Consider the following 71,544-nt stretch of genomic DNA (forward strand, 5'->3'; position numbering starts at 1 on the left):
AAAGACTTTTACTTAATGATCGCTGGCTAGCGTGATCCTGTGTGAGCTAGGATCTTCAAGCAGCTCTGACAGTAAGCTCCGTCTCCCTCTTGTGGGCATCTACAGCCTCGAGGAGGGGAGAGAAACAGGTGCCTACTAGCGAGCTCACGAACGGCAGACGACATGACGGCTGAGCAGCAGATAGAGGAACTCAGAAACGCAGTGGCACAACTGAACGCCGAGGCTCTCGCATCCAGGAAGAGAGAGGAGGAGGCAGCTGCCGCCTGCAGGGATCTCCAGGTCAGGTTAGACGTGCTGACAAAGCAGACACCCCGGCAGGAGGGAATTGGGTTGGCGAGACGGACAGGCGGGCTGGTCTCTCACTTCGATGGGAACCTGCAACAGTATCCCAACTTTAGAGCCGACGTACTGTGCGCACTGCAACTGCTGCATAAAGACTTTAGAGATGAACAAGAGAGAGTGGGGTTCATCATGTCCCATTTGCATGGGGATGCGAAAGCATGGCTACGCAATTTATGGAGAGATAAGGATCCGGCGCTCCAGAATGCAGATGCCTTTATTAAAGCGATGGATGGGTGTTTTTTATCAAGTATTGACGTGGATCTTGCACGGAAGGAGGTGCATGGGCTGAGACAAGGGAGGGCCAGCGTCAGGCAGTATCATGCCCGCTTTTTCGCCTTGGTCAGTGCCCTGGAATGGGACAGAGATTCGGCTCCTGTAAGAGACCTCTTTTGGGAGGGGCAGCACAACTCGATTAAAGATGAGATCGCGAGGGGGGAGAGACCCCGAACCACCCAGGAGGTCGTTCAGAGGGCACTGGCAGTGGGGGTGAGGCTGGAAGGACGTCCGTGGAGCAGGGACGAAGGGCGTGAAGGGCGCGAACCAGCCAGGGGCCCCTCCTTCCTTCCCAGAGAAGCAGCGCGGGCGCAATCCACGCCTCCGCCAGGAGGAGGAGCCGAACCTATGGAGGTTGGAGGTGCAAGGGCTCAGTCAGCAACCAGAGCCCTAGCACCGGCAGCAGTGAAAGCGAAGCCTCCTAGAGGGAACAGGAAGTGTTACGTCTGTGAAGAGCCAGGGCATATGGCAAAAGAGTGTCCCCAGAGGCTCCACAAGCTTACTGCAGCCTCGGCAATGGTGACTGCAGCACCGCAGCAAGGGGGACCACAGCAGGGAAACGACGCAGTCTGGCTGGAGGAAGAGGCCCTGGGGCCCAGCCAGACGTGTTAGTGACGCAGTCCCCAGAGGTTTTACAGCCCGTGAACCCCCTCCCGCCCAAACCAGTGGTGAGGCTCACCGCATCTCTCCAGCTGCCCAATGGAATCACCACTGACGTGCCAATCACCATTGACTCAGGCAGCAATGCGGACTTTATAGGGCAGGACTTTGTCGACAAACACGCTATACAGTTGCTGCCGGCCACACTGCCCCTGCAGGTTGTCACGGTGGATGGCAGGGAGTTGCTAGGGGGGCAAGTGGTGAAGCAGACGCCGCCCATGGCGATGCGACTTGGAAATCACAAAGAAATCATCAGCTTCAATGTCACTCAACTATCGGATACGCCCATTGTATTGGGAATGAGTTGGCTGGACAAGCACAGCCCAACGCTGGCTTGGTACCAGAGGCAGCTGATCTTCGGCTCTTCCTTTTGTGCTGAACACTGCATCGTGCCCCGGCAGGAAGGAGAGGAAGAGGAGTCACAGCTGCTGCTAGGCACGCTGCAAGCGATTCCCCACAAGTACGCAGAATTTTTGGAAGTTTTCTGCGAGAAGGAGGCAGACAGGCTACCCCCTCACAGACCATATGACTGCAAGATTGACCTGCTGCCGGGGGTGGCGCTGCCTAAGGGGAAACTGTATTCCATGTCAGAGGACGAGCTGCAGGAACTCAAACAGTTCATAGATCATAATTTGGAGCGCGGTTTCATCCGAGAGTCCAAGGCAGCGGGGGGCAGCCCAGTATTCTTTGTTAAGAAGCGAGACACGCCCCAAAAAAGACTGGTCGTGGACTATCGCATTTTAAACAATGGGACCAAGCCGTCGGACTTCCCCATGCCCCGAATCGACGACCTCCTGGCGAAGGTGCGGAAGGGAAAAGTGTTCACCAAGTTAGACCTGCGAGGGGCGTACAACCTCATTCGTATGCGGGAGGGAGATGAGTGGAAGACGGCCATGTTCACGCCACTGGGTACCTACGAATACAGAGTTATGCCCTTTGGATTGCAAAATGGCTCCCACGTTTTTCAAGCTTTCATGCATCACGTGTTGGCGGGACTTCTCTACAAGACGTGCGTCTGTTTCTTAGATGACATCCTGATCTTTTCGGAATCGCAGCAGGAGCATGACAGACACGTCAAGGAAGTGCTGACCAGACTAAAGCAACATAGGCTCTACGCCAAGCTGGAGAAGTGCCAATTTGACGTGACGGAGGTGGATTTTCTGGGCTACAAGTTGTCTGACAAGGGGCTCGCCATGGACAGCGCCAAGGTTCGCGCGGTATTGGATTGGAAGAGTCCACGCAACCGGAAGGAGGTCCAGAGGTTTGTCGGCTTTGCGAACTTCTATCGCAAGTTTATCAAGGGCTTCGCGATGCAGACAGCGGCCATCACAGACACGCTTAGCTCCAAGAAAAAGAAGTTCGTTTGGACAGAGGAGGCGGAGCAGTCCTTTCAGGCACTCAAGCGTCTCTTCGCGTCGGAAGAGCAGCTGCTTCACGTCAACCCCAGCAGGCCGATGAGGGTGGAGACAGACGCCTCGGACAGAGCCGTGGGGGCGGTCCTGCTGCAAAAGGACCAGCAGGGGGTGTGGCGACCGGCAGCGTTTTACTCCAGGAAGCTCAGCAAGTCCGAGCAGAACTACACCATCTGGGACAGGGAGTTGCTGGCCATTCATGCAGCGTTCAAAGCGTGGAGGCACTTCCTGATCGGCGCCAAGCACACGGTGCAGGTTTGCACGGACCACAAGAATCTGGAGCACTGGCGCACGGCACAGTTCCTAAACCAGAGGCAGATACGTTGGGCGGAGTTTTTTGCGAACTTCGACTTCCGCATAGAGTATGTCCCGGGGGACACTAACATCATGGCGGACGCCCTCTCCCGTAAGCCACAGTATCTGGAGGACGCAACGCCAGCGGCCGCCATGCACATCTTCGCACCAACAGTATGGGCGTGCGCCGCGGCCACCGTGGACCTGGAGGCGGTGCGACGAGCGTTGCAGGATGACTCCTTTGCGCAAGCAAAGATGGCAGAGGTGCAAAGGGGCACGGCTGCGGCCGACGGTTTCCAGCTGCGAGATGGTTTGCTCATCCGTAAGGGGGCCATCTACGTGCCGGGAGACGACCTTCGCGCCAAGGTGCTGCAGCAGCTGCACGACGCGCCCACGGCCGGGCACTTTGGCAAGGAGAAGACGGTGGAACTAGTAGCCAGGGATTTCTGGTGGCCTGGAATGAGAGGGGAGGTCGCAGACTACGTGGCGAGGTGTGACACCTGCCAGAGGGCCAAACCAGTGCACAAACCGCCGGCCGGACTGTTGGAACCGCTGCAAACTCCGGTCGAACCTTGGGAAAGGGTGGCCCTGGACTTTGTCACGGATCTGCCCAGCTCGAGGGGCAAGACGGCAGTGCTGGTGGTGGTAGACCTGTTTTCCAAGATGGCGCATTTCATTCCGTGTGCTAAGGTGGCCACGGCGGAGCAAACCGCCAAACTGTTCATAGACCACGTGTTCAAGGTTCACGGTCTGCCACGGTCTATTCTGTCCGACCGGGGGCGGCAGTTCATCTCGAATTTCTGGCAGAAGCTGATGGGCTTCCTGAACGTCAAGATCAACCTGGCGTCGGCGAGACACCCGCAGACCAACGGGCAAGCGGAGCGGGTCAATGCCATCATGCAGCAGTACCTGAGATGTTATGCAAATCAACAGCCTGCGACGTGGGTGGATTACCTGCCGCTTGCCGAGTTCGCCTACAACAACACGAAGCACGTGTCCACGGGGGTCACGCCGTTCTTCGCCAACAACGGGAGGCACCCCAGAACCTTCCCGGGACTGGAAAGAATGGGAGAGGGGGAGCCGCAGACAGCAGATGCGTTCGCGTCGGAGCTGCAGGAAGTCCACGATCAGCTGAGGCGCCACCTGGAGCTGGCCAAGCACGCATACAAGGTACAAGCGGACAAGCACAGAAGGGTTGGCGAAGAGCTCCACGTGGGAGACTGGGTTTGGTTAGCAGCCCACGCAGTGCCGGCCAGGTCGTTGGCCAAGAAGAAACTAGGGCATAAACAACTGGGGCCCTACCAAGTCGAGGAGCAGGTCAACCCGGTAGCGTTCAGACTGGCACTTCCGGAGGGTTCCAGAATGCATCCGGTATTCCACAGATCGGTGCTCACTCCCTACAAGGCACCGCACAGGTTCCAGGAACCCGGAACGGCGCCGAGTCCGGTCAGAGACAGAACAGGGCACGCGGGAGTGGCACAGAAGGAGCGCATCAACGAAGTCACGGAGATTTTGGACTCCAGATGGGGGGAAGAGGGGGTAGAATACTTTCTCGCCAAGGAGGGCACCCCGGCCAGTGCGAACAGCTGGGTGCCGGGCTACGCCTTGGACGAACCTCTCCTCAAAGACGAGTTTCATGCCCTCTTCCCCCATAGACCTATGCCAGCAGACTTTTTCGACGACTGGCTTTTCACGCCCACGCTTTCGGCCAGCACTTTCCGGGGGTTCGACTCGGACGAGGACCCGACACAAGACGTCCGTTCCCCGGAGGGGTCACCCTCGGGATCTGCATCAGAACCCTCGTATTGGTGGGACGATAGACCAGAGGAGCAGTTCCGCAGACGGTGGCTGGAAGGCCCAGGACGAGCAACACCGCCAGGAGGAAGTGAGGGAGAGACGGACATGGACGTTTTCGGGGACGACCCTGGTTTCGAGCACGGCGGCACAGAGATGGAAGCGGAGGTGACCGTTGTCGACGAGAGCAGGGAGGAAGACCCGCGAGACTTCAGATGGAGACCCGCCACGGGAAGCGACCGATATCCGACGTTCGTTCCTTTGCAACAGCAGCCCCCAGCTCCAGCACCGGAAGGAGGGGAGGGGGGAATGGGGGGCTTCGAGGGGGGGATGGATGTCAGGGGTTTAGGAGCAGAGGCACGGGCAAGGGAGGAAACAGAGAGCGAAGGGGAGGAGGCAGAAGAAAAGATGAGTGATGACGACGACCCGAGATCTCCTAGTCTTTCCAGTGAATCAGAGGATTCACAGAAAGGAGCACCAGTGGCCAGGGCAAGGGGGGAGTCTAGGGGGGCACCCCAGGAAGATAGAGCCAGAGGGGACTCAGGGGGGAGCAGCTGGAAATCGGGACCAGCGTCACCGCCAGGAAGCAGGGAAGAGGAAAGGAGCCAGGGGGGAAGCGCTGGCAGCTCACCACAGGAGGGAGGGCATGAGTCAGGAGTGGCCACACCTCCATCGGGGAGCGAAGAAACGGTTAAGAGGAAAGTGGAAGGTTGGGCGCGCGCGCCAAGTTCAAATGCAGAGGAAGGCGGCGCAGTAAGCAGCCCCGAAAGGGAACCAGGTCCTAAAGCCCGGCGCAAGGAGGCAGGAGGGTCCGGGTCAGCGTCAGAAGAATCCCGGAAGGAAGAAGCCCCGGGGGGTAGAGGGACCCAGAGGAGGACAGTCAGGCGGAAAAGGTGGAGCAAGGCTAGGATATTAAGTTGGTGCACACGGGGCGGAGACTCAGACGGAGCTTCGCCGACCTAGCTACTAGACGTAGAGTTGCGCGCAGCAGCGTGAGAATGGAAACTGTAATTCAATAAAGACTTTTACTTAATGATCGCTGGCTAGCGTGATCCTGTGTGAGCTAGGATCTTCAAGCAGCTCTGACAGGTGCTCATTGTCTTTATTTCTACAGAATATGATGTGGAAGGCTGCTATAACCTGGACAAGGTGTCATTTAAACCAGCTGATGTCCTTCAGTCAGGAAAGGCTATTTGCGGTGGATATGCTCGACTCTTTCAAGAAATGTGCAGGTAACTTCTGTTGGCTCCAGCCATCATGGCAAGTGGTTGTTACTTGGCTGTAGCGATAGGAGATCTGGAGAGCCACAGGTTCCCCACCCCTTGCCCTAGGCAGCTATCTCCATGCTTAGGCGTGATCAACTCGCACGTGACAGCCCTCGGAAATAAGTAAATCAATAGATTCTAAGCAGAAAATGGCGGGAGAGAGCTGGAGAGTCCTCATGGCTCATGAGGAGACCCTCCCCAGAACCCAAAGAGGACTTCAGTGGGAGCGGAGGAAGCCCCAAAGAGAACGGAGGCACAGTGGGGCTTTGTTTAGGCTGCTCAGCCTCCCCACCTAGTAGCTGACACACGTCACAGCATGGCAGCTGCTGTTGCTTTTCCACAGGTCCTCCAGCCAGCTCCAGAGCTTCAACTCTAGTTGAAAAGAGTGTTGTGGGGAGAGAGAGCTGGAAAGCAGGAAAAAATGAGTTTTTTTTAGTGTGTGCTCCCTACTTACACAGGGACACGGGTGGCGCTGTGGTCTAAACCACTGAGCCTCTTGGGCTTGCCGATCAGAAGGTCGGCGGTTCAAATCCCCACGACGGGGTGAGCTCCCGTTGCTCCGTCCCAGCTCCTGCCAACCTAGCAGTTCGAAAACATGCCAAAAAGTGCAAGTAGATAAATAGGTACCGCTCGGGCGGGAAGGTAAACGGCGTTTCCGTGCGCTGCTCTGGTTTCGGTGTTCTGTTGCGCCAGAGGCGGCTTTGTCAGGCTGGCCACATGACCCGGAAAAACTGTCTGCGGACAAACGACGGCTCCCTCGGCCTGTAAAGTGAGATGAGTGCCGCAACCCCAGAGTTGTCTGTGACTGGACTTAACTTTCTGGGGTCCTTTACCTTTACCCTACTTACACAATTTTTGCTTATGTGCTTATGTGCATGGGGTTCCAGAACATGACCCACCATGTAAGTGGAGGAATGCCCACACTGTGAATGATCCTGAAGCAAACTAGCATATATAGGGCTGCATTGAATTGAGTAGATCCACTGGAATCCATAGACTTAAAAATTACTTGAATTGAATGGGTCTCTTCCCTGTGTGACTTAGTTCCTCATCCATACTTACCTTTGCTCTGTGCTTTATAGGCACAGGTCCTGGCTTTCCAGGTCCGTGTCCAAATGTTGTTGTTGTTGTTTCATCCCAGGAAAACTTGTGTTTTCCTGCCAAATTGGAGCAAATGAGAATCTGTGGAGAACCTGATTGCTGTTTTCTCTGATCCAGCAAAATGAAGGACGGCCACTCCAGCCTATCAAAGCGGTGAAAGCAACCACTTGTCCTCTTGGTAGCAACACTGTTCCTGAATACCTTCCTTCCCCTCTCAGTATTGCAGGGATACAGTGCCAGTATTTGATAGGCAGCTGCAGCGTAAAGGGGAAGAGCGACCATGCCTGGAATGCTGTCCGCATTGATGGAAGGTGGCATCTCTTAGACTGCACCTGGGGAAGTGGCTCTGTGAATACTGCTTTTAGCAAGTTCACTTTCAGGTACGTTGTTAGGCAGACCAGGCAGAGCGTGGGACACACTGAGGGGATAGCAGAAGAAGAGGAGTTTGGATTTGATATCCCGCTTTCTCACTACCCTAAGGAGTCTCAAAGCGGCCAACAATCTCCTTTCCCTTCCTCCCCCACAACAAACACTCTGTGAGGTGAGTGGGGCTGAGAGACTTCAGAGAAGTGTGACTAGCCCAAGGTCACCCAGCAGCTGCAGGTGGAGGAGCAGGGAAGCGAACCCGGTTCCCCAGATTACGAGTCCACCGCTCTTAACCACTACACCACACTGGCTCTCACAGTTAACTTCATTTGCTTTCAGGTGGTTTTGTTTTGCTTGGACCACTTGTCAGAGTTTGCAATTTGATGGCCGCAGGGCTGATTAATGTAAGCAAGTGCAATAAGAATGCTGCAGCTAGGTTGGTGACTGGGAGCGGCCGCCGAGACCATATAACACCGGCCCTGAAAGACCTACATTGGCTCCCAGTACATTTCCAAGCACAATTCAAAGTGTTGGTGCTGACCTCTAAAGCCCTAAATGGCCTCGGCCCAGTATACCTGAAGGAGTGTCTCCACCCCCATCCTTCAGCCTGAGCTCCAGCTCTGAGGGCCTTCTGGCAGTTCCCTCACTGTGAGAAGTGAGGTTACAGGGAACCAGGCCTTCTCAGTAGTGGCGCCCGCCCTGTGGAACGCCCTCCCATCAGATGTCAAGGAAATACAATAACTATCTGACTTTTAGAAGACTTCTGAAGGCAGCCCTGTTTAGGGAAGTTTTTCATGTTTGAAGTGTTATTCCGTGGAGGCCCGGCCAGATGGGCGGGGGTATAAGTAATACTTCATTATTATTATTATTATTATTATTATTATTATTATTATTATTATTATTATTATGCCATGGGCATGGAGTGTCCTGATGGCAGGGATAGATACCATCTATTTATCCTCTTTGAACAGTTCTGGAGTGTTGTGCTTATTCCGAGCTACATGTGTAAAATCTGGGGATTCTGGAGGCTGGATTGTTGCAACACAGCAGCTTCCTCGACCAGATGCCCTCCAGCTGCTCTGGATCACCACTCTGTTTGCCTGTCTGGCCCTGGTGCTGATTTAGGCATTATTATGAAATACTAGACTATTGCGCCTTCTCCTTTTGCAGGTACGATGAGTTTTACTTCCTTACTCACCCCGCTCTGTTTATTAAGAAGCACTTCCCTGAGGACCCCAAGTGGCAGCTTCTGAAACAGACGGTGACACTGGAGCATCAGCATGATCTGACTTAAATGCAGAAGGACTGACCGCCGCAGTCATAAGAACATCAACCACTGAAAATGGGTAAAGTCAATTAGAAGCATCTGTCTTGTTCCCTTTGATATCACGGTTACATCCACAATCAGCCTCATGTACAAGCTGTTACTGCAGTGTATATAACAGGGATGGAGAACCAGAGGCCCTTTCAGAGGTCCTGCACTACAACTTATCCAGAATGCGGCAGCTAGACTGGTGACTGGGAGCGGCCGCCCAGACCACAGAACTTGAAAGACCTACATTGGCTCCCAGTCCATTTCCGAGCACAATTCAAAGTGTTGGTGCTGACCTTGAAAGCCGCCTAAACGGCCTCGGTCCAGTTTAGGTCCAGTGAAGGAGCGTCTCCACCCCCATCGTTCTGCCCGGACACTGAGGTCCAGCACCGAGGGCCTTCTGGCGGTTCCCTCACTGCGAGATGCCAAGTTACAGGGAACCAGGCAGAGGGCCTTCTCGGTAGTGGCTCCCGTCCTGTGGAACGCCCTCCCATCAGATGTCAAAGGAATAAGCAACTATCTGATGTTTAGGGAAGTTTTTTAATGACTGATGTTTTAATGTCTTTTTAAGCTCCTGTTGGAAGCCGTCCAGAGTGGCTGGGGAGACCTGGCTGGGCGAGCGGGCGGGCGGGCGGGGTATAAGTAATAAATTATGATGGTGATGATGATGATGTCCCATCATCCCTGACTATCATGTGGTTGATGGGACATAAGAATTCAGCAACATCTGGAGGAAATCAGATTGGCGAAGGCTGGTTTAGCACACCACCCCAGACTCTCAGCTGTGGTTAACGTTATAAAGTTCTAGAGTTATTATAGAGTTGGAAGGGACCACAAGTGTCATTTTGCCTAACCCCCAGGAATGCAGGATTATTATTTTTGCCCCGTGTGAGGCTCAAACCCACGAGCCTGAGATTAAGAGTTTAAACAAGCTAGCTGGATGAGCCATGGTTTAAAGATGGCTTATCAAACCAATCAACCATGGTTAACAATAAGCATAGTTCATCAGATTTGGGTGAGGCAACAAGCTGTGGTTAAGCCTAACGAGGATGTAGTTTCCAAACTCTTCACCGCTTGTGTAGAGGGAGGAGGGGGGGAATGTGTGAGCCCAAGGCTTGCTTTGGCTCATTCCCAGCATACTAAACCATGGTTTCACTTGACATCTGAACTGGGTCTGTAAGTCTTCCATGCTCTACCTTAGATACCTTTGTTTGCCCCTATTGCTGATTTAGATAGTGTTGCTAAATATTGAACTCTCTTTTTCAGGTACCATGTGATTTACTTCCTCAACCACCCTGTTCTGATTATTAGCACTTCCCAGATGATCCCAAATGGCAGCTTCTGAAGCAGACTTCTGCACCTGCAGCAGCTTGAATGGAACCCGCCTACCGTGTAATTTGATATCCTTCAAGGACAGTCACTTGTCTCGGGCATCACTGCTAAACTGACCACGGTTTTGATGCACAGGGTTTTTAGCTTGACACAAAGTTTTTAAAAATGGAAAACATATATAATATATATATAAAATGATACTTGTTTCAATGAGCTAAAATCGATTGCAGTAGCTATTTACAAATTTACAGTATAACAAAGAAATCGGGGAGGTGTTCCAGGATTTCTTTTTAAAGGCCGTATCAAAAAATGAGTAAAGTGGGAAACCCTAGATTGATTCTGAAAAGCAGATAATGAAAGGGTACAATTAATGTTTAGGCATAAACTTGTTCATATAAAAATGTGTTGGATCCCGCCCCCCATCCTTTACAGTACAGCAACACAAATCATTAGCATTTTATCCACCATATTCTTGAGACACCCTAATGTGGTCCTATCCATTCACTTAAAGTAGTAGCAGATGTTTTTTATATATAGCAAACAGTAAATAAAAAGAGTACAATCCATAAATTGGCGCAAGCTTTTGGGGCTTGCCTTTGATTTCCCAGTGTGTTTGTAAATGCAATAAAGTTTCACTATTCTCCGCCAAATGTGTCCTTGTGGTTTGTTCCTCTTGCTTGATTCAGTTGTTTAATATGTGGCAATCTAATAAATTTACAGTCGTATCTTGGATCCCGAACGCCTTGCAAGTCGAACGTTTTGGCTCCCAAAAGCTGCAAGCCCAGAAGTGAGTGTTCCGGTTTGCGAACGTTATTTGGAACCCGAACGTCCAACGCGGCCTACGAGGCTTCCGATTGGAAGCCACGCCTTGGTTCCCAAACATTTTGGAAGACGAACGGACTTCCAGAACGGATTCCGTTCGACTTCCGAGGTACGACTGTACCTACAGCATAATCACATCTTACGCGCAGAGGCATATCTAGGGGTTCTCTATGTAGAGGTGAAGGGGGTAAGGTCCTGAAAACTGTTGCTACTTAGGGGTCTAAAACAGAAACATTTTTACTTAGCTTTAACACACTTACAACTGTTATTTTATAGTGCAGAGCAACAGGGACAGAAGGAACCATGCGAGAAGCGATGACTGGCTTCACGGTTTTTCCCACATAATGGTTTTTTACACGGCACGCACACACATTGTGATTAATATTATGGCACTGTTACCATGCTGTGGACTTCAAACTTATTTCCTCACCCCCAAATGTATTGATACATTACCCAGCCTTAGAGTATGTGTGTGTGCTCTATGCAAAAATCACCATGCGGGAAAAACTGTGAAGCCAGCTAGTGCCTCTACATAGCTCCATTCTGATTGCAGACATGGTGATATATTGGTACATTGCAAAATTCAGCTGGTGCTCTATCACGATTTTGAAAACCAGGTAACATCTAGCCCTCCACTCAACCCTTGTTATGCTTCGAAAAGAATTTGTCTAAGTTTGTTTAAGTAAGTGGCTTAAAAGTGTGGGTTTGGATTAAGAAAAGAGGAGAAATGATTCCCTACAACAGGTAACTTATCAGTTTTCGTGAAAGGTGTCAACTTTGAGAGAAAGCAGTATTATTTGTGATGGCTAAAAGGTAAAGGGACCCCTGACCGTTAGGTCCAGTTGCGGACGACTCTGCGGTTGCGCGCTCATCTCGCTCTATAGGCCGAGGGAGCCGGCATTTGTCCGCAGACAGTTTTTCCGGGTCATGTGGCCAGCATGACTAAGCCGCTTCTGGCGAACCAGAGCAGCGCACGGAAATGCCGTTTACCTTCCCGCCGGAGCGGTACCTATTTATCTACTTGTACTTTGACGTGCTTTCAAACTGCTAGGTTAGCAGGAGTAGGGACCGAGCAACGGGAGCTCACCCCGTCGTGGGGATTCGAACCGCCAACCTTCTGATCGGCAAGCCCAAGAGGCTCAGTGGTTTAGACCACAGCACCACCCGCGTCCCTACACAACACAAAACACTGTTGCTGTCTGTAGGTTTTTTGTTTTTTTTTTACCTTATATTTTGGAAATGTACATCCAGGTTTTATTTCCTTTAAATTTATTTAAAGTTCTGGAGCAGCAATACAGGGAGAAAGGGTACCAGGGGTAGGGGGGCTTGTAAACTGGCCACATATGGTTGATCTGTCTGGCCTGAGATCAAGTCATACTCAAGCCACAAAGCTCTCTTTTGACGCTTCGTTCTTTGCTTGAATTCCCCAGAATTCCCCCTCGCTCTCTAAACCGAAAGCACAAGCATTTCCTCCACCCTCTCGAAATAATGTAATAGCTAAGGAATCATTTACCTCGAGAGAAACAGAGACTCCTGCAGCAATACCCAATCTTCAAAGTTGAACAATCATCACCCGGACGTCCTCACTGAGCATCGACGCCAAAAGGTAAGCAGAGCATCCCGATTTGTTTGGGTCTCTTACAAAAACAGCATTTGTGAAATGAAACAACTGACTTCGCGAATGAGATATCTACTTAATGGTGACTGGCAAATTTTGCAGACTGGCATTCTAGGACAGTTGCCTTGGAGGAAACGTCTCTGTCACAAAATGACAGTACACTTCTCTACTTAATGAGGTCAAGGCGAACAAGTGAAATGTTGAGGGCTAGTCACTTGTGGCCTTATTTGCAAAGCTACGGTAGGCCCTGCATTATTTTCAGCATGGTGGCTACGTTTTGATTTGTAGCCAGAAATTCCTAGAGGTCTTTCCTAAAGCAAAGACACATAGAATTGCGCTGTTCCTCTGTAAGAAAAAGAAATAATAATCTTTTGTTGTAGTTTTATCTGTCTCCCAAATATGATGGGGGAAATTTATTCTGGGGCTCAGCACTAATACATGTTTCTTGTACTACGTGCAAAGGGGTTTCTCGATCATGCCCATTTTGGACTTTCTGAGGACTGAAAAACCCTGAATTTAAAGGGCAAAAGGCCCAGGAGAACAATGGGGTGGGAAGTATCTCATCTGAAGGCCCATATATTCATGGGGAGACAGGGTGATGCAAATCTACTCTAGACTGCAAATTCTGCTCTGGTGCAGGCAAGTCCTAAGTTCATAGTGTGGACACAGCCAGCCTCCAAAGCTGCTTTAGGCTGCAATTCTAAACCCACTTGCCTGAGAGTAAGCCCCACCAAATTCAATCAGACTTACAGTTGTACCTTGGTAGTCAAACGGCTTGGCTCCCAAACGCCGCAAATCCAGAAGTGAGTGTTCCAGTTTTTCGGAAGCCAAACGTCCGACGCGGCTTCCGCTTGAGTGCAGGAAGCTCCTGCAGCCAATCGGAAGCTGCGCCTTGGTTTTCAAATGGTTTTGGGAGGCGAATGGACTTCCGGAACGGATTAAGTTCGAGAAGCAAGGTACCACTGTATTGAAAACATAATATCACAATTAAATTATATGAAAATGATATGAAGTGGAATTATGAATGATATATAACTTATACTTTTAGAAGATACCTGAAGGCAGCCCTGTTTAGGGAAGTTTTTAATGTTTGATGTTTTATTGTATTTTTAATATTTTGTTGGAAGCCTCCCAGAGTGGCTGGGGAAACCCAGCCAGATGGACGGGGTATAAGTAATAAATGATGATGATGAAAATAGTATAGGAATTAATACCAATAAATACTACACCCCATTCCCTGCAAAAAGAAGGACGCCCTAAAAACAAACTGAGCACACCTCTTATATCAATCGGCAATGGGAACAGGAGATGGACCTTTCCATTAATTATATGTGGGCAGATCCACATAAAACATAGACTATGAATTGCCGAAATCTACCTGGCAGGGGAGGAAATGTGCAATTGGGACTCCAGGGAACTTTGACACACTGCTGTGCTGTTTTGTCCAAACTTGTTCTGCTTTCACTTTTGTTTTGGCGCCGTAAGTGCTGTTCCTGTTACTCTTATCATAATGCCAAGGTCTCCATCCAAAGCAGAAATTGCGTGCACAAAAGTTGAAGCAACTTCTACGGAACAGAAACACAACGTGGCATTGTCTCATCGGTCTTGATCCATCAAGGGTGCTCTATTGTGTGCACAAAACATACCAGAGCTGCTGGGTGCGATGGCTATCAGGGCTTCAAGTAAAAGTAGTGATTATTTATTTCACCACTGAGGGAGGGTGGCACTCTGCACATGCTCAGGCACCCACTCGTTTATTATGGCTTGAACATGAGAGGTAAGTGGAACAGCCCTGCACAAAGGCAGCATACCTCTAACGTAAGAACATAAAAAGAGCCTGCTGGATCAGGCCAATGGCCCAACTATTCAAGCATCCTGTTCTCACAGAAGCTGAGCAGATGTGTGTGGAAAACCCATACAAATAAAATATCAGGGACGGGCAATCTGTGGCCATACAGATGGTCTCAGCCAGCATGGCTAATGGTCAGGGATGGTGGGCATTGCAATATATGTTTTAATGTACATATTGTCTCATCCCAAGGATAACCATTTTGTAGCCTTTCAAGAGGAAAGGAGAACAAGGATCAACTCTGTCCCAGAAACAATCTGATGGGAAATCGGTACTGATGGACTTGATGCAGTTTAAGGAACTGGATGCCCATGTGTTGAAGGCATGCTGTCTCTTATTGTGATATATACAGTGTGGAATTATAGTCCTGTAAGGAATCTGCTAGAATGCTGAGGGGTTTTTTCATGTGGATTTGGAATTTGATAGTACAGTGGTACATTGGTTCTCGAATGTAACCCGTTCCGGAAGTCCATTCGACTTCCGAAACACATACATTTAATTGACCAGCTGTGCAACCCTGAGCAGTTTTACTCACTGAGTAGCCCCACTGAGTTCAGCAAGATTGACCCTCTTGTAAGTGCCTGTAAAAATGCACCCCACATTTTCTTTAAACAAGTGTCAGGCTTAGAGAGAAAAAGGTAAAGGTAAAGGGACCCCTGACCATTAGGTCCAGTCGTGGCCGACTCTGGGGTTGCGACGCTCATCTCGCTTTATTGGCCGAGGGAGGCAGCGTACAGCTTCCAGGTCATGTGGCCAGCATGAGTAAGCCGCTTCTGGCGAACCAGAGCAGCAGAACTATTACTTTAGCAAATAATAATTGCTGTTGTGCAAGAAACTGATTTCTGCAGTTATTGCTATACCATCTAATTGTAATCGTGACTGATAACTTTTCAAATAAAGTTTCTCAAGACAAAAGCAAGAATGTCATGTTTAAATGCATATTGTATTTTTTAAACATAGTTATAGTAAGTTGGGAACCCAAATAAAGCAGAAGCACGAGGGCCAACTTGTGTGTTTTGGCAATCTTGTAAGGTAAAGTCAGGGAAGTGATTATGGCAGTCCTAAAAAGAGGTTTAAATGACACACATGACAACACTTTTATGCTAGGTAAGTTGCACATTGTGGTGTTATGTTGATCAAAAGAAATACTGCATGTAAAACACATTTCAAGTAGCATCTCATCATATTTCTTAACACTAAGAACTCCAAAGAAGAGAATAAAGTTAAAACATATGGCTTTTTCTTTTCATTTGTTGAGTGTGTGTGTGTGTGTGTGTGTGTGTGTGTGTGTGTGTGTGTGTATTTGTGACAAGCATAATATGCTAAACTCTCATGAGTTTATTTTCGTAAGCTCATCTGATTTTGTTCCTCATATTGCTCACATGCAGGGCTCCAAACCCAGAAATAGCCCTAAAACGTCATATAGACGTCACAAAAAGGAGTGAAAAAAGGAGTGAACATGCGGTCCGCCAAGCTGCACAGAGGTCCGGAACTAAACCCTTAGGCAAAACGAGGATTGCCTGTACCATACTCTGGACTTCTAAGCCAGTGGTTCCCAAACTTTCTGGGGCTGCTGCCCGCTTGGTTCCATAGACTCATCCCCAGTGCCTCCTACAGTCCCACTCTATAAAAAGCATTACAGGGGAACCTTGGTTGTTGAATACTTCGGAAGCCGAACAATTCAGAACCTGAACGCCGACAACCCGGAAGCGAATGCTTCCATTTTTGAATGCACCTCGGAAGTCGAACGGAACTCCATTTTTAAAAAAGAATTTGCCGATCGGCAATTGATCCTTGGTTGTCAAATGTTTCGGAAGTCGAACGGTCTTCCGGAACGGATTATGTTCGACAACCGAGGTTCCACTGTACAGTCGTACCTTGGAAGTCGAATGGAGTCCGTTCCAGAAGTCCATTTGACTTCTGAAACGTTTGTAAACCAAAGTGCGGCTTCTGATTGACCTCAGGAAGCTCCTGCAGCCAATCAGAAGCCATGGAAGCCCCACTGGACGTTCGGCTTCCAAAAGAACGTTTGACTCCTGTCAGGGAACTGCCATCAGTGTCCAAGGGAGAGAGCAAGCTCCAAAGGGATCCCAGAGAGCGTCCCGGGAGTGGGAGAGCCAGCCCATCTTCTGGGGTAGGGAATCAGCGTAGCTCCAGTGGAGAAGGGGGGCAGATGGGGGAATCGGCGAGGCGGTCCCATGACTCCTTGCCGGGGACCAGCGGGGAGAGGAAGAGTCCTCCGCTGCCTACGCCCTCCTTGCGCAGAAGGCTTCCGCGCAGGAAGAGTAGGAGGAGACTGGGTGTCAAAGAGCTTCTTTGCTGGAAGAAGTTTAAGAAACACCCACTGACAGATTCTGCCAGCGATTGAGACAGCCACGGGTGAGTGGCTGCTCGGACAGGAAAGGTTCACTCAGGCAACCCAGCCAGGTGTTGGGACAAGCTTACGCACGAGCAACCCCTAGAACCATTACAGCAATCCGTCAGTCCCTGACGTTGCTTGTGCGCAGCCCCGGAGAGGCAGCAAACAGAGCCGGCCGGAGGGACAGAGCCAAACAGAAGCCGGCCGGAGGGACAGAGCAAGAAGCCCTGGTGCGAGGTCTGGTCGAGAGGAACCGAGGCCTGGAGGCGCATGTAGCTACCCTGACGGCGCGGCTGGAGGAGAGACGGGTTCAGGATGCACAGGTCAGAGCCACTCCGATAGGGAGGAAGGTTCAGGGGCTGGTATACAAGTTTGGTGGAAAGCCCCAAGACTACAATACCTTCCGAACGGAAATTCAGTACGCTTTGGAATTGCAGAAAAATGACTTTGCTGATGACGGGGAGAGGGTGGCTTACATTGTGGGACATCTGCAGGATGGGGCGCGTGAATGGATCAGGCCCCTAATGACGACGCAGAATGATGCATTGAAAGATCTTAAGAAATTCTACCAAGGGATGGACGCGATGTTCTCCAGCGAGGTGGAGCAAAGCGTGACGAGACGGGAGCTGGTGGGGTGCAAGCAGGGAAGCCTGTCCGTCAGAAACTACTGGTCGCGTTTCGCGATGTTAGTCCACAAGCTCGGGTGGGATCTGGACTCTGAACCAATGCAAATGTTGTTTGAAGCGGGTTTGTCCCCCGAAGTGAAAGACGAGTTGTCCCGAGCGCCCCGCCCGCGGTCGATGGATGAACTCACAAAGACTGTGCTTGCGATCGGTGTACGCCAGGAAACGCGGGCTCAAGAGAAGCGGGAGATAAGGGCGGAACGTTTCCATGACAACCGCATTCCAGAGATGCCGAGGGAGCCTCAGGCAACCCAGCCAGGTGTTGGGACAAGCTTACGCACGAGCAACCCCTAGAACCATTACAACTCCCAAGGCATTCGGGAGCAGAGGTACAACGGTATCCAGAATAGTGGTTTGCATGACCAACTAAGGAAGATAATGACGCAATAAAATTCAAAACAGCAACGATCAATTGCACATTTATTCCAAATCCAGTTAAAACTATTTAGTTCAATTAAATCAGTAAAACCGATGAGCTTGATCGAGTGATACCAGTTTTTCAAATTCTGATAGTTACACCCCCAATGCCCCTCTTGCCTCCTAGCACCCTCTGGTTAATCCCACAGCCTGTGCCCACTCTGGGAACCCCTGTTCTAAGCACTGAAAAACTATGGGGCGACAATACAGAAAGAAAGTGCTTTTTTAAAAAGCCAGTCCTTTTTTAAAAAAAAATGTTTAGGGGTACTCTCATTTTCCTAGGCATATTGAAATACTGCCCCGCAATGAGGCCAAACGTAGATTCACAAGATGTTTAGGGGTATGCGTATGCCCCTCGCGTCCCCTCAGGAAAAAAAGCACTGGGTAGGACAATACGCAGGCCACATCTGGGTGATCTTTCCTCCTGACGGAGTTCAAGCCACGTTAATCCCTCACTCCTCCCCTTTGGGACTTTATTCCTTGATTACACAAATGCAGAGTTCCCCGTTACTCTCCAAATTCACACTGCTATGCCGTTGTGATGGTGACTGTCAGAGCTGCTTGAAGATCCTAGCTCACAGAGGATCACGCTAGCCAGCGATCATTAAGTAAAAGTCTTTATTAAATTACAGTTTCCATTCTCACGCTGCTGCGCGCAACTCTACGTCTAGTAGCTAGATCGGCGAAGCTCCGTCTGAGTGATCTGCCAGCGCTTCCCCCCTGGCTCCCTTCCTCTTCCCTGCTTCCTGGCGGTGACGCTGGTCCCGATTTCCAGCTGCTCCCCCCTGAGTCCCCTCTGGCTCTATCTTCCTGGGGTGCCCCCCTAGACTCCCCCCTTGCCCTGGCCACTGGTGCTCCTTTCTGTGAATCCTCTGATTCACTGGAAAGACTAGGAGATCTCGGGTCGTCGTCATCACTCATCTTTTCTTCTGCCTCCTCCCCTTCGCTCTCTGTTTCCTCCCTTGCCCGTGCCTCTGCTCCTAAACCCCTGACATCCATCCCCCCCTCGAAGCCCCCCATTCCCCCCTCCCCTCCTTCCGGTGCTGGAGCTGGGGGCTGCTGTTGCAAAGGGACGAACGTCGGATATCGGTCGCTTCCCGTGGCGGGCCTCCATCTGAAGTCTCGCGGGTCTTCCTCCCTGCTCTCGTCGACAACGGTCACCTCCGCTTCCATCTCTGTGCCGCCGTGCTCGAAACCAGGGTCGTCCCCGAAAACGTCCATGTCCGTCTCTCCCTCACTTCCTCCTGGCGGTGTTGCTCGTCCTGGGCCTTCCAGCCACCGTCTGCGGAACTGCTCCTCTGGTCTATCGTCCCACCAATACGAGGGTTCTGATGCAGATCCCGAGGGTGACCCCTCCGGGGAACGGACGTCTTGTGTCGGGTCCTCGTCCGAGTCGAAGCCCCGGAAAGTGCTGGCCGAAAGCATGGGCGTGAAAAGCCAGTCGTCGAAAAAGTCTGCTGGCATAGGTCTATGGGGGAAGAGGGCATGAAACTCGTCTTTGAGGAGAGGTTCGTCCAAGGCGTAGCCCGGCACCCAGCTGTTCGCACTGGCCGGGGTGCCCTCCTTGGCGAGAAAGTATTCTACCCCCTCTTCCCCCCATCTGGAGTCCAAAATCTCAGTGACTTCGTTGATGCGCTCCTTCTGTGCCACTCCCGCGTGCCCTGTTCTGTCTCTGACCGGACTCGGCGCCGTTCCGGGTTCCTGGAACCTGTGCGGTGCCTTGTAGGGAGTGAGCACCGATCTGTGGAATACCGGATGCATTCTGGAACCCTCCGGAAGTGCCAGTCTGAACGCTACCGGGTTGACCTGCTCTTCGACTTGGTAGGGCCCCAGTTGTTTATGCCCTAGTTTCTTCTTGGCCAACGACCTGGCCGGCACTGCGTGGGCTGCTAACCAAACCCAGTCTCCCACGTGGAGCTCTTCGCCAACCCTTCTGTGCTTGTCCGCTTGTACCTTGTATGCGTGCTTGGCCAGCTCCAGGTGGCGCCTCAGCTGATCGTGGACTTCCTGCAGCTCCGACGCGAACGCATCTGCTGTCTGCGGCTCCCCCTCCCCCATTCTTTCCAGTCCCGGGAAGGTTCTGGGGTGCCTCCCGTTGTTGGCGAAGAACGGCGTGACCCCCGTGGACACGTGCTTCGTGTTGTTGTAGGCGAACTCGGCAAGCGGCAGGTAATCCACCCACGTCGCCGGCTGTTGATTCGCATAACATCTCAGGTACTGCTGCATGATGGCATTGACCCGCTCCGCTTGCCCGTTGGTCTGCGGGTGTCTCGCCGACGCCAGGTTGATCTTGACGTTCAGGAAGCCCATCAGCTTCTGCCAGAAATTCGAGATGAACTGCCGCCCCCGGTCGGACAGAATAGACCGTGGCAGACCGTGAACCTTGAACACGTGGTCTATGAACAGTTTGGCGGTTTGCTCCGCCGTGGCCACCTTAGCACACGGAATGAAATGCGCCATCTTGGAAAACAGGTCCACCACCACCAGCACTGCCGTCTTGCCCCTCGAGCTGGGCAGATCCGTGACAAAGTCCAGGGCCACCCTTTCCCAAGGTTCGACCGGAGTTTGCAGCGGTTCCAACAGTCCGGCCGGCGGTTTGTGTACTGGTTTGGCCCTCTGGCAGGTGTCACACCTCGCCACGTAGTCTGCGACCTCCCCTCTCATTCCAGGCCACCAGAAATCCCTGGCTACTAATTCCACCGTCTTCTCCTTGCCAAAGTGCCCGGCCGTGGGCGCGTCGTGCAGCTGCTGCAGCACCTTGGCGCGAAGGTCGTCTCCCGGCACGTAGATGGCCCCTTTACGGATGAGCAATCCATCTCGTAGCTGGAAACCGTCGGCCGCAGCCGTGCCCCTTTGCACCTCTGCCATCTTTGCTTGCGCGAAGGAGTCATCCTGCAACGCTCGTCGCACCGCCTCCAGGTCCACGGTGGCCGCGGCGCACGCCCATACTGTTGGTGCGAAGATGTGCATGGCGGCCGCTGGCGTTGCGTCCTCCAGATACTGTGGCTTACGGGAGAGGGCGTCCGCCATGATGTTAGTGTCCCCCGGGACATACTCTATGCGGAAGTCGAAGTTCGCAAAAAACTCAGCCCAACGTATCTGCCTCTGGTTTAGGAACTGTGCCGTGCGCCAGTGCTCCAGATTCTTGTGGTCCGTGCAAACCTGCACCGTGTGCTTGGCGCCGATCAGGAAGTGCCTCCACGCTTTGAACGCTGCATGAATGGCCAGCAACTCCCTGTCCCAGATGGTGTAGTTCTGCTCGGACTTGCTGAGCTTCCTGGAGTAAAACGCTGCCGGTCGCCACACCCCCTGCTGGTCCTTTTGCAGCAGGACCGCCCCCACGGCTCTGTCCGAGGCGTCTGTCTCCACCCTCATCGGCCTGCTGGGGTTGACGTGAAGCAGCTGCTCTTCCGACGCGAAGAGACGCTTGAGTGCCTGAAAGGACTGCTCCGCCTCCTCTGTCCAAACGAACTTCTTTTTCTTGGAGCTAAGCGTGTCTGTGATGGCCGCTGTCTGCATAGCGAAGCCCTTGATAAACTTGCGATAGAAGTTCGCAAAGCCGACAAACCTCTGGACCTCCTTCCGGTTGCGTGGACTCTTCCAATCCAATACCGCGCGAACCTTGGCGCTGTCCATGGCGAGCCCCTTGTCAGACAACTTGTAGCCCAGAAAATCCACCTCCGTCACGTCAAATTGGCACTTCTCCAGCTTGGCGTAGAGCCTATGTTGCTTTAGTCTGGTCAGCACTTCCTTGACGTGTCTGTCATGCTCCTGCTGCGATTCCGAAAAGATCAGGATGTCATCTAAGAAACAGACGCACGTCTTGTAGAGAAGTCCCGCCAACACGTGATGCATGAAAGCTTGAAAAACGTGGGAGCCATTTTGCAATCCAAAGGGCATAACTCTGTATTCGTAGGTACCCAGTGGCGTGAACATGGTCGTCTTCCACTCATCTCCCTCCCGCATACGAATGAGGTTGTACGCCCCTCGCAGGTCTAACTTGGTGAACACTTTCCCCTTCCGCACCTTCGCCAGGAGGTCGTCGATTCGGGGCATGGGGAAGTCCGACGGCTTGGTCCCATTGTTTAAAATGCGATAGTCCACGACCAGTCTTTTTTGGGGCGTGTCTCGCTTTTTAACAAAGAATACTGGACTGCCCCCCGCTGCCTTGGACTCTCGGATGAAACCGCGCTCCAAATTATGATCTATGAACTGTTTGAGTTCCTGCAGCTCGTCCTCTGACATGGAATACAGTTTCCCCTTAGGCAGCGCCACCCCCGGCAGCAGGTCAATCTTGCAGTCATATGGTCTGTGAGGGGGTAGCCTGTCTGCCTCCTTCTCGCAGAAAACTTCCAAAAATTCTGCGTACTTGTGGGGAATCGCTTGCAGCGTGCCTAGCAGCAGCTGTGACTCCTCTTCCTCTCCTTCCTGCCGGGGCACGATGCAGTGTTCAGCACAAAAGGAAGAGCCGAAGATCAGCTGCCTCTGGTACCAAGCCAGCGTTGGGCTGTGCTTGTCTAGCCAACTCATTCCCAATACAATGGGCGTATCCGATAGTTGAGTGACATTGAAGCTGATGATTTCTTTGTGATTTCCAAGTCGCATCGCCATGGGCGGCGTCTGCTTCACCACTTGCCCCCCTAGCAACTCCCTGCCATCCACCGTGACAACCTGCAGGGGCAGTGTGGCCGGCAGCAACTGTATAGCGTGCTTGTCGACAAAGTCCTGCCCTATAAAGTCCGCGTTGCTGCCCGAGTCAACTGTGATGGGCACGTCAGTGGTGATTCCATTGGGCAGCTGGAGAGATGCTGTCAGGGGTTTAGGAGCAGAGGCACGGGCAAGGGAGGAAACAGAGAGCGAAGGGGAGGAGGCAGAAGAAAAGATGAGTGATGACGACGACCCGAGATCTCCTAGTCTTTCCAGTGAATCAGAGGATTCACAGAAAGGAGCACCAGTGGCCAGGGCAAGGGGGGAGTCTAGGGGGGCACCCCAGGAAGATAGAGCCAGAGGGGACTCAGGGGAGAGCAGCTGGAAATCGGGACCAGCGTCACCGCCAGGAAGCAGGGAAGAGGAAGGGAGCCAGGGGGGAAGCGCTGGCAGCTCACCACAGGAGGGAGGGCATGAGTCAGGAGTGGCCACACCTCCATCGGGGAGCGAAGAAACGGTTAAGAGGAAAGTGGAAGGTTGGGCGCGCGCGCCAAGTTCAAATGCAGAGGAAGGCGGCGCAGTAAGCAGCCCCGAAAGAGAGCCAGGTCCTAAAGCCCGGCGCAAGGAGACAGGAGGGTCCGGGTCAGCGTCAGAAGAATCCCGGAAGGAAGAAACCCCGGGGGGTAGAGGGACCCAGAGGAGGACAGTCAGGCGGAAAAGGTGGAGCAAGGCTAGGATATTAAGTTGGTGCACACGGGGCGGAGACTCAGACGGAGCTTCGCCGATCTAGCTACTAGACGTAGAGTTGCGCGCAGCAGCGTGAGAATGGAAACTGTAATTCAATAAAGACTTTTACTTAATGATCGCTGGCTAGCGTGATCCTGTGTGAGCTAGGATCTTCAAGCAGCTCTGACAGTAAGCTCCGTCTCCCCTGTGGTGGGCATCTACAGCCTCGAGGAGGGGAGAGAAACAGGTGCCTACTAGCGAGCTCACGAACGGCAGACGACATGACGGCTGAGCAGCAGATAGAGGAACTCAGAAACGCAGTGGCACAACTGAACGCCGAGGCTCTCGCATCCAGGAAGAGAGAGGAGGAGGCAGCTGCCGCCTGCAGGGATCTCCAGGTCAGGTTAGACGTGCTGACAAAGCAGACACCCCGGCAGGAGGGAATTGGGTTGGCGAGACGGACAGGCGGGCTGGTCTCTCACTTCGATGGGAACCTGCAACAGTATCCCAACTTTAGAGCCGACGTACTGTGCGCACTGCAACTGCTGCATAAAGACTTTAGAGATGAACAAGAGAGAGTGGGGTTCATCATGTCCCATTTGCATGGGGATGCGAAAGCATGGCTACGCAATTTATGGAGAGATAAGGATCCGGCGCTCCAGAATGCAGATGCCTTTATTAAAGCGATGGATGGGTGTTTTTTATCAAGTATTGACGTGGATCTTGCACGGAAGGAGGTGCATGGGCTGAGACAAGGGAGGGCCAGCGTCAGGCAGTATCATGCCCGCTTTTTCGCCTTGGTCAGTGCCCTGGAATGGGACAGAGATTTGGCTCCTGTAAGAGACCTCTTTTGGGAGGGGCTGCACAACTCGATTAAAGATGAGATCGCGAGGGGGGAGAGACCCCGAACCACCCAGAAGGTCGTTCAGAGGGCACTGGCAGTGGGGGTGAGGCTGGAAGGACGTCCGTGGAGCAGGGACGAAGGGCGTGAAGGGCGCGAACCAGCCAGGGGCCCCTCCTTCCTTCCCAGAGAAGCAGCGCGGGCGCAATCCACGCCTCCGCCAGGAGGAGGAGCCGAACCTATGGAGGTTGGAGGTGCAAGGGCTCAGTCAGCAACCAGAGCCCTAGCACCGGCAGCAGTGAAAGCGAAGCCTCCTAGAGGGAACAGGAAGTGTTACGTCTGTGAGGAGCCAGGGCATATGGCGAAAGAGTGTCCCCAGAGGCTCCACAAGCTCACTGCAGCCTCAGCAATGGTGACTGCAGCACCGCAGCAAGGGGGACCACAGCAGGGAAACGACGCAGTCTGGCTGGAGGAAGAGGCCCTGGGGCCCAGCCAGACGTGTTAGTGACGCAGTCCCCAGAGGTTTTACAGCCCGTGAACCCCCTCCCGCCCAAACCAGTGGTGAGGCTCACCGCATCTCTCCAGCTGCCCAATGGAATCACCACTGACGTGCCAATCACCATTGACTCAGGCAGCAATGCGGACTTTATAGGGCAGGACTTTGTCGACAAACACGCTATACAGTTGCTGCCGGCCACACTGCCCCTGCAGGTTGTCACGGTGGATGGCAGGGAGTTGCTAGGGGGGCAAGTGGTGAAGCAGATGCCGCCCATGGCGATGCGACTTGGAAATCACAAAGAAATCATCAGCTTCAATGTCACTCAACTATCGGATACGCCCATTGTATTGGGAATGAGTTGGCTGGACAAGCACAGCCCAACGCTGGCTTGGTACCAGAGGCAGCTGATCTTCGGCTCTTCCTTTTGTGCTGAACACTGCATCGTGCCCCGGCAGGAAGGAGGGGAAGAGGAGTCACAGCTGCTGCTAGGCACGCTGCAAGCGATTCCCCACAAGTACGCAGAATTTTTGGAAGTTTTCTGCGAGAAGGAGGCGGACAGGCTGCCCCCTCACAGACCATATGACTGCAAGATTGACCTGCTGCCGGGGGTGGCGCTGCCTAAGGGGAAACTGTATTCCATGTCAGAGGACGAGCTGCAGGAACTCAAACAGTTCATAGATCATAATTTGGAGCGCGGTTTCATCCGAGAGTCCAAGGCAGCGGGGGGCAGCCCAGTATTCTTTGTTAAGAAGCGAGACACGCCCCAAAAAAGACTGGTCGTGGACTATCGCATTTTAAACAATGGGACCAAGCCGTCGGACTTCCCCATGCCCCGAATCGACGACCTCCTGGCGAAGGTGCGGAAGGGAAAAGTGTTCACCAAGTTAGACCTGCGAGGGGCGTACAACCTCATTCGTATGCGGGAGGGAGATGAGTGGAAGACGGCCATGTTCACGCCACTGGGTACCTACGAATACAGAGTTATGCCCTTTGGATTGCAAAATGGCTCCCACGTTTTTCAAGCTTTCATGCATCACGTGTTGGCGGGACTTCTCTACAAGACGTGCGTCTGTTTCTTAGATGACATCCTGATCTTTTCGGAATCGCAGCAGGAGCATGACAGACACGTCAAGGAAGTGCTGACCAGACTAAAGCAACATAGGCTCTACGCCAAGCTGGAGAAGTGCCAATTTGACGTGACGGAGGTGGATTTTCTGGGCTACAAGTTGTCTGACAAGGGGCTCGCCATGGACAGCGCCAAGGTTCGCGCGGTATTGGATTGGAAGAGTCCACGCAACCGGAAGGAGGTCCAGAGGTTTGTCGGCTTTGCGAACTTCTATCGCAAGTTTATCAAGGGCTTCGCGATGCAGACAGCGGCCATCACAGACACGCTTAGCTCCAAGAAAAAGAAGTTCGTTTGGACAGAGGAGGCGGAGCAGTCCTTTCAGGCACTCAAGCGTCTCTTCGCGTCGGAAGAGCAGCTGCTTCACGTCAACCCCAGCAGGCCGATGAGGGTGGAGACAGACGCCTCGGACAGAGCCGTGGGGGCGGTCCTGCTGCAAAAGGACCAGCAGGGGGTGTGGCGACCGGCAGCGTTTTACTCCAGGAAGCTCAGCAAGTCCGAGCAGAACTACACCATCTGGGACAGGGAGTTGCTGGCCATTCACGCAGCGTTCAAAGCGTGGAGGCACTTCCTGATCGGCGCCAAGCACACGGTGCAGGTTTGCACGGACCACAGGAATCTGGAGCACTGGCGCACGGCACAGTTCCTAAACCAGAGGCAGATACGTTGGGCGGAGTTTTTTGCGAACTTCGACTTCCGCATAGAGTATGTCCCGGGGGACACTAACATCATGGCGGACGCCCTCTCCCGTAAGCCACAGTATCTGGAGGACGCAACGCCAGCGGCCGCCATGCACATCTTCGCACCAACAGTATGGGCGTGCGCCGCGGCCACTGTGGACCTGGAGGCGGTGCGACGAGCGTTGCAGGATGACTCCTTCGCGCAAGCAAAGATGGCAGAGGTGCAAAGGGGCACGGCTGCGGCCGACGGTTTCCAGCTACGAGATGGTTTGCTCATCCGTAAGGGGGCCATCTACGTGCCGGGAGACGACCTTCGCGCCAAGGTGCTGCAGCAGCTGCACGACGCGCCCACGGCCGGGCACTTTGGCAAGGAGAAGACGGTGGAATTAGTAGCCAGGGATTTCTGGTGGCCTGGAATGAGAGGGGAGGTCGCAGACTACGTGGCGAGGTGTGACACCTGCCAGAGGGCCAAACCAGTGCACAAACCGCCGGCCGGACTGTTGGAACCGCTGCAAACTCCGGTCGAACCTTGGGAGAGGGTGGCCCTGGACTTTGTCACGGACCTGCCCAGCTCGAGGGGCAAGACGGCAGTGCTGGTGGTGGTGGACCTGTTTTCCAAGATGGCGCATTTCATTCCGTGTGCTAAGGTGGCCACGGCGGAGCAAACCGCCAAACTGTTCATAGACCACGTGTTCAAGGTTCACGGTCTGCCACGGTCTATTCTGTCCGACCGGGGGCGGCAGTTCATCTCGAATTTCTGGCAGAAGCTGATGGGCTTCCTGAACGTCAAGATCAACCTGGCGTCGGCGAGACACCCGCAGACCAACGGGCAAGCAGAGCGGGTCAATGCCATCATGCAGCAGTACCTGAGATGTTATGCAAATCAACAGCCTGCGACGTGGGTGGATTACCTGCCGCTTGCCGAGTTCGCCTACAACAACACGAAGCACGTGTCCACGGGGGTCACGCCGTTCTTCGCCAACAACGGGAGGCACCCCAGAACCTTCCCGGGACTGGAAAGAAGGGGGGAGGGGGAGCCGCAGACAGCAGATGCGTTCGCGTCGGAGCTGCAGGAAGTCCACGATCAGCTGAGGCGCCACCTGGAGCTGGCCAAACACGCATACAAGGTACAAGCGGACAAGCACAGAAGGGTTGGCGAAGAGCTCCACGTGGGAGACTGGGTTTGGTTAGCAGCCCACGCAGTGCCGGCCAGGTCGTTGGCCAAGAAGAAACTAGGGCATAAACAACTGGGGCCCTACCAAGTCGAAGAGCAGGTCAACCCGGTAGCTTTCAGACTGGCACTTCCGGAGGGTTCCAGAATGCATCCGGTATTCCACAGATCGGTGCTGTCAGAGCTGCTTGAAGATCCTAGCTCACAGAGGATCACGCTAGCCAGCGATCATTAAGTAAAAGTCTTTATTGAATTACAGTTTCCATTCTCACGCTGCTGCGCGCAACTCTACGTCTAGTAGCTAGATCGGCGAAGCTCCGTCTGAGTCTCCGCCCCGTGTGCACCAACTTAATATCCTAGCCTTGCTCCACCTTTTCCGCCTGACTGTCCTCCTCTGGGTCCCTCTACCCCCCGGGGCTTCTTCCTTCCGGGATTCTTCTGACGCTGACCCGGACCCTCCTGCCTCCTTGCGCCGGGCTTTAGGACCTGGTTCCCTTTCGGGGCTGCTTACTGCGCCGCCTTCCTCTGCATTTGAACTTGGCGCGCGCGCCCAACCTTCCACTTTCCTCTTAACCGTTTCTTCGCTCCCCGATGGAGGTGTGGCCACTCCTGACTCATGCCCTCCCTCCTGTGGTGAGCTGCCAGCGCTTCCCCCCTGGCTCCCTTCCTCTTCCCTGCTTCCTGGCGGTGACGCTGGTCCCGATTTCCAGCTGCTCCCCCCTGAGTCCCCTCTGGCTCTATCTTCCTGGGGTGCCCCCCTAGACTCCCCCCTTGCCCTGGCCACTGGTGCTCCTTTCTGTGAATCCTCTGATTCACTGGAAAGACTAGGAGATCTCGGGTCGTCGTCATCACTCATCTTTTCTTCTGCCTCCTCCCCTTCGCTCTCTGTTTCCTCCCTTGCCCGTGCCTCTGCTCCTAAACCCCTGACATCCATCCCCCCCTCGAAGCCCCCCATTCCCCCCTCCCCTCCTTCCGGTGCTGGAGCTGGGGGCTGCTGTTGCAAAGGGACGAACGTCGGATATCGGTCGCTTCCCGTGGCGGGCCTCCATCTGAAGTCTCGCGGGTCTTCCTCCCTGCTCTCGTCGACAACTGTCACCTCCGCTTCCATCTCTGTGCCGCCGTGCTCGAAACCAGGGTCGTCCCCGAAAACGTCCATGTCCGTCTCTCCCTCACTTCCTCCTGGCGGTGTTGCTCGTCCTGGGCCTTCCAGCCACCGTCTGCGGAACTGCTCCTCTGGTCTATCGTCCCACCAATACGAGGGTTCTGATGCAGATCCCGAGGGTGACCCCTCCGGGGAACGGACGTCTTGTGTCGGGTCCTCGTCCGAGTCGAAGCCCCGGAAAGTGCTGGCCGAAAGCGTGGGCGTGAAAAGCCAGTCGTCGAAAAAGTCTGCTGGCATAGGTCTATGGGGGAAGAGGGCATGAAACTCGTCTTTGAGCAGAGGTTCGTCCAAGGCGTAGCCCGGCACCCAGGTGTTCGCACTGGCCGGGGTGCCCTCCTTGGCGAGAAAGTATTCTACCCCCTCTTCCCCCCATCTGGAGTCCAAAATCTCCGTGACTTCGTTGATGCGCTCCTTCTGTGCCACTCCCGCGTGCCCTGTTCTGTCTCTGACCGGACTCGGCGCCGTTCCGGGTTCCTGGAACCTGTGCGGTGCCTTGTAGGGAGTGAGCACCGATCTGTGGAATACCGGATGCATTCTGGAACCCTCCGGAAGTGCCAGTCTGAAAGCTACCGGGTTGACCTGCTCTTCGACTTGGTAGGGCCCCAGTTGTTTATGCCCTAGTTTCTTCTTGGCCAACGACCTGGCCGGCACTGCGTGGGCTGCTAACCAAACCCAGTCTCCCACGTGGAGCTCTTCGCCAACCCTTCTGTGCTTGTCCGCTTGTACCTTGTATGCGTGCTTGGCCAGCTCCAGGTGGCGCCTCAGCTGATCGTGGACTTCCTGCAGCTCCGACGCGAACGCATCTGCTGTCTGCGGCTCCCCCTCCCCCATTCTTTCCAGTCCCGGGAAGGTTCTGGGGTGCCTCCCGTTGTTGGCGAAGAACGGCGTGACCCCCGTGGACACGTGCTTCGTGTTGTTGTAGGCGAACTCGGCAAGCGGCAGGTAATCCACCCACGTCGCAGGCTGTTGATTTGCATAACATCTCAGGTACTGCTGCATGATGGCATTGACCCGCTCCGCTTGCCCGTTGGTCTGCGGGTGTCTCGCCGACGCCAGGTTGATCTTGACGTTCAGGAAGCCCATCAGCTTCTGCCAGAAATTCGAGATGAACTGCCGCCCCCGGTCGGACAGAATAGACCGTGGCAGACCGTGAACCTTGAACACGTGGTCTATGAACAGTTTGGCGGTTTGCTCCGCCGTGGCCACCTTAGCACACGGAATGAAATGCGCCATCTTGGAAAACAGGTCCACCACCACCAGCACTGCCGTCTTGCCCCTCGAGCTGGGCAGATCCGTGACAAAGTCCAGGGCCACCCTTTCCCAAGGTTCGACCGGAGTTTGCAGCGGTTCCAACAGTCCGGCCGGCGGTTTGTGTACTGGTTTGGCCCTCTGGCAGGTGTCACACCTCGCCACGTAGTCTGCGACCTCCCCTCTCATTCCAGGCCACCAGAAATCCCTGGCTACTAATTCCACCGTCTTCTCCTTGCCAAAGTGCCCGGCCGTGGGCGCGTCGTGCAGCTGCTGCAGCACCTTGGCGCGAAGGTCGTCTCCCGGCACGTAGATGGCCCCTTTACGGATGAGCAATCCATCTCGTAGCTGGAAACCGTCGGCCGCAGCCGTGCCCCTTTGCACCTCTGCCATCTTTGCTTGCGCGAAGGAGTCATCCTGCAACGCTCGTCGCACCGCCTCCAGGTCCACGGTGGCCGCGGCGCACGCCCATACTGTTGGTGCGAAGATGTGCATGGCGGCCGCTGGCGTTGCGTCCTCCAGATACTGTGGCTTACGGGAGAGGGCGTCCGCCATGATGTTAGTGTCCCCCGGGACATACTCTATGCGGAAGTCGAAGTTCGCAAAAAACTCAGCCCAACGTATCTGCCTCTGGTTTAGGAACTGTGCCGTGCGCCAGTGCTCCAGATTCTTGTGGTCCGTGCAAACCTGCACCGTGTGCTTGGCGCCGACCAGGAAGTGCCTCCACGCTTTGAACGCTGCATGAATGGCCAGCAACTCCCTGTCCCAGATGGTGTAGTTCTGCTCGGACTTGCTGAGCTTCCTGGAGTAAAACGCTGCCGGTCGCCACACCCCCTGCTGGTCCTTTTGCAGCAGGACCGCCCCCACGGCTCTGTCCGAGGCGTCTGTCTCCACCCTCATCGGCCTGCTGGGGTTGACGTGAAGCAGCTGCTCTTCCGACGCGAAGAGACGCTTGAGTGCCTGAAAGGACTGCTCCGCCTCCTCTGTCCAAACGAACTTCTTTTTCTTGGAGCTAAGCGTGTCTGTGATGGCCGCTGTCTGCATAGCGAAGCCCTTGATAAACTTGCGATAGAAGTTCGCAAAGCCGACAAACCTCTGGACCCCCTTCCGGTTGCGTGGACTCTTCCAATCCAATACCGCGCGAACCTTGGCGCTGTCCATGGCGAGCCCCTTGTCAGACAACTTGTAGCCCAGAAAATCCACCTCCGTCACGTCAAATTGGCACTTCTCCAGCTTGGCGTAGAGCCTATGTTGCTTTAGTCTGGTCAGCACTTCCTTGACGTGTCTGTCATGCTCCTGCTGCGATTCCGAAAAGATCAGGATGTCATCTAAGAAACAGACGCACGTCTTGTAGAGAAGTCCCGCCAACACGTGATGCATGAAAGCTTGAAAAACGTGGGAGCCATTTTGCAATCCAAAGGGCATAACTCTGTATTCGTAGGTACCCAGTGGCGTGAACATGGCCGTCTTCCACTCATCTCCCTCCCGCATACGAATGAGGTTGTACGCCCCTCGCAGGTCTAACTTGGTGAACACTTTCCCCTTCCGCACCTTCGCCAGGAGGTCGTCGATTCGGGGCATGGGGAAGTCCGACGGCTTGGTCCCATTGTTTAAAATGCGATAGTCCACGACCAGTCTTTTTTGGGGCGTGTCTCGCTTTTTAACAAAGAATACTGGACTGCCCCCCGCTGCCTTGGACTCTCGGATGAAACCGCGCTCCAAGTTATGATCTATGAACTGTTTGAGTTCCTGCAGCTCGTCCTCTGACATGGAATACAGTTTCCCCTTAGGCAGCGCCACCCCCGGCAGCAGGTCAATCTTGCAGTCATATGGTCTGTGAGGGGGTAGCCTGTCTGCCTCCTTCTCGCAGAAAACTTCCAAAAATTCTGCGTACTTGTGGGGAATCGCTTGCAGCGTGCCTAGCAGCAGCTGTGACTCCTCTTCCTCTCCTTCCTGCCGGGGCATGATGCAGTGTTCAGCACAAAAGGAAGAGCCGAAGATCAGCTGCCTCTGGTACCAAGCCAGCGTTGGGCTGTGCTTGTCCAGCCAACTCATGCCCAATACAATGGGCGTATCCGATAGTTGAGTGACATTGAAGCTGATGATTTCTTTGTGATTTCCAAGTCGCATCGCCATGGGCGGCGTCTGCTTCACCACTTGCCCCCCTAGCAACTCCCTGCCATCCACCGTGACAACCTGCAGGGGCAGTGTGGCCGGCAGCAACTGTATAGCGTGCTTGTCGACAAAGTCCTGCCCTATAAAGTCCGCGTTGCTGCCCGAGTCAACTGTGATGGGCACGTCAGTGGTGATTCCATTGGGCAGCTGGAGAGATGCGGTGAGCCTCACCACTGGTTTGGGCGGGAGGGGGTTCACGGGCTGTAAAACCTCTGGGGACTGCGTCACTAACACGTCTGGCTGGGCCCCAGGGCCTCTTCCTCCAGCCAGACTGCGTCGTTTCCCTGCTGTGGTCCCCCTTGCTGCGTTGCTGCAGTCACCATTGCCGAGGCTGCAGTAAGCTTGTGGAGCCTCTGGGGACACTCTTTTGCCATATGCCCTGGCTCCTCACAGACGTAACACTTCCTGTTCCCTCTAGGAGGCTTTGCTTTCACTGCTGCCGGTGCTAGGGCTCTGGTTGCTGACTGAGCCCTTGCACCTCCAACCTCCATAGGTTCGGCTCCTCCTCCTGGCGGAGGCGTGGATTGCGCCCGCGCTGCTTCTCTGGGAAGGAAGGAGGGGCCCCTGGCTGGTTCGCGCCCTCCACGCCCTTCGTCTCTGTTCCACGGACGTTCTTCCAGCCTCACCCCCACTGCCAGTGCCCTCTGAACGACCTCCTGGGTGGTTCGGGGTCTCTCCCCCCTCGCGATCTCATCTTTAATCGAGTTGTGCAGCCCCTCCCAAAAGAGGTCTCTTACAGGAGCCGAATCTCTGTCCCATTCCAGGGCACTGACCAAGGCAAAAAAGCGGGCATGATACTGCCTGACGCTGGCCCTCCCTTGTCTCAGCCCATGCACCTCCTTCCGTGCAAGATCCACGTCAATACTTGATAAAAAACACCCATCCATCGCTTTAATAAAGGCATCTGCATTCTGGAGCGCCGGATCCTTATCTCTCCATAAATTGCGTAGCCATGCTTTAGCATCCCCATGCAAATGGGACATGATGAATCCCACTCTCTCTTGCTCATCTCTAAAGTCTTTATGCAGCAGTTGCAGTGCGCACAGTACGTCGGCTCTAAAGTTGGGATACTGTTGCAGGTTCCCATCGAAGTGAGAGACCAGCCCGCCTGTCCGTCTCGCCAACCCAATTCCCTCCTGCCGGGGTGTCTGCTTTGTCAGCACGTCTAACCTGACCTGGAGATCCCTGCAGGCGGCAGCTGCCTCCTCCTCTCTCTTCCTGGATGCGAGAGCCTCGGCATTCAGTTGTGCCACTGCTTTTCTGAGTTCCTCTATCTGCTGCTCAGCCGTCATGTCGTCTGCCGTTCGTGAGCTCGCTAGTAGGCACCTGTTTCTCTCCCCTCCTCGAGGCTGTAGATGCCCACAATCGTGAGACGGAGCTTACTGTCAGAGCTGCTTGAAGATCCTAGCTCACAGAGGATCACGCTAGCCAGCGATCATTAAGTAAAAGTCTTTATTGAATTACAGTTTCCATTCTCACGCTGCTGCGCGCAACTCTACGTCTAGTAGCTAGATCGGCGAAGCTCCGTCTGAGTCTCCGCCCCGTGTGCACCAACTTAATATCCTAGCCTTGCTCCACCTTTTCCGCCTGACTGTCCTCCTCTGGGTCCCTCTACCCCCCGGGGCTTCTTCCTTCCGGGATTCTTCTGACGCTGACCCGGACCCTCCTGCCTCCTTGCGCCGGGCTTTAGGACCTGGTTCCCTTTCGGGGCTGCTTACTGCGCCGCCTTCCTCTGCATTTGAACTTGGCGGGCGCGCCCAACCTTCCACTTTCCTCTTAACCGTTTCTTCGCTCCCCGATGGAGGTGTGGCCACTCCTGACTCATGCCCTCCCTCCTGTGGTGAGCTGCCAGCGCTTCCCCCCTGGCTCCTTTCCTCTTCCCTGCTTCCTGGCGGTGACGCTGGTCCCGATTTCCAGCTGCTCCCCCCTGAGTCCCCTCTGGCTCTATCTTCCTGGGGTGCCCCCCTAGACTCCCCCCTTGCCCTGGCCACTGGTGCTCCTTTCTGTGAATCCTCTGATTCACTGGAAAGACTAGGAGATCTCGGGTCGTCGTCATCACTCATCTTTGCTTCTGCCTCCTCCCCTTCGCTCTCTGTTTCCTCCCTTGCCCGTGCCTCTGCTCCTAAACCCCTGACATCCATCCCCCCCTCGAAGCCCCCCATTCCCCCCTCCCCTCCTTCTGGTGCTGGAGCTGGGGGCTGCTGTTGCAAAGGGACGAACGTCGGATATCGGTCGCTTCCCGTGGCGGGTCTCCATCTGAAGTCTCGCGGGTCTTCCTCCCTGCTCTCGTCGACAACGGTCACCTCCGCTTCCATCTCTGTGCCGCCGTGCTCGAAACCAGGGTCGTCCCCGAAAACGTCCATGTCCGTCTCTCCCTCACTTCCTCCTGGCGGTGTTGCTCGTCCTGGGCCTTCCAGCCACCGTCTGCGGAACTGCTCCTCTGGTCTATCGTCCCACCAATACGAGGGTTCTGATGCAGATCCCGAGGGTGACCCCTCCGGGGAACGGACGTCTTGTGTCGGGTCCTCGTCCGAGTCGAACCCCCGGAAAGTGCTGGCCGAAAGCGTGGGCGTGAAAAGCCAGTCGTCGAAAAAGTCTGCTGGCATAGGTCTATGGGGGAAGAGGGCATGAAACTCGTCTTTGAGGAGAGGTTCGTCCAAGGCGTAGCCCGGCACCCAGCTGTTCGCACTGGCCGGGGTGCCCTCCTTGGCGAGAAAGTATTCTACCCCCTCTTCCCCCCATCTGGAGTCCAAAATCTCCGTGACTTCGTTGATGCGCTCCTTCTGTGCCACTCCCGCGTGCCCTGTTCTGTCTCTGACCGGACTCGGCGCCGTTCCGGGTTCCTGGAACCTGTGCGGTGCCTTGTAGGGAGTGAGCACCGATCTGTGGAATACCGGATGCATTCTGGAACCCTCCGGAAGTGCCAGTCTGAACGCTACCGGGTTGACCTGCTCTTCGACTTGGTAGGGCCCCAGTTGTTTATGCCCTAGTTTCTTCTTGGCCAACGACCTGGCCGGCACTGCGTGGGCTGCTAACCAAACCCAGTCTCCCACGTGGAGCTCTTCGCCAACCCTTCTGTGCTTGTCCGCTTGTACCTTGTATGCGTGCTTGGCCAGCTCCAGGTGGCGCCTCAGCTGATCGTGGACTTCCTGCAGCTCCGACGCGAACGCATCTGCTGTCTGCGGCTCCCCCTCTCCCATTCTTTCCAGTCCCGGGAAGGTTCTGGGGTGCCTCCCGTTGTTGGCGAAGAACGGCGTGACCCCCGTGGACACGTGCTTCGTGTTGTTGTAGGCGAACTCGGCAAGCGGCAGGTAATCCACCCACGTCGCAGGCTGTTGATTTGCATAACATCTCAGGTACTGCTGCATGATGGCATTGACCCGCTCCGCTTGCCCGTTGGTCTGCGGGTGTCTCGCCGACGCCAGGTTGATCTTGACGTTCAGGAAGCCCATCAGCTTCTGCCAGAAATTCGAGATGAACTGCCGCCCCCGGTCGGACAGAATAGACCGTGGCAGACCGTGAACCTTGAACACGTGGTCTATGAACAGTTTGGCGGTTTGCTCCGCCGTGGCCACCTTAGCACACGGAATGAAATGCGCCATCTTGGAAAACAGGTCTACCACCACCAGCACTGCCGTCTTGCCCCTCGAGCTGGGCAGATCCGTGACAAAGTCCAGGGCCACCCTTTCCCAAGGTTCGACCGGAGTTTGCAGCGGTTCCAACAGTCCGGCCGGCGGTTTGTGCACTGGTTTGGCCCTCTGGCAGGTGTCACACCTCGCCACGTAGTCTGCGACCTCCCCTCTCATTCCAGGCCACCAGAAATCCCTGGCTACTAGTTCCACCGTCTTCTCCTTGCCAAAGTGCCCGGCCGTGGGCGCGTCGTGCAGCTGCTGCAGCACCTTGGCGCGAAGGTCGTCTCCCGGCACGTAGATGGCCCCTTTACGGATGAGCAATCCATCTCGTAGCTGGAAACCGTCGGCCGCAGCCGTGCCCCTTTGCACCTCTGCCATCTTTGCTTGCGCGAAGGAGTCATCCTGCAACGCTCGTCGCACCGCCTCCAGGTCCACGGTGGCCGCGGCGCACGCCCATACTGTTGGTGCGAAGATGTGCATGGCGGCCGCTGGCGTTGCGTCCTCCAGATACTGTGGCTTACGGGAGAGGGCGTCCGCCATGATGTTAGTGTCCCCCGGGACATACTCTATGCGGAAGTCGAAGTTCGCAAAAAACTCCGCCCAACGTATCTGCCTCTGGTTTAGGAACTGTGCCGTGCGCCAGTGCTCCAGATTCTTGTGGTCCGTGCAAACCTGCACCGTGTGCTTGGCGCCGATCAGGAAGTGCCTCCACGCTTTGAACGCTGCATGAATGGCCAGCAACTCCCTGTCCCAGATGGTGTAGTTCTGCTCGGACTTGCTGAGCTTCCTGGAGTAAAACGCTGCCGGTCGCCACACCCCCTGCTGGTCCTTTTGCAGCAGGACCGCCCCCACGGCTCTGTCCGAGGCGTCTGTCTCCACCCTCATCGGCCTGCTGGGGTTGACGTGAAGCAGCTGCTCTTCCGACGCGAAGAGACGCTTGAGTGCCTGAAAGGACTGCTCCGCCTCCTCTGTCCAAACGAACTTCTTTTTCTTGGAGCTAAGCGTGTCTGTGATGGCCGCTGTCTGCATAGCGAAGCCCTTGATAAACTTGCGATAGAAGTTCGCAAAGCCGACAAACCTCTGGACCTCCTTCCGGTTGCGTGGACTCTTCCAATCCAATACCGCGCGAACCTTGGCGCTGTCCATGGCGAGCCCCTTGTCAGACAACTTGTAGCCCAGAAAATCCACCTCCGTCACGTCAAATTGGCACTTCTCCAGCTTGGCGTAGAGCCTATGTTGCTTTAGTCTGGTCAGCACTTCCTTGACGTGTCTGTCATGCTCCTGCTGCGATTCCGAAAAGATCAGGATGTCATCTAAGAAACAGACGCACGTCTTGTAGAGAAGTCCCGCCAACACGTGATGCATGAAAGCTTGAAAAACGTGGGAGCCATTTTGCAATCCAAAGGGCATAACTCTGTATTCGTAGGTACCCAGTGGCGTGAACATGGCCGTCTTCCACTCATCTCCCTCCCGCATACGAATGAGGTTGTACGCCCCTCGCAGGTCTAACTTGGTGAACACTTTCCCCTTCCGCACCTTCGCCAGGAGGTCGTCGATTCGGGGCATGGGGAAGTCCGACGGCTTGGTCCCATTGTTTAAAATGCGATAGTCCACGACCAGTCTTTTTTGGGGCGTGTCTCGCTTTTTAACAAAGAATACTGGACTGCCCCCCGCTGCCTTGGACTCTCGGATGAAACCGCGCTCCAAATTATGATCTATGAACTGTTTGAGTTCCTGCAGCTCGTCCTCTGACATGGAATACAGTTTCCCCTTAGGCAGCGCCACCCCCGGCAGCAGGTCAATCTTGCAGTCATATGGTCTGTGAGGGGGTAGCCTGTCTGCCTCCTTCTCGCAGAAAACTTCCAAAAATTCTGCGTACTTGTGGGGAATCGCTTGCAGCGTGCCTAGCAGCAGCTGTGACTCCTCTTCCTCTCCTTCCTGCCGGGGCACGATGCAGTGTTCAGCACAAAAGGAAGAGCCGAAGATCAGCTGCCTCTGGTACCAAGCCAGCGTTGGGCTGTGCTTGTCCAGCCAACTCATTCCCAATACAATGGGCGTATCCGATAGTTGAGTGACATTGAAGCTGATGATTTCTTTGTGATTTCCAAGTCGCATCGCCATGGGCGGCGTCTGCTTCACCACTTGCCCCCCTAGCAACTCCCTGCCATCCACCGTGACAACCTGCAGGGGCAGTGTGGCCGGCAGCAACTGTATAGCGTGCTTGTCGACAAAGTCCTGCCCTATAAAGTCCGCGTTGCTGCCCGAGTCAACTGTGATGGGCACGTCAGTGGTGATTCCATTGGGCAGCTGGAGAGATGCGGTGAGCCTCACCACTGGTTTGGGCGGGAGGGGGTTCACGGGCTGTAAAACCTCTGGGGACTGCGTCACTAACACGTCTGGCTGGGCCCCAGGGCCTCTTCCTCCAGCCAGACTGCGTCGTTTCCCTGCTGTGGTCCCCCTTGCTGCGTTGCTGCAGTCACCATTGCCGAGGCTGCAGTAAGCTTGTGGAGCCTCTGGGGACACTCTTTTGCCATATGCCCTGGCTCCTCACAGACGTAACACTTCCTGTTCCCTCTAGGAGGCTTCGCTTTCACTGCTGCCGGTGCTAGGGCTCTGGTTGCTGACTGAGCCCTTGCACCTCCAACCTCCATAGGTTCGGCTCCTCCTCCTGGCGGAGGCGTGGATTGCGCCCGCGCTGCTTCTCTGGGAAGGAAGGAGGGGCCCCTGGCTGGTTCGCGCCCTCCACGCCCTTCGTCCCTGCTCCACGGACGTCCTTCCAGCCTCACCCCCACTGCCAGTGCCCTCTGAACGACCTCCTGGGTGGTTCGGGGTCTCTCCCCCCTCGCGATCTCATCTTTAATCGAGTTGTGCAGCCCCTCCCAAAAGAGGTCTCTTACAGGAGCCGAATCTCTGTCCCATTCCAGGGCACTGACCAAGGCGAAAAAGCGGGCATGATACTGCCTGACGCTGGCCCTCCCTTGTCTCAGCCCATGCACCTCCTTCCGTGCAAGATCCACGTCAATACTTGATAAAAAACACCCATCCATCGCTTTAATAAAGGCATCTGCATTCTGGAGCGCCGGATCCTTATCTCTCCATAAATTGCGTAGCCATGCTCTAGCATCCCCATGCAAATGGGACATGATGAATCCCACTCTCTCTTGTTCATCTCTAAAGTCTTTATGCAGCAGTTGCAGTGCGCACAGTACGTCGGCTCTAAAGTTGGGATACTGTTGCAGGTTCCCATCGAAGTGAGAGACCAGCCCGCCTGTCCGTCTCGCCAACCCAATTCCCTCCTGCCGGGGTGTCTGCTTTGTCAGCACGTCTAACCTGACCTGGAGATCCCTGCAGGCGGCAGCTGCTTCCTCCTCTCTCTTCCTGGATGCGAGAGCCTCGGCATTCAGTTGTGCCACTGCTTTTCTGAGTTCCTCTATCTGCTGCTCAGCCGTCATGTCGTCTGCCGTTCGTGAGCTCGCTAGTAGGCACCTGTTTCTCTCCCCTCCTCGAGGCTGTAGATGCCCACAATCGTGAGACGGAGCTTACTGTCAGAGCTGCTTGAAGATCCTAGCTCACAGAGGATCACGCTAGCCAGCGATCATTAAGTAAAAGTCTTTATTGAATTACAGTTTCCATTCTCACGCTGCTGCGCGCAACTCTACGTCTAGTAGCTAGATCGGCGAAGCTCCGTCTGAGTCTCCGCCCCGTGTGCACCAACTTAATATCCTAGCCTTGCTCCACCTTTTCCGCCTGACTGTCCTCCTCTGGGTCCCTCTACCCCCCGGGGCTTCTTCCTTCCGGGATTCTTCTGACGCTGACCCGGACCCTCCTGCCTCCTTGCGCCGGGCTTTAGGACCTGGTTCCCTTTCGGGGCTGCTTACTGCGCCGCCTTCCTCTGCATTTGAACTTGGCGCGCGCGCCCAACCTTCCACTTTCCTCTTAACCGTTTCTTCGCTCCCCGATGGAGGTGTGGCCACTCCTGACTCATGCCCTCCCTCCTGTGGTGAGCTGCCAGCGCTTCCCCCCTGGCTCCTTTCCTCTTCCCTGCTTCCTGGCGGTGACGCTGGTCCCGATTTCCAGCTGCTCCCCCCTGAGTCCCCTCTGGCTCTATCTTCCTGGGGTGCCCCCCTAGACTCCCCCCTTGCCCTGGCCACTGGTGCTCCTTTCTGTGAATCCTCTGATTCACTGGAAAGACTAGGAGATCTCGGGTCGTCGTCATCACTCATCTTTTCTTCTGCCTCCTCCCCTTCGCTCTCTGTTTCCTCCCTTGCCCGTGCCTCTGCTCCTAAACCCCTGACATATTGTTTTATTGGTTTTGTTTGTTTGTTTATGGTGTTATTTTGTTCTTAGGGGGAGGGGTCAGGGCTGCCGGGGAGTGGGCCCCAGCCCACAAAATGGCTGGGGCATGTTCCACAGGGGGGGATGCCCTGGGACAACTGATCTCAGTGATCACGGGTAGGAGGAGGAGTTACGCTAAGACTAGACTCATTACAGAGGAGGCAGGTTTAGTCGTTGTCTGAGGACTATCCCTGCCTCCGGGTCTGGTCCTGACCGGACGGATACTAGAATCAGCAAGGGATACCCACATGACCTGAAGGTGCTGCTGTGCAATGCCAGGTCAATGATTCATAAGACCACTGCCATCCATGACGTGATTATGGATGGAGGACTTGACCTGGCATGTGTAACAGAGACTTGGTTGGATGAAGCAGATGGGCCTGTCCTTGCCGCTGCTTGTCCACCAGGTTTCTCTTACGCACAGCAACCCAGGTCATGTGGGCGGGGAGGGGGGGTTGCAGTGATTTTTAGGAAGTCATTAGTTTGTGTTATTGGTTTCAGAACTCACAGGGTTAAAGAGTTCTGGTGACGTCTCTTTCCTGAGGCGTGGTTAGAAACACATACGGGAGTGGCTTGACGTTAAGTGTTTCAGTCTGTCTGTGTACGGAGGAGAGAATGGGCGAGGTTTCGCCAGGTCTGAATTCATGGTGTTATTCTACATGATTAAAGGCTAAGAAGATAAGAAGGCCTTTGAAGTCCGAGGCCTGGCCAGGAGCTGCACAGCCGAAGCGTGCTGGACTCCATGTTTGTTTTTCTTGGCACTCATGGCACTTTTGGCCTCTCGGCTGCCATAGTTTGCACCAGGCGTCCTATTGGCAAGACCCAGTTTTCTGAGTGCATGTTCTGGAAGTTGGGCAATAGGGGCAGTACAGGATTCCTTTTGGTGTACCGACCTCCCCGCTGCACCAAGGATTCCCTGCCCGAGCTGCTTCAGGTCGTGGCGGATGTTCTCCTGGAGACACCTAGCTTGGTCGTCCTAGGGGATTTTAACATCCATGCCGACACGACCTTACAAGGGGCCGCTCGGGACTTCGTGGAAAGCATGGCCTCCATGGGGCTGTCCCTGAATAAGTCTGGCCCAACCCATAGCCGTGGACATGCCTTGGACCTGGTGTTTACCTCTATGGATGTTGGTGATCTGACACTAAGTAAAAGCGAAACGAAAGAAGTGCCATGGTCAGATCACTTCCTGGTGCAACTGGACTTCTCTGCGACCCTTCCCCTCTGCAGGGAGGTGGGACCAATTCGGATGGTCCGCCCCCGCCACTTAATGGATCCAAATGGTTTCCAGAGAGTGGTAGGGGATGCTTTATCCCATGTTGATGGCCTTTCAGCTGATTCCCTGGTGGCCCGCTGGAATGTGGAGTTAACCAGGGCTATTGACTGTTTGGCTCCGAAGCGCCCTCTCCGATTGCATGGAGCCCGGACAGCCCCGTGGTTTTCCACGGATCTGAGGGCAATGAAATAATCGTTGAGACGGCTAGAGCGCCGGTGGCGGATAACTCATTCCGAATCTGACCGGACACAGGTTAGAGCTCAACGTCGAGCCTACCAAGTGGCGATAGCGACGGCGAAGAAGAATTTCTTCACCGCCTCTATTGCATCTGCAGAAAACAGCAGCAGGAGACTTCTTCAGGTGGTTCACAATTTAGCGGAACCACCTGCAACATCGGGGCCCAGTACGGGCCACATGTTCTCCTGCAATGATTTTGCAAAGTTTTTTGCAGATAAAATCGCTCAGATTCGGGAAGAAGTAGACTCCACCGTGGGAGCAGGGCCGGGGCGGGAGAGTGCTAGAGTTCTGTCTAGTCAAGTTGAGTGGGATCAATTCCAATCTGTTACCTCCGAGGATGTGGACAGGCTGCTTGGACGAGTGAAACCAACCACCTGTCTCCTGGATCCTTGCCCATCCTGGCTTATAAAAGCTAGCCGGGAAGGACTGGGCGATGGGCTTCGTGGGGTGGTGAATGCTTCCCTCCGTGAGGGAGCCTTCCCAGACCCGCTGAAAGAGGCGGTTATTAAACCGCTTCTTAAAAAACCATCTTTAGATGCGGCCACGATGGCCAACTATCGCCCAGTCTCAAATCTTCCTCAGACAACGACTAAACCTGCCTCCTCTGTAATGAGTCTAGTCTTAGCGTAACTCCTCCTCCTACCCGTGATCACTGAGATCAGTTGTCCCAGGGCATCCCCCCCTGTGGAACATGCCCCAGCCATTTTGTGGGCTGGGGCCCACTCCCCGGCAGCCCTGACCCCTCCCCCTAAGAAAAAATAACACCATAAACAAACAAACAAAACCAATGAAACAATGCAAACAAAAAAATGTAAAAATTACAAAAACATCAAAATAAAATGAAAAAAATAATTCCCCAAGCCCAATCAAACATCCATCCCACCCCCACCCCCCACATACAAAAAATCCCAAGAAATTTTTTAAAAAACACTTTAAAAACACTCTGTGCCCCTCCGGCAATAACAACTGTCCTAGTGAGGCCTGTCAGGCCCCACCCTGGGCCAGGTGGTAAGTGGCAGGAAGGAGCAGGGCCCTCAGGCACTCACTCAGGGGAGTCCTCCTGGGCAGCAGGCAGCAAGCAGCACGCAGTCCTTATGAGGCTTCAGGCCCCGCCCTAGGCCAGATGGTAAGTGGCAAGAGCAGGGCCCTCAGCACTCACTCAGGGGAGTACTCCTGGGCAGCAGGCAGCAAGCAGCACGGAGTCCTTATGAGGCTTCAGGCCCCGCCCCAGGCCAGATGGTAAGTGGCAAGAGCAGGGCCCTCAGGCACTCACTCAGGGGAGTCCTCCTGGGCAGCAGGCAGCAAGCAGTCCTTATGAGGCTTCAGGCCCCGCCCCAGGCCAGATGGTAAGTGGCAAGAGCAGGGCCCTCAGCACTCACTCAGGGGAGTCCTCCTGGGCAGCAGGCAGCAAGCAGTCCTTATGAGGCTTTAGGCCCCGCCCCAGGCCAGATGGTAAGTGGCAAGAGCAGGGCCCTCAGCACTCACTCAGGGGAGTCTTCCTGTACAGCAGGCAGCAAGCAGCACGCAGTCCTTATGAGGCCCCAGGCCCCGCCCCAGGCCAGATGGTAAGTGGCAAGAACAGAGCCCTCAGGCACTCACTCAGGGGAGTCCTCCTGGGCAGCAGACAGCAAGCCGCACGCAGTCCTTATGAGGCTTCAGGCCCCGCCCCAGGCCAGATGGTAAGTGGCAAGAGCAGGGCCCTCAGCACTCACTCAGGGGAGTCTTCCTGGGCAGCAGGCAGCAAGCAGCACGCAGTCCTTATGAGGCTTCAGGCCCCGCCCCAGGCCAGATGGTAAGTGGCAAGAGCAGGACCCTCAAGCACTCACTCAGGGGAGTCCTCCTGGGCAGCAGGCCGCAAGCAGCACGCAGTCCTTATGAGGCTTCAGGCCCCGCCCCAGGCCAGATGGTAAGTGGCAAGAACAGAGCCCTCAGGCACTCACTCAGGGGAGTCCTCCTGGGCAGCAGGCAGCAAGCAGCACGCAGTCCTTATGAGGCTTCAGGCCCCGCCCCAGGCCAGATGGTAAGTGGCAAGAGCAGGGCCCTCAGGCACTCACTCAGGGGAGTCCTCCTGGGCAGCAGGCAGCAAGCAGCACACAGTCCTTATGAGGCTTCAGGCCCCGCCCCAGGCCAGATGGTAAGTGGCAAGAGCAGGGCCCTCAGCACTCACTCAGGGGAGTCCTCCTGGGCAGCCGCTACGGACTCCGCTAACCCAGAAATAGTACCTCGGGTTAAGAACTTTGCTTCAGGATGAGAACAGAAATCGTGCGGCGGCGGGAGACCCCATTAGCTAACGTGGTACCTCAGGTTAAGAACAGTTTCAGGGTAAGAACAGACCTCCAGAACAAATTCAGTTCTTAACCCGAGGTACCCCTGTAAGAAACTTGGGCTTTCTAGTGACAAAGATGTAGACTGTCTTGCCAGAGTGGTGCATGCTCTGGTTATCTCCCGCTTGGACTACTGCAATGTGCTCTATGTGGGGCTACCTTTGAAGGTGACCCGGAAACTACAACTAATCCAGAATGCGGCAGCCAGACTGGTGACTGGGAGTGGCTGCCGGGACCACATAACGCCGGTCCTGAAGGACCTACATTGGTTCCCAGTACGTTTCTGAGCACAATTCAAAGTGTTGGTGCTGACCTCTAAAGCCCTAAACAGCCCTGGCCCAGTATACCTGATGGAGCGCCTGCGTTTTGGAACGTTTCGGCTCCCGAACGTCGAAAACCCGGCACATTTCAAAATGATTGTGAGGCAAAGTAAGAGTCCATCAGTTCCTGAGGTGAAATTTTGGGGTGGGGAACGTCTGACCTCTGAGCACATCTTGCCCCCTCCCCAAGTCTTCCCCATTTGGTCCATGAGGCCATTCTCACATGCAGGTAAGGGGTGAGGCTTGCCTGATAGGACATGGCTTTCCAAAGCTGCTTTCTTTGCACAGCCCTCAAAGCATGGGACTAGTTGTCAGGATCCTCTGAAGAAATGCAGAAACCAGGGACCCATTGCTAAGCAGGCTGGCTCCCCCTTCATATCAGCGCAGAACATCCCATTCAGTTGGGCTGAGCCATGGCACTCCTGGCAGAGAGCTCTTTGGCGAGCCAATACTCAGTACTAAGTAGAATTGCCCATCCCTTCAGATCCTTCTGAGCACTAAAAAAGGAGGGAGAGGTTTCTTCCCTTCCCTGTGAAGCCCAAGCTTGCTGAGCTCTTCAAGAGAGAGGTGGGGGCTCCCGAAGGCTTCCCCTCCTTCCTTTAAGCCTGATCTCACTGCAGTCCTAAAAGGGGGAGACTCTCCAAGACTGTAGTGATATTAGGCTCTTTCCCTCCTCCCTTTTAGGCCTGATGCCTCTTTGTTGGTAGTGAAAGGGATTTTGACCCAAGATACAGATCCCAATAAGGATCTGGCACACAAAGTCCAAAAGTTTCCCACCTATTCAGCCTAGCTGGAGAGAGCCAACCTGAGGAAGCTGGCACAAGCTTCTACCTAGATGCTTCAAGAAATAGGGTGGGGGCCTGGCAGCGAAATAGAAATTCTAACAAGGCTGATGCGTCTGATAGCTAACCTAAAAAAAGCATCTAATTACTAAATATATATTCTTTTTCATGGCGCACATAGTTAAACTATGGAACTTGTTCCCACAAGAGACAGTGAAGGCCTCGAAACATTGATGGCTTTAAAAGAGCATTAGACACGTCCTTGGAGGAGAGGGCTATCAATGGCTACTAGCATTGATGGCTATGCTCTGCCTTCACAGTTGGAGGCAGAAATGCTTCTGAATACCAGTTGCTGGAAACCACAGGAGGGGAGAGGAAATGAGCAATGGGGACACCTTCTTTATCTGCGCTTCCCCACGCAGGGAACTTTGACACACTCCAGCGCTGGTTTGCTCAAACAGGTTATGCTTTCCCCCTTTGTTTTGACTTCATGGATGCTCTTCCTGCTACTCGTCTCCTAATGCCAAGGTCTCCAAGCAAGGGTTTGATAAACCCAGATCAAGCCATGCTCCTCCCTCATCCCTCCAGTTGGGCATTTCATTCCTGGCTCGAAGCACTTAACTGTTCCTCCAAGGAGCGCCTTTCAAGTAGGCTTTCAAGATGGGAGGAGTACAAGCATCAATGCTGCCCCAGGAAGAAGATCTGTATGGTAAATAGAAGCTTATGTATGGCTATTGATCTGGATCCTCTGTGTCAGCTGCAGGGAACCTTTGGCCCTCCAGATGTTGTTGGGTGACAACACCTGTTAGTCCCAGCAAGCATGGCCAGGGATTATGGGAGCTGTAGTTCCCCAGCATCTGGAGGGCCAAAGATCCCCTACACCTGCTGTATATATTAATACTACTTAGTAGTGCTGCGTATCATTTTATGAGCCCGTCACTCAACCACCCAGTGGCGTAGCTAGCCGCTCAGGGGCCCAAGCCACCACGTCACTCCCAGGAGAGATGCGTGGCTCGGGCGCGCTTCTGGCCCCGCGGGAAGTGCTTCCCCCCTGTGGTGTGGTGCCCAGTGCCCCCTCCCCCCCCCCAGCTACATCTCTGCACCCATCTCTTGGGATATCCTGGGAACAAGGCTTGAATGGTAAAAATTAACTGCGCTCAGTGTTATTTTTCTAGAAAAAGAGGTGCCAGAACTCACCACGAACGCTTCCCTTGTTCTTTTACAATGGCAATGGCACCAACCTGAGAGGTGCCAGAACTCAGTTCCAGTGAGTTCTTGCTGGGGGGGGGGGGGAAGCTGCACTATATTTTTTTCCTCTAAGGCTGGAGCTTCAATATGTGGCATGTGGGTGGGTGGGTACATTTTCTCCCTCACCTCAAGCAGCCCTGTTTGTGTTCTTGTTATGCTACCATTATAGTTCCTGAAATGAGCTTGCAGTTGGCGTTCTGTTGAATGCATATTGCAGGCGGATGCAGTGAAATTTGCAGCCGGGGTTAAGGGATTCCTATCAAAGCCAGATGTTTGGTGCGAAGAGGGCTTCTCTAAGGAGGTACCAGCTCTTCCAGTGGGAAGTGCAAACCATGCCATACGCCTTGTGTACTGTACTCAAAATGGTCTTGCAAGATCAGATCAAAATCCTACCTGGTTCAGCATTCTCCCTCTCCTTCCTTCTGTCTGTGTCCTTTTAAGCAGAGCAACGTTGGTCTACTCCCTGCTGCTGTATTTCCCTTGGGGAGAAGCAGAAAAGGCTCCCTATCTCTATTCCCTATTGGTTCCCTGTATTCCAACCCTTTGAATCACATCATAGGTCATCCTTTGCTCCCCCCTCCCTTTCCCCACTGTTTCAAGAATGACTTTTCCATTTTTGTTCCTAGATTATCCATGGGATAAATCCAATCAGAAATCAATACAAATAGACTTGGCAAAGTTTAAGGAACTGGATGCCTATGCACAGAAGGTATGCTGTCTCTTATTGTGATATATGCAGCAAGGAATTTGCTAGGATGCCGAGGTTTTTAAGGTGCATTTGGAATTTGAGAGTGCTTTCAAGTGTCCTCTCCTGATAGGAGGCAATTACTTCTGTTCAGATGGAAGGTCCAAACTGGGAACATCATGAGTCACAAGACCCTGCTCCTGTTTTCCAGAAAACTAACACGGTGGAGCACCTATTCACATGCGCTGCACACACCATGCATTTAAAGAACACCAACTCCCCAAAAGAACTATGGGAGCTGTAGTTTTCCCCTCACAGAGCTACAAATCCTAGAACCCTTAACAAACCACAGGATTCTTGTCAGGGGTTTAGGAGCAGAGGCACGGGCAAGGGAGGAAACAGAGAGCGAAGGGGAGGAGGCAGAAGAAAAGATGAGTGATGACGACGACCCGAGATCTCCTAGTCTTTCCAGTGAATCAGAGGATTCACAGAAAGGAGCACCAGTGGCCAGGGCAAGGGGGGAGTCTAGGGGGGCACCCCAGGAAGATAGAGCCAGAGGGGACTCAGAGGGGAGCAGCTGGAAATCGGGACCAGCGTCACCGCCAGGAAGCAGGGAAGAGGAAAGGAGCCAGGGGGGAAGCGCTGGCAGCTCACCACAGGAGGGAGGGCATGAGTCAGGAGTGGCCACACCTCCATCGGGGAGCGAAGAAACGGTTAAGAGGAAAGTGGAAGGTTGGGCGCGCGCGCCAAGTTCAAATGCAGAGGAAGGCGGCGCAGTAAGCAGCCCCGAAAGGGAACCAGGTCCTAAAGCCCGGCGCAAGGAGGCAGGAGGGTCCGGGTCAGCGTCAGAAGAATCCCGGAAGGAAGAAGCCCCGGGGGGTAGAGGGACCCAGAGGAGGACAGTCAGGCGGAAAAGGTGGAGCAAGGCTAGGATATTAAGTTGGTGCACACGGGGCGGAGACTCAGACGGAGCTTCGCCGATCTAGCTACTAGACGTAGAGTTGCGCGCAGCAGCGTGAGAATGGAAACTGTAATTCAATAAAGACTTTTACTTAATGATCGCTGGCTAGCGTGATCCTCTGTGAGCTAGGATCTTCAAGCAGCTCTGACAGTAAGCTCCGTCTCACGATTGTGGGCATCTACAGCCTCGAGGAGGGGAGAGAAACAGGTGCCTACTAGCGAGCTCACGAACGGCAGACGACATGACGGCTGAGCAGCAGATAGAGGAACTCAGAAAAGCAGTGGCACAACTGAATGCCGAGGCTCTCGCATCCAGGAAGAGAGAGGAGGAAGCAGCTGCCGCCTGCAGGGATCTCCAGGTCAGGTTAGACGTGCTGACAAAGCAGACACCCCGGCAGGAGGGAATTGGGTTGGCGAGACGGACAGGCGGGCTGGTCTCTCACTTCGATGGGAACCTGCAACAGTATCCCAACTTTAGAGCCGACGTACTGTGCGCACTGCAACTGCTGCATAAAGACTTTAGAGATGAGCAAGAGAGAGTGGGATTCATCATGTCCCATTTGCATGGGGATGCTAGAGCATGGCTACGCAATTTATGGAGAGATAAGGATCCGGCGCTCCAGAATGCAGATGCCTTTATTAAAGCGATGGATGGGTGTTTTTTATCAAGTATTGACGTGGATCTTGCACGGAAGGAGGTGCATGGGCTGAGACAAGGGAGGGCCAGCGTCAGGCAGTATCATGCCCGCTTTTTCGCCTTGGTCAGTGCCCTGGAATGGGACAGAGATTCGGCTCCTGTAAGAGACCTCTTTTGGGAGGGGCTGCACAACTCGATTAAAGATGAGATCGCGAGGGGGGAGAGACCCCGAACCACCCAGGAGGTCGTTCAGAGGGCACTGGCAGTGGGGGTGAGGCTGGAAGGACGTCCGTGGAGCAGGGACGAAGGGCGTGGAGGGCGCGAACCAGCCAGGGGCCCCTCCTTCCTTCCCAGAGAAGCAGCGCGGGCGCAATCCACGCCTCCGCCAGGAGGAGGAGCCGAACCTATGGAGGTTGGAGGTGCAAGGGCTCAGTCAGCAACCAGAGCCCTAGCACCGGCAGCAGTGAAAGCGAAGCCTCCTAGAGGGAACAGGAAGTGTTACGTCTGTGAGGAGCCAGGGCATATGGCAAAAGAGTGTCCCCAGAGGCTCCACAAGCTTACTGCAGCCTCGGCAATGGTGACTGCAGCAACGCAGCAAGGGGGACCACAGCAGGGAAACGACGCAGTCTGGCTGGAGGAAGAGGCCCTGGGGCCCAGCCAGACGTGTTAGTGACGCAGTCCCCAGAGGTTTTACAGCCCGTGAACCCCCTCCCGCCCAAACCAGTGGTGAGGCTCACCGCATCTCTCCAGCTGCCCAATGGAATCACCACTGACGTGCCAATCACTATTGACTCAGGAAGCAATGCGGACTTTATAGGGCAGGACTTTGTCGACCGGCACGCTATACAGTTGCTGCCTGCCACGCTGCCCCTGCAGGTTGTCACGGTGGATGGCAGGGAGTTGCTAGGGGGGCAAGTGGTGAAGCAGACGCCGCCCATGGCGATGCGACTTGGAAATCACAAAGAAATCATCAGCTTCAATGTCACTCAACTATCGGATACGCCCATTGTATTGGGAATGAGTTGGCTGGACAAGCACAGCCCAACGCTGGCTTGGTACCAGAGGCAGCTGATCTTCGGCTCTTCCTTTTGTGCTGAACACTGCATCATGCCCCGGCAGGAAGGAGAGGAAGAGGAGTCACAGCTGCTGCTAGGCACGCTGCAAGCGATTCCCCACAAGTACGCAGAATTTTTGGAAGTTTTCTGCGAGAAGGAGGCAGACAGGCTACCCCCTCACAGACCATATGACTGCAAGATTGACCTGCTGCCGGGGGTGGCGCTGCCTAAGGGGAAACTGTATTCCATGTCAGAGGACGAGCTGCAGGAACTCAAACAGTTCATAGATCATAATTTGGAGCGCGGTTTCATCCGAGAGTCCAAGGCAGCGGGGGGCAGTCCAGTATTCTTTGTTAAAAAGCGAGACACGCCCCAAAAAAGACTGGTCGTGGACTATCGCATTTTAAACAATGGGACCAAGCCGTTGGACTTCCCCATGCCCCGAATCGACGACCTCCTGGCGAAGGTGCGGAAGGGAAAAGTGTTCACCAAGTTAGACCTGCGAGGGGCGTACAACCTCATTCGTATGCGGGAGGGAGATGAGTGGAAGACGGCCATGTTCACGCCACTGGGTACCTACGAATACAGAGTTATGCCCTTTGGATTGCAAAATGGCTCCCACGTTTTTCAAGCTTTCATGCATCACGTGTTGGCGGGACTTCTCTACAAGACGTGCGTCTGTTTCTTAGATGACATCCTGATCTTTTCGGAATCGCAGCAGGAGCATGACAGACACGTCAAGGAAGTGCTGACCAGACTAAAGCAACATAGGCTCTACGCCAAGCTGGAGAAGTGCCAATTTGACGTGACGGAGGTGGATTTTCTGGGCTACAAGTTGTCTGACAAGGGGCTCGCCATGGACAGCGCCAAGGTTCGCGCGGTATTGGATTGGAAGAGTCCACGCAACCGGAAGGAGGTCCACAGGTTTGTCGGCTTTGCGAACTTCTATCGCAAGTTTATCAAGGGCTTCGCTATGCAGACAGCGGCCATCACAGACACGCTTAGCTCCAAGAAAAAGAAGTTCGTTTGGACAGAGGAGGCGGAGCAGTCCTTTCAGGCACTCAAGCGTCTCTTCGCGTCGGAAGAGCAGCTGCTTCACGTCAACCCCAGCAGGCCGATGAGGGTGGAGACAGACGCCTCGGACAGAGCCGTGGGGGCGGTCCTGCTGCAAAAGGACCAGCAGGGGGTGTGGCGACCGGCAGCGTTTTACTCCAGGAAGCTCAGCAAGTCCGAGCAGAACTACACCATCTGGGACAGGGAGTTGCTGGCCATTCATGCAGCGTTTAAAGCGTGGAGGCACTTCCTGATCGGCGCCAAGCACACGGTGCAGGTTTGCACGGACCACAAGAATCTGGAGCACTGGCGCACGGCACAGTTCCTAAACCAGAGGCAGATACGTTGGGCTGAGTTTTTTGCGAACTTCGACTTCCGCATAGAGTATGTCCCGGGGGACACTAACATCATGGCGGACGCCCTCTCCCGTAAGCCACAGTATCTGGAGGACGCAACGCCAGCGGCCGCCATGCACATCTTCGCACCAACAGTATGGGCGTGCGCCGCGGCCACCGTGGACCTGGAGGCGGTGCGACGAGCGTTGCAGGATGACTCCTTCGCGCAAGCAAAGATGGCAGAGGTGCAAAGGGGCACGGCTGCGGCCGACGGTTTCCAGCTACGAGATGGATTGCTCATCCGTAAAGGGGCCATCTACGTGCCGGGAGACGACCTTCGCGCCAAGGTGCTGCAGCAGCTGCACGACGCGCCCACGGCCGGGCACTTTGGCAAGGAGAAGACGGTGGAATTAGTAGCCAGGGATTTCTGGTGGCCTGGAATGAGAGGGGAGGTCGCAGACTACGTGGCGAGGTGTGACACCTGCCAGAGGGCCAAACCAGTGCACAAACCGCCGGCCGGACTGTTGGAACCGCTGCAAACTCCGGTCGAACCTTGGGAAAGGGTGGCCCTGGACTTTGTCACGGATCTGCCCAGCTCGAGGGGCAAGACGGCAGTGCTGGTGGTGGTAGACCTGTTTTCCAAGATGGCGCATTTCATTCCGTGTGCTAAGGTGGCCACGGCGGAGCAAACCGCCAAACTGTTCATAGACCACGTGTTCAAGGTTCACGGTCTGCCACGGTCTATTCTGTCCGACCGGGGGCGGCAGTTCATCTCGAATTTCTGGCAGAAGCTGATGGGCTTCCTGAACGTCAAGATCAACCTGGCGTCGGCGAGACACCCGCAGACCAACGGGCAAGCGGAGCGGGTCAATGCCATCATGCAGCAGTACCTGAGATGTTATGCAAATCAACAGCCTGCGACGTGGGTGGATTACCTGCCGCTTGCCGAGTTCGCATACAACAACACGAAGCACGTGTCCACGGGGGTCACGCCGTTCTTCGCCAACAACGGGAGGCACCCCAGAACCTTCCCGGGACTGGAAAGAATGGGAGAGGGGGAGCCGCAGACAGCAGATGCGTTCGCGTCGGAGCTGCAGGAAGTCCACGATCAGCTGAGGCGCCACCTGGAGCTGGCCAAGCACGCATACAAGGTACAAGCGGACAAGCACAGAAGGGTTGGCGAAGAGCTCCACGTGGGAGACTGGGTTTGGTTAGCAGCCCACGCAGTGCCGGCCAGGTCGTTGGCCAAGAAGAAACTAGGGCATAAACAACTGGGGCCCTACCAAGTCGAAGAGCAGGTCAACCCGGTAGCTTTCAGACTGGCACTTCCGGAGGGTTCCAGAATGCATCCGGTATTCCACAGATCGGTGCTCACTCCCTACAAGGCACCGCACAGGTTCCAGGAACCCGGAACGGCGCCGAGTCCGGTCAGAGACAGAACAGGGCACGCGGGAGTGGCACAGAAGGAGCGCATCAACGAAGTCACGGAGATTTTGGACTCCAGATGGGGGGAAGAGGGGGTAGAATACTTTCTCGCCAAGGAGGGCACCCCGGCCAGTGCGAACACCTGGGTGCCGGGCTACGCCTTGGACGAACCTCTGCTCAAAGACGAGTTTCATGCCCTCTTCCCCCATAGACCTATGCCAGCAGACTTTTTCGACGACTGGCTTTTCACGCCCACGCTTTCGGCCAGCACTTTCCGGGGCTTCGACTCGGACGAGGACCCGACACAAGACGTCCGTTCCCCGGAGGGGTCACCCTCGGGATCTGCATCAGAACCCTCGTATTGGTGGGACGATAGACCAGAGGAGCAGTTCCGCAGACGGTGGCTGGAAGGCCCAGGACGAGCAACACCGCCAGGAGGAAGTGAGGGAGAGACGGACATGGACGTTTTCGGGGACGACCCTGGTTTCGAGCACGGCGGCACAGAGATGGAAGCGGAGGTGACCGTTGTCGACGAGAGCAGGGAGGAAGACCCGCGAGACTTCAGATGGAGACCCGCCACGGGAAGCGACCGATATCCGACGTTCGTCCCTTTGCAACAGCAGCCCCCAGCTCCAGCACCGGAAGGAGGGGAGGGGGGAATGGGGGGCTTCGAGGGGGGGATGGATGTCAGGGGTTTAGGAGCAGAGGCACGGGCAAGGGAGGAAACAGAGAGCGAAGGGGAGGAGGCAGAAGAAAAGATGAGTGATGACGACGACCCGAGATCTCCTAGTCTTTCCAGTGAATCAGAGGATTCACAGAAAGGAGCACCAGTGGCCAGGGCAAGGGGGGAGTCTAGGGGGGCACCCCAGGAAGATAGAGCCAGAGGGGACTCAGAGGGGAGCAGCTGGAAATCGGGACCAGCGTCACCGCCAGGAAGCAGGGAAGAGGAAAGGAGCCAGGGGGGAAGCGCTGGCAGCTCACCACAGGAGGGAGGGCATGAGTCAGGAGTGGCCACACCTCCATCGGGGAGCGAAGAAACGGTTAAGAGGAAAGTGGAAGGTTGGGCGCGCGCGCCAAGTTCAAATGCAGAGGAAGGCGGCGCAGTAAGCAGCCCCGAAAGGGAACCAGGTCCTAAAGCCCGGCGCAAGGAGGCAGGAGGGTCCGGGTCAGCGTCAGAAGAATCCCGGAAGGAAGAAGCCCCGGGGGGTAGAGGGACCCAGAGGAGGACAGTCAGGCGGAAAAGGTGGAGCAAGTCTAGGATATTAAGTTGGTGCACACGGGGCGGAGACTCAGACGGAGCTTCGCCGATCTAGCTACTAGACGTAGAGTTGCGCGCAGCAGCGTGAGAATGGAAACTGTAATTCAATAAAGACTTTTACTTAATGATCGCTGGCTAGCGTGATCCTCTGTGAGCTAGGATCTTCAAGCAGCTCTGACAATTCTCTTTCTCTCTCTGTGCGTGCGTGAATGAAATGCATGTATATACACCCATATTTAGTTATTTTGCAGCATTGCTTTGCTTAAAAAATTCAGGAGATAGCTCCAAAGTCAATTTGGAGGAGAGCTAGCAATCATAGGCAATATGAAAGGGTTTGAACGACTCCTCTCTCTTTCACAATTCACTTTCGATCGTATTTAGACTACAGACTGAAATTGATTTGGTAGTTATTTCCTCTCCTCGGGGAACTCCGAGTACTATACTTCTGTGAACAAGGCTAGCAGTCATTAACAGAAAATTCTCAGTGCCCTTGCCAAACCACAACTCCCAGGAATCTCTGGGGGGCCTCGCCAGAATTAAACTGGCATAAAATTAATATACTGGTGCAGTAATCAGCCCTGGGTTTCCCCCAGTGCTGTCAAGTGACAACAGTAGGGCCAGCTCAGGATTCAGGGTTGCCTTGGTCCCTCCCTGCCCCCAGAATGCCCCCCCCGCAGTTGTACTTCCAGCCACCCAAAGGTGCAATGGGCAGTGGCGAAGCTGCATGCTCTGGCACCAGGGGCGGAGAGCAGGCAGGCGTGTGTCCCGGGGGCGTGGCACATCGCCTGCGGGGGCGTGAAGATTGTAGAAATAACATGCCTGTGAACCCTGGAAAAAGGAAAAGTTAATCATGTGTCTCCCTTCAGAACAACTTCCCCCCCAAGGGTACATTTTTGGCAAGTATAATAAATTCTTTGATCAATCAAGTAAAACACATACACTTAATCGACTAACTGTGGAATCCCAGTGAATTCAGCAAGAGACACTCTTGTAAGTGCACGCAGGATTGCACCCTAAAATTTCTTTAAACAAGTGGACTTAGGTAGAAGAAAGGAACTGGTACCCCCTCGTCCATATTAACTGCTTCCAAGTCTATTTACCTTCTGTGAAACAGGTGAATGTCAGGAATAGCGTGAAAAACCTGGTGAGTGTCTTGCTCCAAAAAGCCCACAGTGACCTGGAGAAAGTGCGAGCCATTTGGATGTGGATCTGCCACCATATAGGTAGGTGGGGGTACCACCTTTCTGCATACTTGAGTCCCCTTGCCTCTGACAACTTCCGGTATTAAAAGATCAGCCTTTGTCACTGCCCTGCGCCCATGAATCCAGCTCTGTAGCAGAGTTCTTTAGCAGACACCCAGTCCAGTGATTGCCAGCCAAGGAAGATGGATACGTAAGGTCATATCAAAGCAAGTTATATTCAGAGTAGACCGGCTGAAATCAAAGGATGTAAGTAACTCATGGACATTAAATTTAGTGGGTCTACTCCGAGCATGGCTTCTTTGCAGCTGTCTCGGGCATTTTCACCATTTCATAGCCAGTCATGTCAGCTCCATTTGCACAAAGGATTCTGGATTGTAACCTGTGTGGATCAGTGATTTGGTGTTTGGCTCACACAGAGCTTGACTGGGATCTCTGTTCAGCCATGAATCTCAGAAGGGATCAGGAGGTGCTCATTGATAACAGAAATCATTGGGTTAAAGCTCACTGAAAGTGCCGCGGTAGCATTATTATCAATTTACGATGGGGTGGAAGGTTTGCAGGCTATGAAGGACTCGCTCACAAATTTATTGAAAGCTGCACGGATTATGATAGCTAGCAAGTGGAAGGGGCAAGCAGAATATAAAATGGAAAAATGGTATGAAGAGGTGTGGGATATATAGCTATTAATGATAAATGAACATGTGCCATTAAGGTAAGACGGGGAATATGCAGGAGGAATGATTTTGAGGAGATATGGAGGGTGTTTGTAGAATTTGTACTGTTACAACGGAAAGGGGTCAAACCATCGCTAGAGGTGTTGAAATTTTGGGAGGTTGGATAGTTACCATGGAATGGTCTCGCTGGTGGGGTGCACATTTTTATTCTTATTTATTTATTCTTATTACCTTGTCAAAATAAAGTAAAGGTCGCAGCACGGGAGGAGAGGAGATGTCTCCCGACTCCTAACCCTTGCACCAGTGTGCATTTTTATTTGGCAACGAGACCCTGGGTCTACACAAAGCGGATTTACGAGTGCTTCCAGACTTTCTCTTTTGAGGTGCGATTCAATCACATATGGGCAAATTCATGTTGTGCAATCAAAAGTTCATTTGGAGCTCTTGCAAGACAAGCCACCCCACCCCCCCAATCAGATTTTGGCAACCAGGAAAGATATCGAGAAACACGATGGAAAGTGTTGCAAAGTGTTGCCACCCCACAAGCAAATCAGAATGGGTGCTCATTGTCTTTATTTCTACAGAATATGATGTGGAAGGCTGCTATAACCTGGACAAGGTGTCATTTAAACCAGCTGATGTCCTTCAGTCAGGAAAGGCTATTTGCGGTGGATATGCTCGACTCTTTCAAGAAATGTGCAGGTAACTTCTGTTGGCTCCAGCCATCATGGCAAGTGGTTGTTACTTGGCTGTAGCGATAGGAGATCTGGAGAGCCACAGGTTCCCCACCCCTTGCCCTAGGCAGCTATCTCCATGCTTAGGCGTGATCAACTCGCACGTGACAGCCCTCGGAAATAAGTAAATCAATAGATTCTAAGCAGAAAATGGCGGGAGAGAGCTGGAGAGTCCTCATGGCTCATGAGGAGACCCTCCCCAGAACCCAAAGAGGACTTCAGTGGGAGCGGAGGAAGCCCCAAAGAGAACGGAGGCACAGTGGGGCTTTGTTTAGGCTGCTCAGCCTCCCCACCTAGTAGCTGACACACGTCACAGCATGGCAGCTGCTGTTGCTTTTCCACAGGTCCTCCAGCCAGCTCCAGAGCTTCAACTCTAGTTGAAAAGAGTGTTGTGGGGAGAGAGAGCTGGAAAGCAGGAAAAAATGAGTTTTTTTTTAGTGTGTGCTCCCTACTTACACAGGGACACGGGTGGCGCTGTGGTCTAAACCACTGAGCCTCTTGGGCTTGCCGATCAGAAGGTCGGCGGTTCAAATCCCCACGACGGGGTGAGCTCCCGTTGCTCCGTCCCAGCTCCTGCCAACCTAGCAGTTCGAAAACATGCCAAAAAGTGCAAGTAGATAAATAGGTACCGCTCGGGCGGGAAGGTAAACGGCGTTTCCGTGCGCTGCTCTGGTTTCGGTGTTCTGTTGCGCCAGAGGCGGCTTTGTCAGGCTGGCCACATGACCCGGAAAAACTGTCTGCGGACAAACGACGGCTCCCTCGGCCTGTAAAGTGAGATGAGTGCCGCAACCCCAGAGTTGTCTGTGACTGGACTTAACTTTCTGGGGTCCTTTACCTTTACCCTACTTACACAATTTTTGCTTATGTGCATGGGGTTCCGGAACATGACCCACCATGTAAGTGGAGGAATGCCCACACTGTGAATGATCCTGAAGCAAACTAGCATATATAGGGCTGCATTGAATTGAGTAGATCCACTGGAATCCATAGACTTAAAAATTACTTGAATTGAATGGGTCTCTTCCCTGTGTGACTTAGTTCCTCATCCATACTTACCTTTGCTCTGTGCTTTATAGGCACAGGTCCTGGCTTTCCAGGTCCGTGTCCAAATGTTGTTGCTGTTGTTTCATCCCAGGAAAACTTGTGTTTTCCTGCCAAATTGGAGCAAATGAGAATCTGTGGAGAACCTGATTGCTGTTTTCTCTGATCCAGCAAAATGAAGGACGGCCACTCCAGCCTATCAAAGCGGTGAAAGCAACCACTTGTCCTCTTGGTAGCAACACTGTTCCTGAATACCTTCCTTCCCCTCTCAGTATTGCAGGGATACAGTGCCAGTATTTGATAGGCAGCGGCAGCGTAAAGGGGAAGAGCGACCATGCCTGGAATGCTGTCCGCATTGATGGAAGGTGGCATCTCTTAGACTGCACCTGGGGAAGTGGCTCTGTGAATACTGCTTTTAGCAAGTTCACTTTCAGGTACGTTGTTAGGCAGACCAGGCAGAGCGTGGGACACACTGAGGGGATAGCAGAAGAAGAGGAGTTTGGATTTGATATCCCGCTTTCTCACTACCCTAAGGAGTCTCAAAGCGGCCAACAATCTCCTTTCCCTTCCTCCCCCACAACAAACACTCTGTGAGGTGAGTGGGGCTGAGAGACTTCAGAGAAGTGTGACTAGCCCAAGGTCACCCAGCAGCTGCAGGTGGAGGAGCAGGGAAGCGAACCCGGTTCCCCAGATTACGAGTCCACCGCTCTTAACCACTACACCACACTGGCTCTCACAGTTAACTTCATTTGCTTTCAGGTGGTTTTGTTTTGCTTGGACCACTTGTCAGAGTTTGCAATTTGATGGCCGCAGGGCTGATTAATGTAAGCAAGTGCAATAAGAATGCTGCAGCTAGGTTGGTGACTGGGAGCGGCCGCCGAGACCATATAACACCGGCCCTGAAAGACCTACATTGGCTCCCAGTACATTTCCAAGCACAATTCAAAGTGTTGGTGCTGACCTCTAAAGCCCTAAATGGCCTCGGCCCAGTATACCTGAAGGAGTGTCTCCACCCCCATCCTTCAGCCTGAGCTCCAGCTCTGAGGGCCTTCTGGCAGTTCCCTCACTGTGAGAAGTGAGGTTACAGGGAACCAGGCCTTCTCAGTAGTGGCGCCCGCCCTGTGGAACGCCCTCCCATCAGATGTCAAGGAAATACAATAACTATCTGACTTTTAGAAGACTTCTGAAGGCAGCCCTGTTTAGGGAAGTTTTTCATGTTTGAAGTGTTATTCCGTGGAGGCCCGGCCAGATGGGCGGGGGTATAAGTAATACTTCATTATTATTATTATTATTATTATTATTATTATTATTATTATTATTATTATGCCATGGGCATGGAGTGTCCTGATGGCAGGGATAGATACCATCTATTTATCCTCTTTGAACAGTTCTGGAGTGTTGTGCTTATTCCGAGCTACATGTGTAAAATCTGGGGATTCTGGAGGCTGGATTGTTGCAACACAGCAGCTTCCTCGACCAGATGCCCTCCAGCTGCTCTGGATCACCACTCTGTTTGCCTGTCTGGCCCTGGTGCTGATTTAGGCATTATTATGAAATACTAGACTATTGCGCCTTCTCCTTTTGCAGGTACGATGAGTTTTACTTCCTTACTCACCCCGCTCTGTTTATTAAGAAGCACTTCCCTGAGGACCCCAAGTGGCAGCTTCTGAAACAGACGGTGACACTGGAGCATCAGCATGATCTGACTTAAATGCAGAAGGACTGACCGCCGCAGTCATAAGAACATCAACCACTGAAAATGGGTAAAGTCAATTAGAAGCATCTGTCTTGTTCCCTTTGATATCACGGTTACATCCACAATCAGCCTCATGTACAAGCTGTTACTGCAGTGTATATAACAGGGATGGAGAACCAGAGGCCCTTTCAGAGGTCCTGCACTACAACTTATCCAGAATGCGGCAGCTAGACTGGTGACTGGGAGCGGCCGCCCAGACCACAGAACTTGAAAGACCTACATTGGCTCCCAGTCCATTTCCGAGCACAATTCAAAGTGTTGGTGCTGACCTTGAAAGCCGCCTAAACGGCCTCGGTCCAGTTTAGGTCCAGTGAAGGAGCGTCTCCACCCCCATCGTTCTGCCCGGACACTGAGGTCCAGCACCGAGGGCCTTCTGGCGGTTCCCTCACTGCGAGATGCCAAGTTACAGGGAACCAGGCAGAGGGCCTTCTCGGTAGTGGCTCCCGTCCTGTGGAACGCCCTCCCATCAGATGTCAAAGGAATAAGCAACTATCTGATGTTTAGGGAAGTTTTTTAATGACTGATGTTTTAATGTCTTTTTAAGCTCCTGTTGGAAGCCGTCCAGAGTGGCTGGGGAGACCTGGCTGGGCGAGCGGGCGGGCGGGCGGGGTATAAGTAATAAATTATGATGGTGATGATGATGATGTCCCATCATCCCTGACTATCATGTGGTTGATGGGACATAAGAATTCAGCAACATCTGGAGGAAATCAGATTGGCGAAGGCTGGTTTAGCACACCACCCCAGACTCTCAGCTGTGGTTAACGTTATAAAGTTCTAGAGTTATTATAGAGTTGGAAGGGACCACAAGTGTCATTTTGCCTAACCCCCAGGAATGCAGGATTATTATTTTTGCCCCGTGAGAGGCTCAAACCCACGAGCCTGAGATTAAGAGTTTAAACAAGCTAGCTGGATGAGCCATGGTTTAAAGATGGCTTATCAAACCAATCAACCATGGTTAACAATAAGCATAGTTCATCAGATTTGGGTGAGGCAACAAGCTGTGGTTAAGCCTAACGAGGATGTAGTTTCCAAACTCTTCACCGCTTGTGTAGAGGGAGGAGGGGGGGAATGTGTGAGCCCAAGGCTTGCTTTGGCTCATTCCCAGCATACTAAACCATGGTTTCACTTGACATCTGAACTGGGTCTGTAAGTCTTCCATGCTCTACCTTAGATACCTTTGTTTGCCCCTATTGCTGATTTAGATAGTGTTGCTAAATATTGAACTCTCTTTTTCAGGTACCATGTGATTTACTTCCTCAACCACCCTGTTCTGATTATTAGCACTTCCCAGATGATCCCAAATGGCAGCTTCTGAAGCAGACTTCTGCACCTGCAGCAGCTTGAATGGAACCCGCCTACCGTGTAATTTGATATCCTTCAAGGACAGTCACTTGTCTCGGGCATCACTGCTAAACTGACCACGGTTTTGATGCACAGGGTTTTTAGCTTGACACAAAGTTTTTAAAAATGGAAAACATATATAATATATATATAAAATGATACTTGTTTCAATGAGCTAAAATCGATTGCAGTAGCTATTTACAAATTTACAGTATAACAAAGAAATCGGGGAGGTGTTCCAGGATTTCTTTTTAAAGGCCGTATCAAAAAATGAGTAAAGTGGGAAACCCTAGATTGATTCTGAAAAGCAGATAATGAAAGGGTACAATTAATGTTTAGGCATAAACTTGTTCATATAAAAATGTGTTGGATCCCGCCCCCCATCCTTTACAGTACAGCAACACAAATCATTAGCATTTTATCCACCATATTCTTGAGACACCCTAATGTGGTCCTATCCATTCACTTAAAGTAGTAGCAGATGTTTTTTATATATAGCAAACAGTAAATAAAAAGAGTACAATCCATAAATTGGCGCAAGCTTTTGGGGCTTGCCTTTGATTTCCCAGTGTGTTTGTAAATGCAATAAAGTTTCACTATTCTCCGCCAAATGTGTCCTTGTGGTTTGTTCCTCTTGCTTGATTCAGTTGTTTAATATGTGGCAATCTAATAAATTTACAGTCGTATCTTGGATCCCGAACGCCTTGCAAGTCGAACGTTTTGGCTCCCAAAAGCTGCAAGCCCAGAAGTGAGTGTTCCGGTTTGCGAACGTTATTTGGAACCCGAACGTCCAACGCGGCCTACGAGGCTTCCGATTGGAAGCCACGCCTTGGTTCCCAAACATTTTGGAAGACGAACGGACTTCCAGAACGGATTCCGTTCGACTTCCGAGGTACGACTGTACCTACAGCATAATCACATCTTACGCGCAGAGGCATATCTAGGGGTTCTCTATGTAGAGGTGAAGGGGGTAAGGTCCTGAAAACTGTTGCTACTTAGGGGTCTAAAACAGAAACATTTTTACTTAGCTTTAACACACTTACAACTGTTATTTTATAGTGCAGAGCAACAGGGACAGAAGGAACCATGCGAGAAGCGATGACTGGCTTCACGGTTTTTCCCACATAATGGTTTTTTACACGGCACGCACACACATTGTGATTAATATTATGGCACTGTTACCATGCTGTGGACTTCAAACTTATTTCCTCACCCCCAAATGTATTGATACATTGCCCAGCCTTAGAGTATGTGTGTGTGCTCTATGCAAAAATCACCATGCGGGAAAAACTGTGAAGCCAGCTAGTGCCTCTACATAGCTCCATTCTGATTGCAGACATGGTGATATATTGGTACATTGCAAAATTCAGCTGGTGCTCTATCACGATTTTGAAAACCAGGTAACATCTAGCCCTCCACTCAACCCTTGTTATGCTTCGAAAAGAATTTGTCTAAGTTTGTTTAAGTAAGTGGCTTAAAAGTGTGGGTTTGGATTAAGAAAAGAGGAGAAATGATTCCCTACAACAGGTAACTTATCAGTTTTCGTGAAAGGTGTCAACTTTGAGAGAAAGCAGTATTATTTGTGATGGCTAAAAGGTAAAGGGACCCCTGACCGTTAGGTCCAGTTGCGGACGACTCTGCGGTTGCGCGCTCATCTCGCTCTATAGGCCGAGGGAGCCGGCATTTGTCCGCAGACAGTTTTTCCGGGTCATGTGGCCAGCATGACTAAGCCGCTTCTGGCGAACCAGAGCAGCGCACGGAAATGCCGTTTACCTTCCCGCCGGAGCGGTACCTATTTATCTACTTGTACTTTGACGTGCTTTCAAACTGCTAGGTTGGCAGGAGTAGGGACCGAGCAACGGGAGCTCACCCCGTCGTGGGGATTCGAACCGCCAACCTTCTGATCGGCAAGCCCAAGAGGCTCAGTGGTTTAGACCACAGCACCACCCGCGTCCCTACACAACACAAAACACTGTTGCTGTCTGTAGGTTTTTTGTTTTTTGTTTACCTTATATTTTGGAAATGTACATCCAGGTTTTATTTCCTTTAAATTTATTTAAAGTTCTGGAGCAGCAATACAGGGAGAAAGGGTACCAGGGGTAGGGGGGCTTGTAAACTGGCCACATATGGTTGATCTGTCTGGCCTGAGATCAAGTCATACTCAAGCCACAAAGCTCTCTTTTGACGCTTCGTTCTTTGCTTGAATTCCCCAGAATTCCCCCTCGCTCTCTAAACCGAAAGCACAAGCATTTCCTCCACCCTCTCGAAATAATGTAATAGCTAAGGAATCATTTACCTCGAGAGAAACAGAGACTCCTGCAGCAATACCCAATCTTCAAAGTTGAACAATCATCACCCGGACGTCCTCACTGAGCATCGACGCCAAAAGGTAAGCAGAGCATCCCGATTTGTTTGGGTCTCTTACAAAAACAGCATTTGTGAAATGAAACAACTGACTTCGCGAATGAGATATCTACTTAATGGTGACTGGCAAATTTTGCAGACTGGCATTCTAGGACAGTTGCCTTGGAGGAAACGTCTCTGTCACAAAATGACAGTACACTTCTCTACTTAATGAGGTCAAGGCGAACAAGTGAAATGTTGAGGGCTAGTCACTTGTGGCCTTATTTGCAAAGCTACGGTAGGCCCCGCATTATTTTCAGCATGGTGGCTACGTTTTGATTTGTAGCCAGAAATTCCTAGAGGTCTTTCCTAAAGCAAAGACACATAGAATTGCGCTGTTCCTCTGTAAGAAAAAGAAATAATAATCTTTTGTTGTAGTTTTATCTGTCTCCCAAATATGATGGGGGAAATTTATTCTGGGGCTCAGCACTAATACATGTTTCTTGTACTACGTGCAAAGGGGTTTCTCGATCATGCCCATTTTGGACTTTCTGAGGACTGAAAAACCCTGAATTTAAAGGGCAAAAGGCCCAGGAGAACAATGGGGTGGGAAGTATCTCATCTGAAGGCCCATATATTCATGGGGAGACAGGGTGATGCAAATCTACTCTAGACTGCAAATTCTGCTCTGGTGCAGGCAAGTCCTAAGTTCATAGTGTGGACACAGCCAGCCTCCAAAGCTGCTTTAGGCTGCAATTCTAAACCCACTTGCCTGAGAGTAAGCCCCACCAAATTCAATCAGACTTACAGTTGTACCTTGGTAGTCAAACGGCTTGGCTCCCAAACGCCGCAAATCCAGAAGTGAGTGTTCCAGTTTTTCGGAAGCCAAACGTCCGACGCGGCTTCCGCTTGAGTGCAGGAAGCTCCTGCAGCCAATCGGAAGCTGCGCCTTGGTTTTCAAATGGTTTTGGGAGGCGAATGGACTTCCGGAACGGATTAAGTTCGAGAAGCAAGGTACCACTGTATTGAAAACATAATATCACAATTAAATTATATGAAAATGATATGAAGTGGAATTATGAATGATATATAACTTATACTTTTAGAAGATACCTGAAGGCAGCCCTGTTTAGGGAAGTTTTTAATGTTTGATGTTTTATTGTATTTTTAATATTTTGTTGGAAGCCTCCCAGAGTGGCTGGGGAAACCCAGCCAGATGGACGGGGTATAAGTAATAAATGATGATGATGAAAATAGTATAGGAATTAATACCAATAAATACTACACCCCATTCCCTGCAAAAAGAAGGACGCCCTAAAAACAAACTGAGCACACCTCTTATATCAATCGGCAATGGGAACAGGAGATGGACCTTTCCATTAATTATATGTGGGCAGATCCACATAAAACATAGACTATGAATTGCCGAAATCTACCTGGCAGGGGAGGAAATGTGCAATTGGGACTCCAGGGAACTTTGACACACTGCTGTGCTGTTTTGTCCAAACTTGTTCTGCTTTCACTTTTGTTTTGGCGCCGTAAGTGCTGTTCCTGTTACTCTTATCATAATGGCAAGGTCTCCATCCAAAGCAGAAATTGCGTGCACAAAAGTTGAAGCAACTTCTACGGAACAGAAACACAACGTGGCATTGTCTCATCGGTCTTGATCCATCAAGGGTGCTCTATTGTGTGCACGAAACATACCAGAGCTGCTGGGTGCGATGGCTATCAGGGCTTCAAGTAAAAGTAGTGATTATTTATTTCACCACTGAGGGAGGGTGGCACTCTGCACATGCTCAGGCACCCACTCGTTTATTATGGCTTGAACATGAGAGGTAAGTGGAACAGCCCTGCACAAAGGCAGCATACCTCTAACGTAAGAACATAAAAAGAGCCTGCTGGATCAGGCCAATGGCCCAACTATTCAAGCATCCTGTTCTCACAGAAGCTGAGCAGATGTGTGTGGAAAACCCATACAAATAAAATATCAGGGACGGGCAATCTGTGGCCATACAGATGGTCTCAGCCAGCATGGCTAATGGTCAGGGATGGTGGGCATTGCAATATATGTTTTAATGTACATATTGTCTCATCCCAAGGATAACCATTTTGTAGCCTTTCAAGAGGAAAGGAGAACAAGGATCAACTCTGTCCCAGAAACAATCTGATGGGAAATCGGTACTGATGGACTTGATGCAGTTTAAGGAACTGGATGCCCATGTGTTGAAGGCATGCTGTCTCTTATTGTGATATATACAGTGTGGAATTATAGTCCTGTAAGGAATCTGCTAGAATGCTGAGGGGTTTTTTCATGTGGATTTGGAATTTGATAGTACAGTGGTACATTGGTTCTCGAATGTAACCCGTTCCGGAAGTCCATTCGACTTCCGAAACGTTCTAAAACCAAGGTGCGGCTTCCAATTGGCCCCGGAAAAAATAGCCGACAGCCACATTGGGCATTCGGCTTTCGAAAAAAGTTTGCAAACCAAAGCATTTAACTTCTGGGTTTGCGGCGTTCGGGTTCCGATTTGTTCGTCAACTGAGCCATTTGAGACCCAAGGTTCCACTGTGCCTTCAAGTGTCCTCTCCGGATAGGAGGCAACTTCTTCTGTTCACATTGAAGGTCCCAATGGGGAACAATGTGGGTCACACAAGACCATGCTCCTGTCTTGCACATGTTCTAACACAATAGGGCACCTGTTTACAGGTGTACACCTGTGTACCCAAGAAAAAGGAAAGCTTAAGCATCTTTCAGAATACTTTTTACCCAGGGGCAAGTTTTTGCCAAATTTAAGAAATTAAGTGGTCAATCAGCTTTAAAAACAATGTACAACAATAAACTATCGCAGGGAGTTGACCCAGAGTCACCCATGGAACCGAGTTTGGGGATTTTCATAACGAACTAGTTTGAGTTGGGAGATGGTCTGTGCCTACAGATCTGTACACAGAATCTGGCGACCATCCAGGTCGTCTTCTGATCTTTGCCTAACAGGAAAAGGTCAAGTTTTTGCTTTTCCGGGAGGTTGGTGAGCCTCACCAGCAGGGGATCAGTGGTCTTACTACGTGCCTCTTCATAAAAGAGACATCTAAAGAAGAAGTGCTCTGGGCTTCCTATCTCTCCCAATGGACAGGCGCAAAGACTCTGAGCATATGGGACTTTTTAAAGGCTCCTTCCAGGACCGGCGAGGGCAGAGCCGAGCTTCTGGCGAGTGTAAAGGCTCTTCTTGCATTCTTAGATACGAGAAAGAAGAGATATGCTGCCGGTGCAGCTATATATCTCTCGATTTCTCAAATTTTATAGTCGGGGCACCTTGCGCAGTCCTGTTGTCTCTCGGTGTCTAAGATTCTTTGCCTGACCGTGGCTTTTGCCTGGCCCAACCCCAGGCTCAGAAGGGCTTGAGGGGCAAAACCCAGTTTCTGAAGGGTGTTCAGGTCTGCAGTCTGCCAGCCTGACTGGAATTGATCGCAGAGGATCAATGGGGCTATCCCTCGGGGGAGCAGATTCAATGTCAGCCATTTGTAGATTGATGTTAGGCAGATAGAAGCCTCCACTCTCATCATCCCCGTTTCTAGTCTAACCCATGCGTTTGAAACACATCTGGGGACTTGTAGGAGAGCTCTAAGAAGTTTGGATTGAACTCTCTCAAGCGGGGAGAAAGCAGAGGAAGGCGGGCCCAGAAAGGATCCATAAAGGAGCTGTGCCAAAGTTTTGGCCTTGCATAATTTTAGAGCCACGGGGATGACGAAGCCCCCTTGTGCTCTGAAAAATTTAAGGATACAGTTTGCGGTTTTTTCCGCTGAGCTCCCGGTGGAGTTTATGTGAAGTTTGTTGGTTCCTGAGGCCTGTACCACCATTCCTAGATACTTATAATTTGTGACTTGTTCTAATTTATGGCCTTGGAGTTCCCAGCTTCTAAGCTTTGGTTTTCCCCCCAAAGCGAGTATCTTGGTCTTTTGATAGTTGATTTTGAGACATTCAGTTTCACAGTATGCTGCGAGCTTCCTTAGTGCTCTTTTGAGTCCAATGGGGGTTCTAGATAGAATTACTGCCTCATCGGCATATAGCAGGACCGAAATATGCTGATTTGCGAGCTTCGGAGGGTGGAGTTCTGAGTCATTGAGTGCAGATACTAAATTATTTAAATAGAAATTGAATAGTAGAGGGGCCAATAGGCACCCTTGCCTGACTCCTTTGAAGGTTTTAATGGGGTCCGTTAGGTGTCCTAGGCGGCTACACCTGACTCTAAGAGCCGTGTTTGCGTGGAGTGCCTGAATTAAGAGCAGAAGCTTTCTATCTATATTGGTACCCTGTAGTCTGTCCCAGAGTCTGGTTCTGGAGACTATCTGTCTATCTGTCTGTCTATCTATCTATCTATCTATCTATCTATCTATCTATCTATCTATTCAGTGCTTTTTTTCTTTAAAAATGTTTAGGGGTACTCTCATTTTCTTACTCATATTTAAACACGGCCCCTCAATGAGGCCAAACTTAGATTCACAAAATGTTTAGGGGTATGCATCCCCCCGCGTCCCCCCAGAAAAAAAAATATGTCTGTCTGTCTGTCTGTCTGTCTGTCTGTCTGTCTCTCTCTCTCTCTCTCATCTATCTATCTATCTATCTATCTATCTATCTATCTATCTATCTATCTCTATCTCTGTATTTCTTTCAGTAGAAGCGGAAAGTACTGTAATAGGAAAAAAGATAACCTATGTTGTCAGGGGTTTAGGAGCAGAGGCACGGGCAAGGGAGGAAACAGAGAGCGAAGGGGAGGAGGCAGAAGAAAAGATGAGTGATGACGACGACCCGAGATCTCCTAGTCTTTCCAGTGAATCAGAGGATTCACAGAAAGGAGCACCAGTGGCCAGGGCAAGGGGGGAGTCTAGGGGGGCACCCCAGGAAGATAGAGCCAGAGGGGACTCAGGGGGGAGCAGCTGGAAATCGGGACCAGCGTCACCGCCAGGAAGCAGGGAAGAGGAAAGGAGCCAGGGGGGAAGCGCTGGCAGCTCACCACAGGAGGGAGGGCATGAGTCAGGAGTGGCCACACCTCCATCGGGGAGCGAAGAAACGGTTAAGAGGAAAGTGGAAGGTTGGGCGCGCGCGCCAAGTTCAAATGCAGAGGAAGGCGGCGCAGTAAGCAGCCCCGAAAGGGAACCAGGTCCTAAAGCCCGGCGCAAGGAGGCAGGAGGGTCCGGGTCAGCGTCAGAAGAATCCCGGAAGGAAGAAGCCCCGGGGGGTAGAGGGACCCAGAGGAGGACAGTCAGGCGGAAAAGGTGGAGCAAGGCTAGGATATTAAGTTGGTCACACGGGGCGGAGACTCAGACGGAGCTTCGCCGATCTAGCTACTAGACGTAGAGTTGCGCGCAGCAGCGTGAGAATGGAAACTGTAATTCAATAAAGACTTTTACTTAACGATCGCTGGCTAGCGTGATCCTCTGTGAGCTAGGATCTTCAAGCAGCTCTGACATATGTGATATATTAATTCAGCTTTTAAATCCATTGTCTTTTCAGACATAGTCAGGTTTATTAAGGTGAATGAATAGGGCCTGCCAAAAGGGCCCGAGAGCATAAACTCACCACTGCCCTTACCTGCTTTTCTTGCCATTCCCATCCATCCCTCACCGTTCATTTGTATAAAACTGGAGAGAAACACTCTGGAGAATTCACTGAACTGTTATTCTGTGACCTGAAAAGTTCCCTCCAGGGGCTGTGCCTGGAATGAGCTTCTGCTTCCTAACTATCCTAGGATTCCGGTCTGCCAGGCTTACCAGTTCCTGGTAAATAGACACTCCATGGACCAGTCAGTTGCTTCATTTCACAAACCCTGCTTTTGTAAGAGGCCCAAACAAATCAAGATGCTCTGGTTACCTTTTCGGCATAGATGCTCAGCAGGGACATCCAGGTAATGATTCTTCTCCCTTGGAGAAGACTTCTCAGTGCACCTAGGAGAAACAGGTAAGTTGTTTCATTTCCTTGTTGGAGAAAGGCTGAACTTTATCTCTCTCTCACAATGCAAATGCAAGCAATCATATTATTTATAGAGGTTGCTTAGGGAAAGAAATTTATACAGCCAAGGTGTGTCACTGTCAGGGGTTTAGGAGCAGAGGCACGGGCAAGGGAGGAAACAGAGAGCGAAGGGGAGGAGGCAGAAGAAAAGATGAGTGATGACGACGACCCGAGATCTCCTAGTCTTTCCAGTGAATCAGAGGATTCACAGAAAGGAGCACCAGTGGCCAGGGCAAGGGGGGAGTCTAGGGGGGCACCCCAGGAAGATAGAGCCAGAGGGGACTCAGGGGGGAGCAGCTGGAAATCGGGACCAGCGTCACCGCCAGGAAGCAGGGAAGAGGAAAGGAGCCAGGGGGGAAGCGCTGGCAGCTCACCACAGGAGGGAGGGCATGAGTCAGGAGTGGCCACACCTCCATCGGGGAGCGAAGAAACGGTTAAGAGGAAAGTGGAAGGTTGGGCGCGCGCGCCAAGTTCAAATGCAGAGGAAGGCGGCGCAGTAAGCAGCCCCGAAAGGGAACCAGGTCCTAAAGCCCGGCGCAAGGAGGCAGGAGGGTCCGGGTCAGCGTCAGAAGAATCCCGGAAGGAAGAAGCCCCGGGGGGTAGAGGGACCCAGAGGAGGACAGTCAGGCGGAAAAGGTGGAGCAAGGCTAGGATATTAAGTTGGTGCACACGGGGCGGAGACTCAGACGGAGCTTCGCCGATCTAGCTACTAGACGTAGAGTTGCGCGCAGCAGCGTGAGAATGGAAACTGTAATTCAATAAAGACTTTTACTTAATGATCGCTGGCTAGCGTGATCCTCTGTGAGCTAGGATCTTCAAGCAGCTCTGACAGTAAGCTCCGTCTCTCGATTGTGGGCATCTACAGCCTCGAGGAGGGGAGAGAAACAGGTGCCTACTAGCGAGCTCACGAACGGCAGACGACATGACGGCTGAGCAGCAGATAGAGGAACTCAGAAAAGCAGTGGCACAACTGAATGCCGAGGCTCTCGCATCCAGGAAGAGAGAGGAGGAGGCAGCTGCCGCCTGCAGGGATCTCCAGGTCAGGTTAGACGTGCTGACAAAGCAGACACCCCGGCAGGAGGGAATTGGGTTGGCGAGACGGACAGGCGGGCTGGTCTCTCACTTCGATGGGAACCTGCAACAGTATCCCAACTTTAGAGCCGACGTACTGTGCGCACTGCAACTGCTGCATAAAGACTTTAGAGATGAGCAAGAGAGAGTGGGATTCATCATGTCCCATTTGCATGGGGATGCTAGAGCATGGCTACGCAATTTATGGAGAGATAAGGATCCGGCGCTCCAGAATGCAGATGCCTTTATTAAAGCGATGGATGGGTGTTTTTTATCAAGTATTGACGTGGATCTTGCACGGAAGGAGGTGCATGGGCTGAGACAAGGGGGGGCCAGCGTCAGGCAGTATCATGCCCGCTTTTTCGCCTTGGTCAGTGCCCTGGAATGGGACAGAGATTCGGCTCCTGTAAGAGACCTCTTTTGGGAGGGGCTGCACAACTCGATTAAAGATGAGATCGCGAGGGGGGAGAGACCCCGAACCACCCAGGAGGTCGTTCAGAGGGCACTGGCAGTGGGGGTGAGGCTGGAAGGACGTCCGTGGAGCAGGGACGAAGGGCGTGGAGGGCGCGAACCAGCCAGGGGCCCCTCCTTCCTTCCCAGAGAAGCAGCGCGGGCGCAATCCACGCCTCCGCCAGGAGGAGGAGCCGAACCTATGGAGGTTGGAGGTGCAAGGGCTCAGTCAGCAACCAGAGCCCTAGCACCGGCAGCAGTGAAAGCGAAGCCTCCTAGAGGGAACAGGAAGTGTTACGTCTGTGAGGAGCCAGGGCATATGGCAAAAGAGTGTCCCCAGAGGCTCCACAAGCTTACTGCAGCCTCGGCAATGGTGACTGCAGCAACGCAGCAAGGGGGACCACAGTAGGGAAACGACGCAGTCTGGCTGGAGGAAGAGGCCCTGGGGCCCAGCCAGACGTGTTAGTGACGCAGTCCCCAGAGGTTTTACTGCCCGTGAACCCCCTCCCGCCCAAACCAGTGGTGAGGCTCACCGCATCTCTCCAGCTGCCCAATGGAATCACCACTGACGTGCCCATCACAGTTGACTCGGGCAGCAACGCGGACTTTATAGGGCAGGACTTTGTCGACAAGCACGCTATACAGTTGCTGCCGGCCACACTGCCCCTGCAGGTTGTCACGGTGGATGGCAGGGAGTTGCTAGGGGGGCAAGTGGTGAAGCAGACGCCGCCCATGGCGATGCGACTTGGAAATCACAAAGAAATCATCAGTTTCAATGTCACTCAACTATCGGATACGCCCATTGTATTGGGAATGAGTTGGCTGGACAAGCACAGCCCAACGCTGGCTTGGTACCAGAGGCAGCTGATCTTCGGCTCTTCCTTTTGTGCTGAACACTGCATCGTGCCCCGGCAGGAAGGAGAGGAAGAGGAGTCACAGCTGCTGCTAGGCACGCTGCAAGCGATTCCCCACAAGTACGCAGAATTTTTGGAAGTTTTCTGCGAGAAGGAGGCAGACAGGCTACCCCCTCACAGACCATATGACTGCAAGATTGACCTGCTGCCGGGGGTGGCGCTGCCTAAGGGGAAACTGTATTCCATGTCAGAGGACGAGCTGCAGGAACTCAAACAGTTCATAGATCATAATTTGGAGCGCGGTTTCATCCGAGAGTCCAAGGCAGCGGGGGGCAGTC

This window comes from Podarcis liolepis, assembly GCF_965112155.1.
Source record: "Podarcis liolepis genome assembly, chromosome: W".
NCBI lineage: Eukaryota > Metazoa > Chordata > Lepidosauria > Squamata > Lacertidae > Podarcis > Podarcis liolepis.